The sequence below is a fragment of the Coregonus clupeaformis genome, chromosome 6 (genome assembly GCF_020615455.1).
Source record: "Coregonus clupeaformis isolate EN_2021a chromosome 6, ASM2061545v1, whole genome shotgun sequence".
Taxonomy (NCBI): domain Eukaryota; kingdom Metazoa; phylum Chordata; class Actinopteri; order Salmoniformes; family Salmonidae; genus Coregonus; species Coregonus clupeaformis.
In genome coordinates this window covers 24,669,680-24,741,768 of record NC_059197.1, presented here as the reverse complement: position 1 = coordinate 24,741,768, position 72,089 = coordinate 24,669,680, and the positions used below count along the sequence as shown (strand labels likewise).

Sequence of the window (72,089 nt, the reverse complement as noted above, 5' to 3'; positions counted from 1 at the left end):
ATTCGACAAGGCAGACGTACAGTCGCAGACCATTCCATCGACTTCCGAACCCTGGCAAGACGAAGTTCTTGGAACACACCATCGTTGGTGGACGCGTTCTTCCATAGCTTGGCTGACTATATCAAGGACGAGTTGGTCTCCCATGAACTGCCTTCCACTCTTGATGAAGCCATCGCACTGACTGTCCGGATCGACAGAAGGATACAGACCCGTCGTCGTGAGAGGGGGCGCCAAGGTCCACCAACTACCGGCATTCGGAGAGATCCGACTGGGCTCCTGTCAGCTACTGCCACTCACCCAAGTCAGCTTGATCAGTCGGAGCCTATGGAGATTGGGCGAGCCTCTCTCACTCCTGCAGAGCGCCAGCGCCGCTTCACCTCAAACCTCTGCCTCTATTGTGGAGGTGATGGACATCGTGTGGTAACCTGCCCTTTAAAGCCGAAGCTCACCGGGCATAGGGGGAGTCCGGTTGAGCTCAATGACCATCCAGTCCTCCGACCGCAAACCCTTGCTGCAAGTTCACCTCCGCCTCTCTGACTCTACTCACACCCTGGCTGCTCTGGTGGATTCTGGCGCCGAAGCCAACATAATGGACATCAAGCTGGCACGCCAACTGGGACTGGAGAACCTCCGTTTGACACCTCCTATTCCTGCCCGGGCACTGGACGGACACTTACTCGGATCGGTCACTCATGTCACGGCCCCGGTCTTGATGGGTCTGTCCGGAAACCATCAAGAAACTATCCAGTTTCACCTGCTCCCCTCTCCAGGCCAACCCCTCATCCTGGGTTACCCATGGCTCCGCCCGGCACAACCCTCAGCTCGACTGGGTGACCGGGGTGATCAGGGAGTGGGGAGAGGACTGCCACCGAACCTGCCTGCTTGCTGCCGCACTACCCCCTCGGCCAGTACCTACTAACTCCGCCCCTGACCTCTCCCATGTCCCAGAATGCTACCATGGTCTCAGAGAAGTGTTTAACAAAGCAAGAGCCACATCTCTGCCTCCTCACCGACCGTACGACTGTGCCATCGACCTCCTCCCTGGAACAGCTCCTCCTAGGGGCCGTCTTTATTCGTTGTCTGCTCCTGAAAGAAGGTCCATGGAGGACTACATCAATGACTCTCTGTCCACAGGATTGATCCGTTCATCTTCATCTCCGGCTGGTGCTGGCTTCTTCTTTGTGGGGAAGAGGGACGGATCTCTTCGCCCCTGCATCGACTACAGGGGACTCAACGACATCACAGTGAAAAACCGTTACCCTCTCCCTCTGCTCACCTCTGCTTTTGAGTTGCTCCAGGGAGCCACAGTTTTTACCAAGTTGGATCTCAGAAACGCTTACCACCTAGTGCGGATCCGGGAGGGAGATGAATGGAAGACCGCATTCAATACACCAACAGGCCACTACGAGTATCTGGTTATGCCTTTTGGCCTCACCAATGCTCCTGCTGTGTTCCAGGCTCTAGTGAATGATGTACTGCGGGACATGTTAAACAAGTTTGTCTTCGTTTACCTGGATGACATCTTAATCTACTCCAGAAACCTGTCTGAACACACCCGCCATGTCCAGCAAGTCCTTCATCGTCTTCTGGAGAATTCCCTCTACGCCAAGGCAGAGAAGTGTGAGTTTCACGTCAAGACAGTGGCCTTCCTGGGGTACATAGTGGCAGAGGGAAGTATCCAAATGGATCCTGCCAAAGTATCAGCAGTCACGTCATGGCCAGTTCCGGAGAACAGAAAGAAGCTGCAACAGTTTCTGGGGTTTGCTAACTTCTATAGAAAGTTTATCCGGAACTACAGTACCGTTGCTGCCCCTCTCACTGCTCTAACCAGCACCAAGCAACCCTTCACCTGGACCCCAGCAGCCGACAAGGCCTTCAGTACCCTCAAGGTAAGGTTCACCTCCGCTCCCATCCTCCAGATGCCTGACGTGGACCGGCAATTCATTGTGGAGGTGGACGCCTCGGATGTGGGAGTTGGTGCTGTGATTTCTCAGTGGGCTGCGGAGGATAGGAAGCTCCATCCCTGTGCCTTTTTCTCACGTCGGTTGTCCCCCTCTGAGTGCAATTACGACATAGGGAACCGAGAGCTGCTGGCTGTGAAGCTTGCCTTGGAGGAGTGGCGTCACTGGCTGGAGGGGTCCACCATTCCATTTCTCGTTTGGACCGATCATAAGAACTTGGAGTACATCCGCACGGCCAAACGGTTGAACTCCAGGCAGTCCCGCTGGGCCCTGTTCTTCACCAGGTTTAATTTCACTCTGTCATACCGGCCTGGATCACGCAACACCAAGCCAGACGCCCTCTCCCGTCAATTCCAGAAGGATGACAACCCCTCCAAGGATCCTGTGTCGATTCTGCCAAGTCCCTGCATCGTAGCAGCTCTGACCTGGGCTGTTGAGGAACAGGTGCTGGAAGCTCTCCGTAACCAGCCCGGTCCCAGCACTTGCCCAGCTGACCGCCTTTTGTCCCCGAAAACCTAAGGTCCCAGGTCGTTCAGTGGGGACATGACTCCCGCCTAGCTTGTCACCCTGGCTCCACCCGCACTTACAACCTGCTCGCCCAGAGGTTCTGGTGGCCCGCTCTGAGAAAGGATGTACGGGAATTCGTCCAAGCCTGCCCCATCTGCAACCAACACAAGTCGTCCTGCCAGCCCCCAGCCGGATTGCTGCAGCCCCTGCCTGTGCCCAGACGTCCCTGGTCTCACATCGCCCTTGACTTTGTCACGGGGCTGCCCCCTTCAAGGGGCAAGACCGTCATTCTCACCATAGTTGACCGATTCAGCAAGATGGCACACTTCATTCCCCTCCCCAAGCTCCCAACCGCCAAGGAGACCGCCCAGGTGGTCCTGGAACACGTCTTCCGGATCCACGGACTGCCAAAGGATGTAGTTTCTGACCGTGGTCCACAATTCTCCTCCGCTTTTTGGAAGGAGTTCTGTCACCTGCTGGGAGCCACAGTCAGTCTGACTTCCGGATTCCATCCCCAATCCAATGGGCAGTCAGAGCGGGCAAATCAGGAGCTCGAGAAGGCACTGCGTTGCATGACTTCACGCAACCCCCACTCCTGGTCGCAGCAATTGACATGGGTGGAGTACGCACACAATTCTCTGACCTGCTCTGCCATCGGTATGTCCCCTTTCCAATGTGTTTATGGATACCAGCCTCCTCTATTTGCCAGTCAGGAAGGGGAGGTTACTTGCCCATCTGCACTTGCGTTTGCCCGTCGATGTCGCCGCACCTGGTCACAGGCCCGAGCCACACTTCTCAGATCCGTTGCCAGCTACACTACCGGGGCCAACCGTCGGAGAATCCCTGCTCCCACCTACCAGGTTGGTCAAAGGGTGTGGTTGTCGTCAAGGAACCTGCCACTCAGGGTGGAGTCGCAGAAGTTGGCACCTCGGTTCATTGGCCCATTCCCTATCATAAGAGTGATTAGCCCAACTGCTGTCCGGCTCCAACTGCCTAATTCCATGAGGGTGCACCCCACTTTCCATGTGTCTAAGATTAAGCCCATTCATGAGAGTCCGCTGGTCCCTGCTGCGCCTTGTCCTCCTCCTCCACGGCTCGGTCGATGGTGGTCTGGTTTACACCGTCCGCCGCCTGCTTCGGTCCAGACGGAGGGGTAGGGGTCTCCAGTACCTCATTGACTGGGAGGGCTATGGACCTGAGGAAAGGACCTGGGTGCCAGCTAGTCGGATTGTGGATAGGACTCTCATCACCGCCTTCCACCAACGGCATCCTGATCAACCTGCAATCCGTAGGGGCCGCCCCAGAGGGATCCCTAACCGTCCTGCCCGCTCGGCTTCCTGTCCTGTGCCTGATCCTGTCTCGGGACCTGTCCCATCTCCCGACCACGGCCCTCCGGCTTCCTCCGAGGATGAGGGCGTTCGCTCGGACCGTTCGGAGGAGTTCTAGCCCTCCTCCGGCTCCCCCCTCCCGCCCGGCGTGGTGTTGCTCTTGGGACTTCTGGGGCCGTCCCTTGGGGGGGGTTCTGTCATGAGCCCTCTCACTCCACCGGGTTACCACCTTAATGTGTTTCCACTATCTTCCACTCTGCTCATCTCTCTCTCTCTACTCAGCCTAACGAGCTCCACCTGTCCCTGCTCTGCTCGGCTCTAATTACTCTGCCAGCTGCGCTGCATTACCCACTAACCTCTCCCAGTATTTAAAGTCCCGTCTCTCAGCTCTCCTTTGTCAGATCGTCTGCAAAGCTCACACCCGAACCTGTGTGCTCACGCTTCTGGCTCACCCTTGTTTTGTGACCCCGGACCTGCCTGATTCTTGGATACTCTTCTGCCCCAGGAAAACCAGACCTGCTTTCTGCCATTACGACTCCTGACTACTCTTCGACCCCGGTAACTCTGACCAGCCTTCTGCCTTGCTACAACGTATTTGGATTTCCCTTGAACTGTACTTCTGCCTTGTTTCATCCGCCCCGTTGTGTCTGTGTTTCCTCCCCCCCCAGGACTTCTGGACCACCAACCACCGGCGTCATCGGACGCACCGCTGCCACTGGGGGGGGGCACAGACCCAGCACATTGGACGGGATAACCCCTGGAGCCTTCACTCACTCCCTACTTCCCTTCTCCCTTAAGTTTTAATAAACTTTCTGGTGTGACGCAATTGTGGTCCTCTTGTCGTCTGTCTGAACCGTGACACATACTGTGCCAGAGATGCCAGAGAGACCTTTGTTCTCAGTTACCTCATCCTAATGCTGCTCTTATGAATGGTTTGTGTAAATGCATTTCATTTGATGATGTTTCGAATGTCGAATAATATCTTTTTAAAGTTATTGACTGACTTTATTTTAGATCGTTGGGAAAACCTTTGTTTATGTTCTGCACAATATAAAACATTGGTTCATTAACACGTCATAGCAGTGTCAGATTATCCTCTTACCGATTATGACAATGGCATTACCTTACATTGAATTAGGAATATTTTTATATAATCTCTATGTTGCCTTATTTGCCCATCTGGTTAAATGCTGTTTTGCTATTAAGAAATGTATGGGGTGGAGGAGTGTCATCCGATACAGGACCGATACTATTAACATAGAGGACAGGCATTATTAACATACAGGATAGGTATTATTAACAGACAGGACATGTATTATTAACATACAAAACAGGTATTATTAACATACAGTGGGGGAAAAAAGTATTTAGTCAGCCACCAATTGTGCAAGTTCTCCTACTTAAAAAGATGAGAGAGGCCTGTACTTTTCATCATAGGTACACGTCAACTATGACAGACAAATTGAGAAGAAAAAAATCCAGAAAATCACATTGTAGGATTTTTTATGAATTTAGTTGCAAATTATGGTGGAAAATAAGTATTTGGTCACCTACAAACAAGCAAGATTTCTGGCTCTCACAGACCTGTAACTTCTTCTTTAAGAGGCTCCTCTGTCCTCCACTCGTTACCTGTATTAATGGCACCTGTTTGAACTTGTTATCAGTATAAAAGACACCTGTCCACAACCTCAAACAGTCACACTCCAAACTCCACTATGGCCAAGACCAAAGAGCTGTCAAAGGACACCAGAAACAAAATTGTAGACCTGCACCAGGCTGGGAAGACTGAATCTGAAATAGGTAAGCAGCTTCGTTTGAAGAAATCAACTGTGGGAGCAATTATTAGGATATGGAAGACATACAAGACCACTGATAATCTCCCTCGATCTGGGGCTCCACACAAGATCTCACCCTGTGGGGTCAAAATGATCACAAGAACGGTGAGCAAAAATCCCAAAACCACACGGGGGGACCTAGTGAATGACCTGCAGAGAGCTGGGACCAAAGTAACAAAGCCTACCATCAGTAACACACTACGCCGCCAGGGACTCAAATCCTGCAGTGCCAGACGTGTCCCCCTGCTTAAGCCAGTACATGTCCAGGCCCGTCTGAAGTTTGCTAGAGTGCATTTGGATGATCCAGAAGAGGATTGGGAGAATGTCATATGGTCAGATGAAACCAAAATATAACTTTTTGGTAAAAACTCAACTCATCGTGTTTGGAGGACAAAGAATGCTGAGTTGCATCCAAAGAACACCATACCTACTGTATAGCATGGGGGTGGAAACATCATGCTTTGGGGCTGTTTTTCTGCAAAGGGACCAGGACGACTGATCCGTGTAAAGGAAAGAATGAATGGGGCCATGTATCGTGAGATTTTGAGTGAAAACCTCCTTCCATCAGCAAGGGCATTGAAGATGAAACATGGCTGGGTCTTTCAGCATGACAATGATCCCAAACACACCGCCCGGGCAACGAAGGAGTGGCTTCGTAAGAAGCATTTCAAGGTCCTGGAGTGGCCTAGCCAGTCTCCAGATCTCAACCCCATAGAAAATCTTTGGAGGGAGTTGAAAGTCCGTGTTGCCCAGCGACAGCCCCAAAACATCACTGCTCTAGAGGAGATCTGTATGGAGGAATGGGCCAAAATACCAGCAACAGTGTGTGAAAACCTTGTGAAGACTTAAAGAAAACGTTTGACCTGTGTCATTGCCAACAAAGGGTATATAACAAAAGTATTGAGAAACTTTTGTTATTGACCAAATACTTATTTTCCACCATTATTTGCAAATAAATTCATAAAAAATCCTACAATGTGATTTTCTGGAATTTCTTTTCTCATTTTGTCTGTCATAGTTGACGTGTACCTATGATGAAAATTACAGGCCTCTCTCATCTTTTTAAGTGGGAGAACTTGCACAATTGGTGGCTGACTAAATACCTTTTTCCCCCACTGTACAGGACAGGAATTATTGGACAGGTATTAGAAACATAGAGAAAAGGTATTACTATCATAGAGGACAGGTACATTTTTATTAACATAGACAAAATATATTATTAACATAGTGGAAAGGTATTATTAACATACAGGACAGGTATTATTAACATACAGGACAGGTATTATTCACTGTTTATCTTAGCAACTGCTCTGTTTGTATAACTCGGCACATATGACAATGTAGTGAAGTACATTTTGCAGAATGAACCAGCTAGCTAGTTGGGTGTGGGTGAGTGTGTATACTTTATTAGGTGTCTCTTCCAACTAAATGTTTTACTTATTCCAAGGTATTTGCGTTAAGCAACTCATTTCTGACATTGTGTCAGTCCTGGCAAAAACTTTGTCAATTGCTATTCTGGTTCTTTGACTTGCTCTGGGCCTGTTGATAAAGACAGTCATCATCCATTAATTTGCCTCCAAGGCCGTCAGTGAACAATCATCCATTGTGCCCTTCGCCACTGACCCACCTATAACATTAAAAAGACTATCAAAAATGCAACATGTTTCACTGAGATTAGGAATAGGAATATCTAAAGTCATTCATATCACATTTGTATTAATTATCTTTACTGGCTGCCACTTTTTTTAGGCTAGCATTTTAGAGGATACCCAACATACATGCTGTTCAAAAATATAAACGCAACATGCAACAATTTCTAAGATTTTACTGAGTTACAGTTCATATAAGGAAATCAGTCAACTGACACACATTCATTAGGACCTCATCTATGGATTTCACATGACTGGAAATTCAGATATGCATCTGTTGGTCACAGATACCTTATTTTCTTTTTAAGTAGGGGCGTGGATCAGAACACCAGTCAGTATCTGATGTGACCACCATTTGCCTCATGCAGCACAACACATCTCCTTCACATAGAGTTGATCAGACTGTTGATTGTGGCCTGTGGAATGTTGTCCCACTCTTCTTCAATGGCTGTGCAAAGTTGCTGGATATTGGCGGGAACTGGAACATGCTGTCGCACACATCGATCCAGAGCATTCCAAACATGCTCAATGGGTGACATGTCTGATGAGTATGCAGGCCATGTAAGAACTGGGATATTTTCAGCTTCCAGGAATTGTGTACAGATCCTTACGACATGGGGCTGTGCATTATCATGCTGATTAGGTGATGGCAGCGGATGAATGGCACGACAATGGGCTTCAGGATCTCGTCACGGTATCTCTGTGCATTCAAATTGCCATCGATAAAATGCAATTGTGTTCGTTGTCCATAGCTTATGCCTGCCCATACCATAACCCCACCTCTACCATGGGGCATTCTGTTCACAACGTTGAAATCATCAAACCGCTCTCCCACACGACGCCATACACGTGGTCTGCGGTTGTGAGGCCCGTTGGTCGTACAGCCAAATTCTCTAAAACGACGTTGGAGGCGGCTTGTGGTAGATAAATGAACATTCAATTATCTGGCAACAGCTCTGGAGGACATTCTGTAATGGATTCAACCGAGGCTGCTCTTCTTCCTTGCTCGGGTAGGCTTCGGCGTTCGTCATCGCCGGAGTACTAGCTGCTACCGATCTATGTTTCTGTGTTCTACTTGTTTTGTCTTTATTGTTCACACCTGGTTCCCATTATGTATTGATTTCTTCCCTATTTAACCCTCTGGCTCCCACTGTATTTTGTGCGTGGTTGTTCATGTTTGGTTGTCGTCTGGTGAGCGGGTTTGTTCCTCCCTGCGTGGAGGATATGTTATTTACATTGTCCTGCGCGTGACTTCGTCCTACCGCATCACACTGACCGCCTGACAGAAACACGCATCTTAAATGGAGTCAGCAGGTATTTCATTTCGTACGGATCAATGGAGGAACGTGTCCAACAGCAGGCGACCATGATCCAGACTCTCGGCACCGCAATGGAGCGCGTGTTGAACACCATGGAGCGATGGGAGAGAGGTGGTTATCCTACACCTCCTCCAACTACACAACCACCCACATCGCTGTCCACCCGTTCGTCACCTGGGTCCAGTGGGATTCGGCTCTCGCTCCCGAGGGCATACGATGGTACAGCTGCCGGGTGCCAGGGTTTTCTGCTCCAGGTAGAGCTCTACCTGGCTACCATCCACTCTACCTGGCCACGTGTCCGCCCTCATCTCCTGTCTGTCAGGAAGAGCGCTTGAGTGGGCTTAACGCCGAGTGAGGAGGAATAGACCCAGCGTCGGTACGCTTTGAGGATTTCACCCGCCGCTTTCGGGCGGTATTCGATCATCCACCGGCGGGGAGAGCGGTGGGGGAACGTCTATTCCACCTCAGACAGGGGAAGAGGAGTGCACAGGACTTTGCACTGGACTTCAGGACTCTGGCTTCCAGCGCAGGATGGAATGAGAGGGTCCTGATCGACCACTACCGATGCAGCCTATGGGAGGGGCGTTCATCGGGAACTGGCCTGCAGGGACACCACCCTTAACCTGGACCAACTGGTGGATATGTCGATAAGGCTGGATAACCTGTTGGCAACCCGCGGATGTCCGGATCAGGGGCCGTCCATTCCATCCCCCAGCACCTCCGACCCTACCCCTATGGAGCTCGGAGGTGCTGCGCTTAGGGAGACCGGAAGAAGGGCCATCTCCTGCACCAACTGTGGCCGCAGAGGACACACTGCTGGTCGGTGCTGGGGAGGGTCTTTAGGGAGTCGAGGCAGTAGGCAGAGCACTGGTGGACCGTCTCAGGTGAGTAGGCACCCGACTCACCCAGAGCTCCCTGTCAAGTACAGTTATCCACTACCGCTCATTGCTAGTATGACAGAGTCATTGCACAGGGCGCGCTTCTTCACAAAATTGGATCTCAGGAGCGCATACAACCTGGTGCGTATCCGGGAGGGAGATAAGTGGAAGACGGCATTTAGTACCACATCTGGGCACTATGAGTACCTCGTCATGCCGTACGGGTTGATGAACACTCCATCAGTCTTCCAATCCTTTGTAGATGAGATTTTCAGGGACCTGCACAGACAGGGTGTAGTGGTGTATATAGATGATATTCTCATACTCCGCTACACGAGCCGAGCATGTGTCCCTGGTGCGCAAGGTGCTTGGTCGACTGTTGGAACATGACCTGTACATCAAGGCAGAGAAATGTCTGTTCTTTCAAAAGTCAGTCTCCTTCCTAGGGCACCGCCTGTCCGCGTCAGGGGTGGAGATGGAGATTGACCACATTTCGGCCGTGCGTAATTGGCCGACTCCAACCACGGTTAAGGAGGTGCAGCGATTCTTAGGGTTTGCCAACTACTACCGGAGGTTTATCCGGGGCTTTGGTCAGGTAACGGCTCCCATTACCTCCTTGCTGAAGGGGGGACCCGTGCGCCTGCAGTGGTCAGCCGAGGCAAATAGGGCGTTTGGTCACCTGAAAGACCTGTTTACCTCGGCTCCGGTGCTGGCTCATCCGGATCCCTCCTTAGCATTCACAGTAGAGGTGGAGGCATCCGAGGCTGGGATAGGAGCTGTACTGTGCTTTCTTTTCGAAGAAGCTCAGCCCGGTGGAGCACAACTATGATTTGGGGGACCGGGAGCTGTTAGCTATGGTTAAAGCTCTGAAAGTGTGGAGGCATTGGCTTGAGGGGGCTAAACACCCTTTTCTCATTTTGACTGACCACCGCAATCTGGAGTACATCCGGGCGGCGAGGAGATTGAACCCTCGCCAGGCAAGGTGGGCCATGTTTTTCACTTGTTTTGTGTTCACCCTTTCTTACAGACCAGGTTCCCAGAACGCTAAGGCAGACACCCTGTCCCGACTGTATGACACAGAGGAGAGGTCCATTGAGCCCACTCCCATACTTCCGGCGTCGTGTCTGGTGGCACCGGTGGTGTGGGAGGTTGACACGGACATCGAGCGGGCGTTACGCACAGAGCCCACTCCCCCCCAGTGTCCAGAGGGTCGTATGTACGTGCCGTTAGATGTTCCGATCGATTGATCTATTGGGCTCACACGTCAGCCTCCTCTGGTCATCCTGGCATCGGTCGGACAGTGCACTGTCTTAGTGGGAAATACTGGTGGCCCACTTTAGCCAAGGACGTGAGGGTTTATGTTTCCTCCTGCTCGGTGTGTGCTCAGTGTAAGGCACCTAGACACCTGCCCAGAGGGAGATTACAACCCCTACCCGTTCCACAATGGCCATGGTCCCACCTATCGGTGGATTTGTTACGGACCTTCCCCCGTCACAAGGGAACACCACGATCCTGGTCGTTGTGTATCGGTTTTCTAAGTCCTGCCGTCTCATTCCTATGCCCGGTCTCCCTACGACCCTACAGACTGCGGAGGCCCTATTTACACACGTCTTCCGGCACTATGGGGTACTATTGTATCTGATCGGGGTCCCCAGTTTACCTCAAGGGTCTGGAGGGTGTTCATGGAACGTCTGGGGATCTCGGTCAGCCTGACCTCAGGTCAATTTCAGTGTGTGTTAGGTTATCAGCCGGTCCTGGCACCTTGGCATCAGAGCCAGATCGAGGCACCTGCGGTGGAGGAGTGGTTTCGGCGCTCGGAAGAGACCTGGAAAGCTGCCCATGTACGCCTGCAACGGGCCATCAGGTGACAGAAGGCGAGCGCCGACCGCCACCGCAGTGAGGCTCCGGTGTATGCACCGGGGGACCGGGTCTGGCTCTCAACCCGAAAACTGCCCCTTCGCCTGCCCTGCCAGAAGCTGGGTCGGCGGTTTGTGGGGCCATTTATAGTCCTGAGGAGATTGAACGAGGTTTGTTATAGGTTACAGCTTCCTCCTGAGTATCGTATTAACCCCTCGTTCCATGTGTCTCTCCTCAGGCCGGTAGTAGCTGGTCCACTCCAGGAGTCTGAGGTACGGGAGGTTCCTTCGCCCCCACTGGACATTGAGGGGGCACCGGCGTACTCGGTCCGTTCAATCCTGGATTCGAGGCGTCGGGTGGGGGGCCTGCAGTATCTCATGGAGTGGGAGGGGTACGGTCCGGAGGAACGGTGCTGGGTCCCTAGGAGGGACATCCTCGATCCCTCCATGTTGAGGGATTTCCACCGTCGTCATCCGACTTGCCCTGCGCCGCGTCCTCCTGGCCGGTGTACTGTCACGGATTCAGCCGAGGCTGCTCCTCCTCCTTGCTCGGGCAGGCTTCGGCGTTCGTCGTCACCGGAGTACTAGCTGCTACCAATCTATGTTTCTGTGTTCTACTTGTTTTGTCTTTATTGTTAACACCTGGTTCCCATTATGCATTGATTTCTTCCCTATTTAACCCTCTGGCTCCCACTGTATTTTGTGCGTGTTTGTTCATGTTTGGTTGTCGTCTGGTGAGCGGGTTTGTTCCTCCCTGCGTGGAGGTTATGTTATTTACGTTACCTACGAGTAAAGTACGTTTTCGATTAGCTCTGTGTCCTGCGCCTGACTTCGTCCTACCGCATCACACTGACCGCCTGACACATTCCTGCAGTCAGCATGCCAATTGCTCACTCCCTCAAAACTTGAGACATATGTGGCATTGTGTTGTGTGACAAAACAGCACATTTTAGAGTGGCCTTTTATTGTCCCCAGCACAAGGGGAAAACGTGTAATGATCATGCTGTTTAATCAGCTTCTTGATATGCCTCACCTGTCAGGTGGATGGATTATCTTGGCAAAGGAGAAATGCTCACTAACAGGGCTGTAAACAAGTTTGTGCACAAAATCTGAGAGAAATAAGCTTTTTGTGCGTATAGAACATTTCTAGGATATTTTATTTCAGCTCATGAAACATGGGACCAACACTTTACATGTTTTGTTTATATTTTAGTGCAGTGTATTTTGCATTCTTTATTGTCAATCAAGGGGTTGCCATACAATGAGAGGAAAGGGAGCCTGCTGACAAGAGGTCAGTATACATGATTAGAGGACAATGTCCTCACGCCCACTCCATGTCATCCACAACCCTCCAAATTACACAGGACGTCTTAGAGGGCCTGCTATACCTACACTACAGTGTCTTCGGCTCTTGTCTTCACTACTGCCATACCAATCCCCTGACAGCAGCAGGCCTAAGTAAACCGAACTTAAGTCATGGAAGTGGAGCCCTCGATGGTTGTTATTAGAGCAGCACACAAACACTAACTCTCCCGCCTCCCATGTCACAGCACTCAGATTTATGGCAGCTCTTCCTCTCGTCACTTCAACCTCAGTCCAGACTGCTGATGGGAAGGAGCACCTCACACTTTGACAGCACGAAAGCACTTGTGTCGACACGACCTGAGTGATTTAGCCCCATGAAATGCAGAGATATGGGGTTTAAATAAACTATAGTTGACCCATCTGAGAGAGGCAGTCAGGGAAAGCAGAAGAGGTGGCCTTGAGGCCAAAGTGTATTCTTGACTGCACGGTTGTCAGGCTCACTAGTGTAATTTGCTGTGAAAGTGATGACCACTTTACTTCTGTAGACTGTCCTATAATCTTTTGAATGGTCTTCAAGTTTATTTAATCAAATTCATGAAAACGCGATCATTTAAGAGATACAGTATATAAAATTATATTTGTGTTTGTGGATGAATTTACTTCTACCAGGTGCCTTTTATTAAGATTTGGGATTGGGTTTTAATTTCCGTACATTTTTGCACTTGAAAAAAAGCTTCAACCCTAGAAGGCTGAGAGGGCAGTCACTTCCTAGTTATTTTCACAGCGTATTACTAAGCTGCACATAACTCATTAAGTACTAAAATGTACAGTATCTTTCAAAGCACTATATTTAAGAATATTTATCTCTACTTTCCAAATCTCTGATGCAACATTTTGTATTTGTTGTATTTACATTAAACGCAGGGGCCGGCTATAAGTGTAGGATGAAAATTAGTGTAACAACATAATAATAAACATAGTCAAACGTAAAATCATTTCCAAAATTCTGAATGAAAATCAGTAGCAGTTGTGTTGCCTTTTAGCATCACTGAAACTGGACCAGGTGACGGTGAAGAGGGGTCAAAGTCAGATTTAGAGAGACTATGCCTGGATGTCTGACCTCGCACTTGTGTGCTCCGCTGGTTCAACCGGTGAATAAGAAGTGAAATTGAACAAACACACTTCCACACCTCTCTGTTGTCTTACCCATGTCCACTGTGAAATCATGAGGTCCCGGAGCAGAGAGTCCACATATCCTGTGTGATATGACACACTGAAGGGCCTGGGGGTCACTCTCCCATTCTATTTTTTCACGCTCAGATGTCCCAGAATGTCGTTGCACATGAGAGGGTGGAGGATTAGATAAAGTGTTCTCTCAGATGACTTGTCCATCTGTCACTAGGATCGAGTTATAAAGAGTTGTGATATTGGGACTATTCGTTTCAATCAAATAACCCCCCAACCAGAGGGCCTGTTCCTTTGGTGGAAGAAAGATAGTACAGTGACTGAACAGCGCCGGAAGAAGATGGCTGCCGTTTTACAGCCCTCTAACCAATTGTACTATTATGTGTGTTTTTCCGCGTTATTTGTAATTTATTTTGTACATAATGTTTCTGCCATCGTCTCTTATAACCAAAGAGAGCTTCTGGATATCAGGACAGCGATTACTCACCTCGCGTTGGACGAACACTTTTTCTTCAACGAGGCGTTCGCAAAGGATATTCTACAGACTCCCGACAAGGCCCAGATCCCCGTCATTCGCGTGAGGAAGAGACGGAGATATCGTGGACGCAGATCCGGGTGCCTTGTAAGGATCCGACGGCGAACGAGTAAACTGCCTCTCCCATCAATCCTATTAGCCAACGTTCAAGCTTTGGAGAATAAAATGGACGATTTAAGATTACGGTTATCCTACCAACGGGACATTAAAAACTGTAATATATTATGTTTCACGGAGTCGTGGCTGAACGACGACAATGATAACATTCAGCTAGCAGGCTATACGCTACATCGGCAGGACAGAACGGCAGACTCGGGTAAGACGAGGGGTGGCGGTCTCTGTATATTTGTAAACAACAGCTGGTGCACAAAATCAAATACTAAGGAAGTCTCAAGGTTTTGCTCGCCTGAGGTAGAGTATCTTATGATAAGCTGTAGACCACACTATTTACCAAGAGAGTTTTCATCTATATTTTTCATAGCTGTCTATTTACCACCACAAACCAATGCTGGCATTAAGATTGCACTGAATGAGTTGTACAAGGCCATTAATCAACAGGAAAACGCTCATCCAGATGCAGCGCTCCTAGTAGCAGGGGACTTTAATGCAGGGAAACTTAAATCCGTTCTACCTAATTTCTACCAGCATGTTAAATGTGCAACCAGAGGGGAAAAAACTCTAGACCACCTTTACTCCACACACAGAGACGCATACAAAGCTCTCCCTCGCCCTCCATTTGGCAAATCTGACCATAACTCTATCCTCCTGATTCCTGCTTATGAGCAAAAACTGAAGCAGGAAGCACCAGTGATTCGGCTAATAAAAAAGTGGTCAGATGACGCAGATGCTAAGCTACAGGACTGTTTTGCTAGCACAGACTGGAACATGTTCCGGGATTCTTCAGACAGCATTGAGGAGTACACCACATCAGTCACTGGCTTCATCAATAAGTGCATCGATGATGTCGTCCCCACAGTGACCGTACGTACATACCCCAACCAGAAGCCATGGATTACAGGAAACATCCGCACTGAGCTAAAGGGTAGAGCTGCCGCTTTCAAGGAACGGGACTCTAACCCGGACGCTTATAAGAAATCCCGCTATGACCTCCGACGAACCATCAAACAGGCAAAGAGTCAATACAGGTCTAAGATTGAATCATACTACACTGGCTCTGACGCTCGTCGGATGTGGCAGGGCTTGAAAACTATTACAGACTACAAAGGGAAGCACAGCCGCGAGCTGCCCAGTGACACAAGCCTACCAGACGAGCTAAACCACTTCTATGCTCGCTCGAGGCAAGCAACACTGAAGCATGCATGAGAGCACCAGCTGTTCCGGACGACTATGTGATCACGCTCTCCGTAGCCGATGTGAGTAAGACTTTTAAGCAGGTCAACATTCACAAGGCCGCAGGGCCAGACGGATTACCAGGACGTGTACTCCGAGCATGTGCTGACCAACTGGCAAGTGTCTTCACTGACATTTTCAACATGTCCCTGACTGAGTCTGTAATACCAACATGTTTCAAGCAGACCACCATAGTCCCCGTGCCCAAGAACTCTAAGATAACCTGCCTAAATGACTACCGACCCGTGGCACTGACGTCTGTAGCCATGAAGTGCTTTGAAAGACTGGTCATGGCTCACATCAACAGCATAATCCCAGAAACCCTAGACCCACTCCAATTTGCATACCGCCCCAACAGATCCACAGATGATGCAATCTCTATCGCACTCCACACTGCCCTTTCCCACCTGGACAAGAGGAACACCTACGTGAGAATGCTATTCATTGACTACAGCTCAGCATTCAACACCATAGTGCCCTCAAAGCTCATCACTAAGCTAAGGATCCTGGGACTAAACACCTCCCTCTGCAACTGGATCCTGGACTTCCTGACGGGCCGCCCCCAGGTGGTAAGGGTAGGTAACAACACATCTGCCACACTGATCCTCAACACGGGGGCCCCTCAGGGTGCGTGCTCAGTCCCCTCCTGTACTCTCTGTTCACCCATGACTGCATGGCCAGGCACGACTCCAACACCATCATTAAGTTTGCCGACGACACAACAGTGGTAGGCCTGATCACCGACAACGATGAGACAGCCTATAGGGAGGAGGTCAGAGATCTGGCCGTGTGGTGCCAGGACAACAACCTCTCCCTCAACGTGACCAAGACAAAGGAGATGATTGTGGACTACAGGAAAAAAAAGAGGACTGAGCACGCCCCCATTCTCATCGACGGGGCTGTAGTGGAACAGGTTGAGAGCTTCAAGTTCCTTGGTGTCCACATCACCAACGAACTATCATGGTCCAAACACACCAAGACAGTCGTGAAGAGGGCACGACAAAGCCTATTCCCCCAGGAGACTAAAAAGATTTGGCATGGGTCCTCAGATCCTCAAAAAATTCTACAGCTGCACCATCGAGAGCATCCTGACTGGTTGCATCACCGCCTGGTATGGCAACTGCTTGGCCTCTGACCGCAAGGCACTACAGAGGGTAGTGCGTACGGCCCAGTACATCACAGGGGCAAAGCTCCCTGCCATCCAGGACCTCTATACCAGGCGGTGTCAGAGGAAGGCCCTCAAAATTGTCAAAGACTCCAGTCACCCTAGTCATAGACTGTTCTCTCTGCTACCGCACGGCAAGCGGTACCGGAGTGCCAAGTCTAGGTCCAAAAGACTTCTCAACAGCTTCTACCCCCAAGCCATAAGACTCCTGAACAGCTAATCATGGCTACCCGGACTATTTGCACTGCCCCCCACCCCATACTTTTTACGCTGCTGCTACTCTGTTAAGTATTTATGCATAGTCACTTTAACTCTACCCACATGTACATATTACCTCAACTACCTCAACTAGTCGGGTGCCCCCCGCACATTGACTATGCAACGGTACCCCCCTGTATATATAGCCTCCCTACTGTCACTTTATTCTATTGTATATATAGCCTCCCTACTGTCACTTTATTTTTACTTCTGCTCTTTTTTTCTCAACACTTTTTTGTTGTTGTTTTATTCTTACTTTTTTTGTTTAAAATAAATGCACTGTTGGTTAAGGGCTGTAAGTAAGCATTTCACTGTAATGTCTGCACCTGTTGTATTCGGCGCATGTGACCAATAAAATTTGATTTGATTTGATTTGACATGTTTTCTTTCTTTCTATTTGACGACCATGAGACCACATCAAGCACAGTGTTTCTGTCTCTCTCTCTCTCTCTCTCGCTTTCTCTCTCTCGCTTTCTCTCTCTCTCTCTCTCTCTCTCTCTCTCTCTCTCTCTCTCTCTCTCTCTCTCTCTCTCTCTCTCTCTCTCTAGATCTCTCTCTCTCTCTCTCTCTCTCTCTCTCTCTCTCTCTCTCTCTCTCTCTCTCTCTCTCTCTCTCTCTCTCTCCCTCCATCATTCTTAAAGCCATCGGGTGGACATTTTGTTAATCTTTCTTTTGTTCCCTGTGGTCTAATCAGGAAGCACCTCGTCCCTGCATATTAGGGAAATCAAATCATTACCACCCACACCACAGGAAAGAAAAACATCATCATTCTCTGATGCATTTTCAGACTGCGACTAGAGTGCATGTCATCATGCTTTTTCACATTAGCATGGGTTACTAGTGGGTTACTAGTGCTTTGATCTTTTTGGGTTGAGACAGCGCAACTTAACAGCTTGATTTATGTGTTAAATGTTTTGTTTCCTGTTTTTTATAAAATGCTAAAATGATTTCATTTCCTCACCATAAAAAAAAAAAAAAAGGTTATTTTCATCAGTGTGTCCTTTCAATGATCACTGATGAGAGCCTTTTTTGTCAGTTAAAGAAATGACACGCACAAATCATCCACACTCACACAACAACACAATAATTTATATCAGTCATATCTGCCATGCCCTTTTGTTTCATCATCTTTAAGTGCTTATGAAATCATCCACATTCACTGATGGCTTAAAGCCTTTTCATTCTGCTTCACCAGCCAGCAATGCTGCCTGTTTCTCAATCTCTGAGTCCTCCAGGCAACCTGCGCTCTGCTCACCTTGTCAAGGGCATGGACACATGAGAACCAGCTGCCCCCTCCTCCCTCTCCTCCTCCTCCTCCTCCTCCTCTTCCTGTGAGTCCTGAATACAGGGCGTCGTGCCAGACCCAAGCAGATAACATCTTGAAGGAAACATTACAGTATCGCATAATTAATGCAAATTACCCAAATGTTTATAGCAACCAGCACCACAACATGGGCAGGGCTGGGGCGCAGAGTGGTGTGCTGGCAGGCTCTCTCTTCATGGGACTGTGGTTTCTGATGGTTTTGACAGCTACTCAAGAGGCATCTGAATCACCTGAGTGAGCCCTGTGCTGTGAGATAATGGAGGTGTAGTTTGGAGAGTGCAGCAGGAGAGCATAGAGAGAACAACATACATACATACGCATACTGTATGATCAGATAACTACAGGCCTTCAGTCATATACTCATCAGCCACAATCACTGACACCTCCACACCATCATTTGTTATCCTATTCCTACTTGCTGCCATTGTCTCACTGCTTTGGACCCTCTTCTCAAGCTGACAAGACCATAGCTTACATTTTCCATCATCTAACTCGAAGCAGCTGCAGTTTAATAAAGCTTGCAATAACTTTCCAATCGAAACTAATGCTTGTAAAACAATATTGTATTTTAATGTTTTTTTGGGGGAGGTTTCTCACCTCGGCTCTTGTAGTGCTGGAACATGGCAGTTTGAATTACTCCTACCTCTGGACTCGTTAAACATGGATAACTTGTGTTTTACTGATGGTGCCACAGCATCCACCGCCTGTGCCAAGGGTCCCTTAAATATATATGAGGCAGGTAATTGTGGTGATCAGGAGTACAGTCAAATACAGTCTAACGTAAAATTGACTTACCTACTTCTGTGGTTAGTAATCCAAACGTGTCATTTATGGCGGCGGTCGTATAGAAATGTGCTTGAGATCTGCAGCGACATGCGCATTATAGGAGGGATGAATCATTCCTGTACTTTGGCTCACCTACAGGTGCTGTGTGTGCTTTGGATGTTTGCGGTTAACCCTCTGTTTGTTTCGGTGCTAAGTGACGCATGCAGCAGGCATGGGTGGCTCTGGGTTTGTTTGTGAGCTAATGTGTTGGCCGCATCTCCTCCACAGTACCAGTGTTCTATACTTCATGGTGATCACCAGCACAATCCCTCCACGCAACAGAAAGAGCCTTCCTGTTCGAGGACCTGTTAATCACATAGCCAGGCCCCGCCCTTTGGCTGATGGCTGACCCCTGGCTCCTCTCTGAAATCAGCCAGACAGCATAGAGGAGCAGGAGCCCTTCACAACCACGTTGACATGTGTATCTGTCAGAGCAGTCGACAGAGGAGACAGTAAATGTGCTGTGAAAATAAATAGAAACTCCTCACAGCCCGCCAATCACAAATATCCCTTATTTATTCCCCCTGTGGAAATATCATGAGACATCACTCACCTGAGCTCATTAATGCCCAACACAACACAGAATGGCTGACAATAAACCCATCCATACACACCTTTCCCTGTGGAAAAAGGCCGTAAGTATACACCCCTAGCTGGGGGAAATCGACTCTGTCAACACAGGAAAGTGTCCTAGCTCAAGAGTGAGGATTCATGTCTGAAAACAAGAATAACCGTATTCAAAGAAAACTTGACTGAGAGGAAACAGGCTTTTGGGGAAGTTTTCTTTGCTAGCTCTAAGAGAAGAGAACAATCAAGAGCCAGATGAAAACGTGACCGTGGAGGGAGGGAGTTGTCTGACTGGCACGGCTCCTGACTGACTGTGGAGGGAGGGAGTCATCTGACTGGCACGGCTCCTGACTGACTGTGGAGGGAGGGAGTCGTCTGACTGGCATGGCTCCTGACTGACTGTGGAGGGAGGGAGTCGTCTGACTGGCATGGCTCCTGACTGACTGTGGAGGGAGGGAGTCGTCTGACTGGCATGGCTCCTGGCTGACTGTGGAGGGAGGGAGTCGTCTGACTGGCACGGCTCCTGGCTGACTGTGGAGGGAGGGAGTTGTCTGACTGGCACGGCTCCGGCACACAAAACTATCGGCACATTTAATTTCTATTGGGCACAGGAACTATGAAAAGGGCTTTCAACAATACGCAATTGCGCAGCAATCCTGAAACTCAGTTGATCCCGCATTACACAGTCGGCGGTGTTGCACTTTTTCCTTGGCTTTGACTACGGCTTCACTTACAAACCTGCAACTCAGTGTCAAATATAGGTTACAAGCCTATTGAGCTTGGTTTTCATGTTGCCATTAGGAGCTGCTCTTTATCATTAGGGAAAACCCTCTGTGAAAGCCTGGCAAAGGGAAGGAGGTGACTGAGAAATGAGAAAAGGGGGCGAGGGGAGTAGGGTTGTGAGTTAACAAAGCCCCTGTTGCTGGAGCCTAATGTTGCCATGAAAGCTGTCCCACCCTTGCTCCATTGCTGAGAGGGTTTGAGGGTCTGTGTATCTTATGGAAGGAAAAACACTATAATCCCAGGGGACTAAACCAGCCAATGGAGGGAGATCCCAGAGGCTAGACCAGGCCGTGATAAAGAATTATCACATAGGCCCTGGTGGCTTTTGTTTGAACGGGCCGCAGCCTGCTCAGCTGTGCCTTAGGATGAGTTACGATCAAACTGTGCGACTACTATGACAGTACCCACCACCATTTTAGCCTCCGTGCCCTTTCAGTGTTGTTTAAATTTGACTGCCAGCCATGATAGTTTGTTTGGTTGTTGCAGGTCGCCATCTGCCTGGGAGACGAGTCATTAACACAGGGGCTGGCCAGAGGGAGGGCTGGGATGAGTGGCATGGTTTGGCCGCTAGCTGTCCACTGTAGCTCAGTGGAGGCTCCTCAGTGGAGGAAGGGGAGAACCATCCTCCTTAGTGAATTTCATTAAAATAAACATTGTAAAACTTTTTAAAAAGTTATCCTTTTTAGATATAACTATACTAAATATGTTCCCGTCACCAAATAATTGATTAAAACACACTGTGTTGCAATGAAGGTCTACAGTAGCCAAAACAGCACTCTGTTGGATGGTGCACCATGGTGTAGCCGGAGGACAGCTAGCTTCCGTCCTCCTCTTGGTACATTGACTTCAATACAAAACCTAGGACTCTTGGTTCTCACCCCCTTCCATAGACTTACACAGTAATTATGACAACTTCCGGAGGACGTCTTCCAACCTATCAGATCTCTTGTAGCATGAACTGACATGTTGTCCACCCAATCAAAGGATCAGAGAATAAATCTTGTACTGAAAGCATAAGCTACAGCTAGCTAGCACTGCAGTGCATCAAATGTGATGAGTAGTTGACTCAAAGACAGAGAAAGACAATAGTTGAACAGTTTTCAATAAATTAATTTCTTCAAAAATGAAGGAGAAGCAAAAGAGAGAGATTTACTCATTTTTTTTCACTTTCAGTTTCACTTACTTAGCTAGCAAATGCAGCTGGCTAGTTCAGCCTACTCAAACACCCGGCTCAAACAGAGGGATGCTATGTTAGCTAGCTGGCTATGACTATCCAACACAACACTGGAATTCTTCCAAGTAAAGGTAAGCTTTTGGTTTTCTTAATTTATTAACTACTAAACTGCTTACTGACTGTACACTGTAACGTTACTGCATGATTGTAGCAGGTTTACTAATGCATTAGTTCTATTAGCTTTGTTGACTAGGACGTTACTTTAACCTCTACAGGATCAGTGTCCCGTATACGGGACGGTTGAGCTAAAGTCCATTCATGTGGTTAACATGACTTTCCAGGACATAGACATGTCTTATATGGGCAGAAAGCTTAAATTCTTGTTAATCTAACTGCACTGTCCAATTTACAGTATCTATTACAGTGAAACTTATAACGGCAACTGGTTTGATACATTCACCTCTGAAGGTAAATAATGTACTTACATTCAGTAATCTTGCTCTGATTTGTCATCCTAAAGGTCCCAGAGATAAAATGTAGCAGAGTTTTGTGTGATAAAATCAATTTTAATATTCAAATGTAGGAACTGTGTTCTACAGTGTGAACCCCTGCTGTCTCTGGCTCCACACCCATCCGGCCATCTAGATGTGTGAAAGTTAGTGTATAAACTAATGATCCATCATGTGGATCTAAATTGCGCCTAAACTGCCTTTCTCTTTCATTTAAAAGAAATAGAAAACGCATGTTTTTTTGTTTTTATTATCTTTTACCAGATCTAATGTGTTATATTCTCCTACATTAATTTCACATTTCCACAAACTTCAAAGTGTTTCCTTTCAAATGGTATCAAGAATATGCAGCTACAGGCAGTCAGATTTGGGTATGTAATTTTAGGCGAAAATTGAAAAAAAAGGGTCAGATCCTTAAGAGGTTAACTAATATCGGGAGAACGATGTAGGCTGTGTGTAGCGGTTATGAAATGGTTTGGCTTGGAAAGGTTTTTCCGCCTGGTCACATACAGCTGATGTGTTGTGCATTGAAGTCCACAAATGAAGGGAAAAGGTGAGAGGAGGAGAGTGCATAGAGGCGAGAATGAATACAATGTGGCTGCTATGAAGGTCAACTGTGTTCAGGGTTGCCAGGTCAAGCTAACATTTTAGCCCAATGACCACTCAAAACCCACACAAAAGGCCTAAAAATTAGCCCAATGTTTTTTCGTAGCAAGAAAGGAGCTGCCATATCTATACAATAAACCCTTTTTCCACAACGTTATCGAGCCAATTTAGAAGGAATATCGTAGTAACTTGTAACAACGTTAGAAGCAAAATGTGGGTTTCCTCAAAATAATAATTATTGCAATTTATGACATGATGTAATAAAGGAATTTGAATATGTGACAAGAGAAAATATGATTTACCCTTATTAAACTCGCCAGATCATTTTCCATCAATGGATGTCGATTTATCCCACTTGACTGCTATAATTAAGCAATAAGGCACAAGGGGGTATGGTATGTAGCCAATATACCACGGTTGAGGGCTGTTCTTAAGCACGACGCAAGCCGTGGTATGCCTTATTGCTATTATAAACTGGTTACCAACGTAATTAGAACAGTAAAAAGTAATGTTTTGTCATACCTGTGGAATATGGTCTGATATACCACGGCTTTCAGCCAATCAGCATTCAGGGCTCGAACCAGGTTTATAATTGTAAATAATTCCCCTTTGTGGATGTGCATAACTATAGATAAATCCGACAGGAGAGTTTAAGTGATGAATGTTGGACAGAGGATCTCAAAATATCTGAGCAAGAAACACTTGGATGAACATAAAAAAACTAATGTTAGGCTATTTTCTAGCAATTATGCTGTTATTATGTGCCAGATGTGTCACGGATTCTGCCGAGGCTGCTCCTCCTCCTAGTTCGGGCAGGCTTTGGCGTTCGTCGTCCCCGGAGTACTAGCTGCCACCGTTGAATGTTTCTATGTGTGATTGCTTTTGTCTGTCACACCTGTGTCCGTTTGTGTCTGATTACGTGTTCTATAAATTGCCTGTGTTGTATTGGTTAGGTTGTGTGTTGTTTTTCGCCTGTCCGTAGTGCTGCGTGTTTTTCTCTGTTTTGTTGTTTTACGCATTGTTGCGTAATTGCTCGCCTCTGTCGTTTTGAGGCCGTTCTTTGTATCTTTGCCTTGTGGTTCACAAGTAAACTTTGTTGGACTAAGCTTCGGTGTCCTGCGCCTGACTCCCACACCACATACACCTCAGCCTTGACAGAACAACACACCAGTATGGAGTCAGCAGGAGCAGTGGCAGCACCCAAGTCGCTGGAGGATCGGATCAGCGACCAAGACACCATGATCCGGCAACTTGGGGCCGCCATGAACGAGGTGTCCAACACTCTGCGCCAGTTGGTTACGGGAGAGGTGCCCACGCCTTCTCACACCATCCCGTCACCAACGGCCAGTCCTCCTCTCTCAGCACCGGGACCCAGTGGCATTCGGCTCTCGCTCCCGAGGGCATATGATGGTTCTGCAGCCGGGTGTCAGGGGTTCCTCCTGCAGGTGGAACTCTACCTGGCCACCATACACCCAGCGCCCTCGGGATACGAGAGCGTCTCCGCCCTCATCTCCTGTCTATCCGGCAAGGCGTTGGAGTGGGCCAACGCCGAATGGAGGGGAATAGACGCCGCTACCATCACCTACGCAGAGTTCTCCCGCCGCTTCAGGGCTGTCTTCGATCATCCACCTGAGGGGAAGGCGGCGGGGGAGCGTCTGTTCCACCTCCGACAGGGGGAAGAGGAGCGCACAGGAGTTCGCCCTGGAGTTCCGGACTCTAGCGGCGGATGCGGGGTGGAATGAGAGGGCCCTCATCGACCATTACCGGTGTAGCCTACGAGAGGACGTTCGTCGTGAGCTGGCCTGCAGGGACACCAACCTATCCTTCGACCAGTTGGTGGACATCTCCATCCGTCTCGACACCCTGCTGGCTACCCGCCGGACGTCCCGAGTGGGGGTCGCCCATTCCACCCTCCAGCACCTCCGAGCCGATTCCCATGGAGCTCGGAGGTGCTGGGCGCTAGAGAGAGGAGGAGAGAGAGCCCGAGGGGGGGCCATCCCCTGCACCAACTGTGGCCGTGGAGGACACACCGCGGCCAGGTGCTGGGGAGGGTCTCCTGGGAGAGGGGACAACAGGTCACGCACTGGGGAGTCATTCCAGGTGAGTAGGCGCCCCACTTACCCAGAGCTCTCTGTTGGTCACATGTGTATACCTGTGAGATTTCCACAGGTGGCACCTCATTCCCAGCATAAGGCGCTAGTAGATTCAGGCGCAGCTGGGAATTTTGTTGATCGTGCATTTTGTTATAGGGTAGGAATTCCCCTTCGGCCGGTAGAAGCCCCCTTTACTGTTCATGCCCTAGACAGCCGGCCGTTGGGGTCGGGGTTGATCAGAGAAGTCACAGCACCACTTAAGATGACGACGCAGGGGGGTCATGAGGAGATCATTCAGTTTTATCTGATTGACTCTCCTGCGTATCCCGTGGTGCTGGGGCTTCCCTGGTTAAGCGCCCATGACCTACCATTGCGTGGCAACAGAGGGCTCTTCTGGAGTGGTCTGCCCAGTGTGTAGGGAGATGTCTAGGTGTTTCCTTAGGGGCGACCTCGGTGGAGAGTCCGAACCAACTGCCCGCAATGCGCATTCCCCCTGAATATGAGGATTTAGCACTTGTGTTCAGCAAAACGAGGGCAACACGGCTACCACCTCATAGACAGGGGCATTGTGCGATAGATCTCCAGACAGGAGCGGCACTTCCGCGGAGCCGTATGTATCCCCTGTCTCAAGAGGAGACAGCGGCTATGAAGACTTACATAGCCGAGTCCTTGGCACAGGGATACATACGGTCCTCCACTTCCCCGGTTTCCTCAAGTTTCTTTTTTGTGAAGAAGAAGGACGGGGGTTTGCGCCCGTGTATTGATTACCGTAGTCTCAATCAGATCACGGTTAAGTACAGTTACCCTCTTCCACTGATTGCGACTATGACAGAATCATTACGCGGAGCGCGGTTCTTCACAAAGTTGGATCTCAGGAGCGCGTACAATCTGGTGCGCATTAGGGATGGGGATGAATGGAAAACAGCATTTAGCACCACCTTGGGTCATTACGAGTATGCCATACGGGTTGATGAATGCTCCTTCAGTCTTCCAATCCTTTGTTGACGAGATTTTCCGGGACATGCATGGGCAGGGTGTGGTAGTATACATCGACGACATCCTAGTGTACTCTTCTACACGAGCCGAGCATGTAGCCCTGGTGCGCCGAGTGTTGAGGAGACTGTTGGAGCATGACTTGTATGCCAAGGCAGAGAAATGCTTGTTCTTCCAGGAGTCCGTCTCCTTTTTGGGTTATCGGTTGTCCGCGTCTGGTGTGAAGATAGAGGTTGACCGTGTGTCGGCCGTGCGTAATTGGCAAACTCCAACCACTGTAAAAGAGGTGCAGCAGTTTTTGGGTTTTGCTAATTACTACCGGAGGTTTATCCGGGGCTTTGGACAGGTTGCAGCTCCCATTACGTCCCTGTTAAAGGGGGTCCGGTTCGCTTGCAGTGGTCAGCTGAGGCGGACAGGGCATTTGTCAAACTGAAAAACCTGTTCACCTCGGCTCCGGTGCTGGCGCATCCGGATCCCTCTTTACCATTCCAAGTAGAGGTAGACGCGTCCGAGGCCGGTATTGGGGCAGTCCTGTCGCAACGGTCCGGCACGCCACCTAAGCTCCGCCCCTGTGCGTTCTATTCTAAGAAGCTCAGCTCGGCGGAGCGTAATTATGACGTAGGGGACAGGGAGCTGTTAGCTGTAGTCCAGGCCCTAAAGGTGTGGAGGCATTGGCTTGAGGGGGCTCAACACCCTTTCCTCATTCTGACTGACCACCGTAACCTGGAGTACATCCGGGCAGCTAGGAGATTGAACCCTCGTCAGGCTAGGTGGAACATGTTCCTGACCCGGTTTGTTTTTAAGATCACATACATCCCAGGGTCCCAGAACGGTAAGGCAGACGCCCTGTCCCGGTGGTATGACACAGAGGAGAGGTGCATTGAACCTACTCCCATACTGCCGGAGTCTTGTCTGGTGGCTCCGGTGGTGTGGGAGGTCGATGCGGAGATCGAAAGGGCGTTACGTGCCGACCCTACTCCACCCGAGTGTCCTGTGGGGCGGACGTACGTTCCGCTCGAGGTTCGTGATCGCCTTATCTATTGGGCTCATACATCACCCTCCTCTGGACATCCAGGTATTGGCCGGACAGTGCACTGCCTTAGCGTGAAATACTGGTGGCCAACGTTAGCTAAGGATGTGAGGGTTTATGTCTCCTCCTGCTCGGTGTGCGCCCAGTGTAAGGCACCTAGACATTTGCCCAGGGGAAAGTTACATCCCCTGCCCGTTCCACAACGACCATGGTCCCACCTCTCGGTGGATTTTGTGACCGACCTACCCCCCTCCCAGGGGAATACCACCATTTTGGTCGTTGTGGATCGGTTTTCCAAGGCCTGTCGTCTCCTCCCAATGCCGGGTCTCCCTACTGCCCTACAGACCGCTGAGGCCCTATTTACCCACGTGTTCCGGCACTATGGGGTCCCCGAGGATATTGTGTCTGACCGAGGTCCCCAGTTCACCTCCAGAGTCTGGGGGCGTTCATGGAACGCTTGGGGGTCTCGGTGAGCCTTACCTCGGGTACCACCCAGAGAGCAATGGGCAGGTTGAACGAGTCAACCAGGATGTGGGTAGGTTTCTGAGGTCCTATTGCCAGGGCCGGCCGGAGGAGTGGTCTAGGTATATCCCCTGGGCAGAGATGGCCCAGAACTCTCTCCGCCACTCCTCCACCAATTTAACACCTTTCCAGTGTGTTTTAGGGTATCAGCCGGTCCTGGCACCTTGGCACGAGAGCCAGATCGAGGCCCCTGCGGTGGATGAGTGGATTCGGCGCTCGGAGGAGACGTGGGACGCTGCCCATGTCCATCTGCAGCCGGCCATCCGTCGACAAAAGGCGAGCGCCGATCGCCACCGCAGTGAGGGACCGGTGTACGCACCGGGAGATCGAGTCTGGCTCTCGACTCGAAACCTGCCCCTCCGCCTGCCCTGCCGGAAGCTGGGTCGGCGGTTTGTGGGGCCCTTTAAAGTCCTGGGGATGATTGAACGAGGTGTGTTACAGGTTACAACTGCCTATTGAGTACAAGAATATTAACCGCTCGTTCCATGTGTCTCTTCTCAGGCCGGTGGTAGCTGGCCCACTCCAAGAACATGAGATAGGAGAGACCCCTCCGCCCCCTTTGGACATCGAGGGGGCCCCGGTGTACAGGGTCCGGACCATCTTGGACTCGAGGCGCCGGATGAGTGGTCTCCAGTATCTCGTGGAGTGGGAGGGGTACGGTCCGGAGGAACGGTGCTGGGTGCCTAGGAGGGACATCCTAGATCCATCCCTCCTGACCGAGTTCCACCGTGGGCATCCCACGCGCCCGGGTCCGCGTCCTCCTGGCCATCCCCGAGGCCGGGGTCAGCGCACGGCTGGAGCCGCGCGTCAAGGGGGGGGGTACTGTCACGGATTCTGCCGAGGCTGCTCCTCCTCCTAGTTCGGGCAGGCTTCGGCGTTCGTCGTCCCCGGAGTACTAGCTGCCACCGTTGAATGTTTCTATGTGTGATTGCTTTTGTCTGTCTGTCACACCAGTGTCCGTTTGTGTCTGATTACGTGTTCTATAAGTTGCCTGTGTTGTATTGGTTAGGTTGTGTGTTGTTTTTCGCCTGTCCGTAGTGCTGCGTGTTTTTCTCTGTTTTGTTGTTTTACGCATTGTTGCGTAATTGCTCGCCTCTGTCGTTTTGAGGCCGTTCTTTGTATCTTTGCCTTGTGGTTCACAAGTAAACTTTGTTGGACTAAGCTTCGGTGTCCTGCGCCTGACTCCCACACCACATACACCTCAGCCTTGACAAGATGTTAAGACTACAAACCGTTATTAATGGCCCATTTGCGAGATTGACTTGTCATCTATATTTCAATATGCATAGGATACAGACTAAAATCTGGGTTTATGATTCTAATTACATTTTACCATAGTTTGCTTGGATAAAGGCAGGTAGCCTACAGCCCCTGATAAGCTTATATCTCATTTCAGATAGTCTACAGTAGCCTAGACAAGATGTAGGCAAGATGTAAACTGAACGATTTAGCAGTTTGCTTAGTTCAAATTAACAGACTAATTTATTCAACATGAATAGCGAGGCGATTTTGCAATAAGTAGTGCTTGTTTCCCCAATAGCCAGCTGGAATAGGCTACTGAGAATGGGGTCATAATTTCAATCACTGAATTAATATGAATCATATATATGTACAGTGGGGGAAAAAAGTATTTAGTCAGCCACCAATTGTGCAAGTTCTCCCACTTAAAAAGATGAGAGAGGTACACGTCAACTATGACAGACAAATTGAGGAAAAAAAATCCAGAAAATCACATTGTAGGATTTTTAATGAATTTATTTGCAAATTATGGTGGAAAATAAGTATTTGGTCACCTACAAACAAGCAAGATTTCTGGCTCTCACAGACCTGTAACTTCTTCTTTAAGAGGCTCCTCTGTCCTCCACTCGTTACCTGTATTAATGGCACCTGTTTGAACTTGTTATCAGTATAAAAGACACCTGTCCACAACCTCAAACAGTCACACTCCAAACTCCACTATGGCCAAGACCAAAGAGCTGTCAAAGGACACCAGAAACAAAATTGTAGACCTGCACCAGGCTGGGAAGACTGAATCTGCAATAGGTAAGCAGCTTGGTTTGAAGAAATCAACTGTGGGAGCAATTATTAGGAAATGGAAGACATAGAAGACCACTGATAATCTCCCTCGATCTGGGGCTCCACGCAAGATCTCACCCCGTGGGGTCAAAATGATCACAAGAACGGTGAGCAAAAATCCCAGAACCACACGGGGGGACCTAGTGAATGACCTGCAGAGAGCTGGGACCAAAGTAACAAAGCCTACCATCAGTAACACACTACGCCGCCAGGGACTCAAATCCTGCAGTGCCAGACGTGTCCCCCTGCTTAAGCCAGTACATGTCCAGGCCCGTCTGAAGTTTGCTAGAGTGCATTTGGATGATCCAGAAGAGGATTGGGAGAATGTCATATGGTCAGATGAAACCAAAATATAACTTTTTTGGTAAAAACTCAACTCGAGTCGTGTTTGGAGGACAAAGAATGCTGAGTTGCATCCAAAGAACACCATACCTACTGTGAAGCATGGGGGTGGAAACATCATGCTTTGGGGCTGTTTTTCTGCAAAGGGACCAGGACGACTGATCCGTGTAAAGGAAAGAATGAATGGGGCCATGTATCGTGACATTTTGAGCGAAAACCTCCTTCCATCAGCAAGGGCATTGAAGATGAAACGTGGCTGGGTCTTTCAGCATGACAATGATCCCAAACACACCGCCCGGGCAACGAAGGAGTGGCTTCGTAAGAAGCATTTCAAGGTCCTGGAGTGGCCTAGCCAGTCTCCAGATCTCAACCCCATAGAAAATCTTTGGAGGGAGTTGAAAGTCCGTGTTGCCCAGCGACAGCCCCAAAACATCACTGCTCTAGAGGAGATCTGCATGGAGGAATGGGCCAAAATTCCAGCAACATTGTGTGAAAACCTTGTGAAGACTTACAGAAAACGTTTGACCTGTGTCATTGCCAACAAAGGGTATATAACAAAGTATTGAGAAACTTTTGTTATTGACCAAATACTTATTTTCCACCATAATTTGCAAATAAATTCATTAAAAATCCTACAATGTGATTTTCTGGATTTTTTTTCTCATTTTGTCTGTCATAGTTGACGTGTACCTATGATGAAAATTACAGGCCTCTCTCATCTTTTTAAGTGGGAGAACTTGCACAATTGGTGGCTGACTAAATCCTTTTTTTCCCCACTGTATTTGAACTGAATATGCTTGTCAACAACAGCCAGTGTTTATTTTTTTGAATTTGTTTTACCTGTAGCCTAATCTGACTACTGTTACCGCCAATCTAATTCATAATAACACAAGGCTACAACAATAAACAGAAGTTATAGGCTATTTATTACATTGGTTTGCCAGCTCCAGGTAGGCTACACAAACCCGCAACCCGCAACCAATACATTTTCACCCGCGACATCGTTTTCCAAGTAGCCCAATTTCACAGGAAAACCGCGAACATGGCAACACTGACTGTGTTTACACGTGATGAGGGGTGAATTCGTTCCGCCGATTCTGTTGAAAAACGTTAAACGGAAGCAAACGAAACGGGGATAAAAATACCTGAATTTGTCCAATATAAACTCTTGTTGGACTAATGATTACACCCTAGATAAGCTAGATGCAGGCAAGAGTGTGCAAGTCGGTATTGAATGTCACTCACTGTCCATTTCTCTCGACCTGTGTGCACTTACGTTGGAAACTTTCATTCATAGGCTAGGTTGTAGCAACCTCAAGATGGGTATAGGAAAAATTTGAGTATAATGTAGTAGCCTAAACCTATCGATGTTACATTGGACTGGCTGAATGGAATATGAATGACAGTCATCCAATATGGTGAAATAAGGCCATGCTCATGAAAAATAAAATTATGACACTGACCGCCACTGCTGTAGCTGCTGGCTAAAACTCAGTCGACAGACAGGTCTGTTACTATCTCCTCCTCAACAGTGGATGGATACCCCGAGCCGGTGATCATCAACTTCACTAACAAGCCCTTTAAAAAAAGGATATGTATATACACATCCATACATCCATACATCCATACATCCATACATACATACATACATACATATACACATACATACATACATACATACATACATACATACATACATACATACATACATACATACATACATACATACATACATACATACATACATACATACATACATACATACATACATACATACATACATACATACATACATACATATATATATATACATATCCTTTTTTTAAAGGGCTTGTTAGTGAAATTGATGATCACCGGCTCGGGGTATCCATCCACTGTTGAGGAGGAGATAGTAACAGACCTGTCTGTCGGCTGAGTTTTAGCCAGCAGCTACAGCAGTGGCGGTCTGTGCCATTATGATGAGGGAGGATGTCCTGTTGTAGGAGGAAATTGGCTCCAATCAAGCGCCGTCCACAGGGTATGGCATGACGTTGCAAAATGGAGTGATAGCCTTCCTTCTTCAAGATCCCTTTTACCCTGTACAAATCTCCCACTCTACCACCACCAAAGCACCCCCAGACCATCACATTGCCTCCACCATGCTTGACAGATGGCATCAAGCACTCCTCCAGCATCTTTCATTTGGTCTGCATCTCACAAATGTTCTTCTTTGTGATCCGAACACCTCAAACTTCGATTTGTCTGTCCATAACACTTTTTTCCAATCTTCCTCTGTCCAGTGTCTGTGTTCTTTTGCCCACCTTAATATTTTATTTTTATTGGCCAGTCTGAGATATGGCTTTTTCTTTGCAACTCTGCCTAGAAGGTCAGCATCCCGGAGTCGCCTCTTTACTGTCGACATTGAGACTGATGTTTTGCGGGTACTATTTAATGAAGCTGCCAGTTGAGGACCTGTGAGGCGTCTGTTTCTCAAACTAGACACTCTAATGTATTTGTCCTCTTGCTCAGTTGTGCACCGAAGCCTCCCACTCCTCTTTCTATTCTGGTTAGAGCCAGTTTGCGCTGTTCTGTGAAGGGAGTGGTACACAGCGTTGTACGAGATCTTCAGTTTCTTGGCAATTTCTCGCATGGAATAGCCTTAATTTCTTAGAACAAGAATAGACTGACGAGTTTCAGAAGAAAGTTATATGTTTCTGGCCATTTTGAGCCTGTAATCGAACCCACAATTGCTGATGCTCCAGATACTCAACTAGTCTCAAGAAGGCCAGTTTTATTGCTTCTTTAATCAGCACAACAGTTTTCATCTGTGCTAACATAATTGCAAAAAGGGTTTTCTAATGATCAATTAGCCTTTTAAAATGATAAACTTGGATTAGCAAACACAACGTGCCATTGGAACACAGGACTGATGGTTGCTGATAATGGGCCTCTGTACGCCTATGTAGATATTCCATTAAAAATCAGCCTTTTCCAGCTACAATAGCCATTTACAACATTAACAGTGTCTACACTGTATTTCTGATCAATTTGAACAGTAGTGTATATATATTTGCGGAAAAATATATATGTGGGATTGGAAGTGATGCAGACAATTACATAGATGGAAGTTACAATCTATCTGCAATATTCAAGCTGATCTACAACAGACAGAGAGACAGACAGAGAACCATGTTGACCAGCTAGAGCAAGATGACAGGGAGGCGGACAGCACTGTAATCAGCAGAGTAAATACATTAGCTGGAGAAGAGATCTTAAAGTGGAGGAATATTAAATTGGGCCATACCAAGGTGTTGGTGTTAAGAGGCTGACCTCTCTAGATGAAAGAAGCGGATTGCTTAACGCCAGGAAGGGATACAAAGACAATCAAATCCACATATGAATGCCTCCTGGAGTTTTTGAAGTTTGCTGTTAGTTAATGAGGAAGACAGGAATAGGTTGTACTCATTTAAAAATGTATCCTAATGATAATAAGCCTTTTTGAACTGGTTGTAAAATGCTTAATAATTTTTAGTATCAGTATCTGTCAAATACAACTGTTACTGATGGTGAAAATGATATTTAAATGCCAAGCTTTATGTACATTTTGCAATCACGCTTGCATTGAAGTGGGGTGGACAAGTGCATATGTCATCCATATGAATGTTCATGTACATGTTCACGGTAATGTTCTCCTCTGCTGCTGTTGAAAACAATAGGCTGATTGTTCCTGTTGTCGGGAGGATCTCCCTCTATTGACTTTAGTACGCCTGCTGTGGCTCCTAGCCTTGGTATTTAGAAATTGCTCCCCTGTCATAACAGAGAAGGGACTAAAACTCTGAGAGCACCCCTCAAATCAGCAGGGCTAATTGTCTGCAGAGCATGAGTTAAGCTGACAGGTGAAGGTGCGTGATGGATGTCTTACCGGTGAGATTTGGGGATTGACACCAGCTCCACTCTTTCTGACCTGAGTCTGAACCTGTGACAAAATTACAGGCTCTCCAATAAGACCTCTGGTATTTTACCCAGGGATGTTTCTGTAACCCTTCCTTACCTCACCACACAACAATTACCCAGCAGCAGTGCTCTGCTCCCTGCCTGTGGAGACCTGCTGCTCCGCTTGGCTCAGCTCACAGCTCATACAAAAGGCCTGCCTGCCTAGCTGGCTGTCAACCACAAGCTTTGTTTTCACAAGGCTTTAATAGGGACATGTTGCCCTCGGTTTCTGCAATTAAAACAGATCCACTGTACCTGCTCCAATGGTTTTCTAGTTCTAATTTAACCAGGTGTCTTTGTTAAGTGAATCACTTCTCATTCACATGAACCTGGCTCTGGCTGGCAAGTGGCGTAGTACATTTCAGATAATCAAACATAGACATGGGTCAAAACAAATGACTGGGAACAGTCCAATGCAACAGCCAATAATGAAACTCAGCAATTCCTTGGTGGATCCTCCTCGTGATCCTTGGCATCTTACCTCTATGTTTTCGAGCAGTCGATTGGCATGGAAATATGATTGACAGTCATCATAGTCAATTATGAGGTATTATTTTTATTCCATGGCTTAAAATGATGGGGTCTTGACAAAAACAATGACAGTGAAAACATGGCATAGTTTGGCTCCAGTTGCACATATTCAGCCTCTTAATCATGTTACACTCAGTGTTCTAGCCAAAGTAAATATAGACTGAGCTGTCTGATGCTCTGACAATGCTTGTTAAGGTTGGCAGTTGTCATCATGCTGATGCCCCTTCCACCCCATGTCCCTGAAAATAAGACTCATATTTGCGTAGCTTTAATACAATGGAAAGATCTTGCCTCGCCTGTTCTTGCCTTGCCTGAAGAAAAAGCTACTTTTTCCCCCTCCCCTCCGTCCTCCACCTTGACTTTCCTCAGACCTGCATGCCCACACACAGAGCTGCCTCTCACCCCCCACTGCACCACCACTTCCTGCCTATAGGGCTGTACTGACCGCCCAAGGAAGGAATCAGGGGCTGCTGTACGCCTCTAAATACACACTCATGTTTACACAAGGCGTTAGAGCACATTGCATCTCATTCAGTGCTAACATGCACTGTTTGCTTTACTAATCATCCATGTCTGGTATCATGCACTAAAAATATACTTTACAGCATAATTAGCTTGCCTGGCCTGGGTCACAGAGGAGTGTCTCAGTGTATTAAAGGCCAATGTGTTTGCAGAAAAGATCAAGATGATTAATGTCACGACATAGAGTGCATAAAAGGCTTTGTTCTCTAAGCCTGATTTATGGTCAACTCTTCAATAAAGTGTTACGTGCACAGTACAACTTTGTGAATTATTCAATTTTACTGCAATATTGCAGTATTTAAATTGTTTTTCATGAATACATTTACATTTCAAACTCATGATATGATGTTCTGTATGTTTAACAATTTACTTGATTTGCACAAATTAGTGATTTACGCAACTGTTTCATTAACTACAGTCATGTCAATGGATAGATGAAATATGCATTTTTCTATGTGACAGGCGGTACAGTTGTCTTTCATATGCATTTGCCTAGCGGCCTTGCCTTCTGGCATATGCAGGGGATCTGTCATATCTATGAAAAGCCTTTTGTGTCAACTCAGCTCGAACCTCTTGCTGCATGTCGGCAGAGGGTTTCATGTCAATGTAGTTGCATTGCATATCAGATCAAACCGAAGATTCATTTTAGCATAGTGAGAGCATAAATATATTTTTATGGATGAAGATTAAATAAACCTAGGAGTACACTTAATTCTGGTTCAAATAGTGTTAAAATACAAATGTAGTTTCCTGAAAATCAGCGAACCTTGGAGTCCATGCTTGTGGTCTGCTTATTCAATGTTTTTAAAATAGTAATTAATATGATACAAATAATGTGGGACTTTCATCATTCATATGGAAATGATTGCCATTTTATTAAGTGTATTTAAATACACAAAACACATGGTAAAAATAACAACATACAGAACAATCTGCATTGTGTTGTCCATGCCAAAAAACCTATTCAACAAGCATTATTTACATCAGAAAAATAATGTTCTAGTTTATATCAAACTAAAAATAGATTTTTTTTGTTTTAAAAAAGGAACTCTTTACAAATTAACATCGTTGGAAGGAAACAACAGTGGAAAATAAAAGTGTTGACAAGCAGCTGAAGACAGTTTTATGTGGGGAGTCCGTAAGGTAGAGTTGGAGGAGTGCTCCGTTGATGCAAAGGCCTGCGGGCTGAGAACCTCTCTAAAAGATTTTAAATGTTTGGCAGTTTCCTAGTTTCTTTGGCACAGGCTGTGGTTTATTAAATTCTACAGTCTCTGACAGTTTAAGAGGCTTCCCTCATTGCAGTAAAATCACTCCACCCCAGTCAAAAGAGAAAGGTAAAGGATGAGATACACCCTATTATTTTCCAAATGAAAATAGAATACTTTACATATACTGTATATATATCATTATCTAACATATATTTTTCTTTCCAGAATATTACTACAGTATGTTACAGTGAATGTGTTCATAGATACAAATTGAAATATATTGTTTTGGAAACATATCAAATGCAAAAGGAACACAACATAAGTTAATTGACCAATTAAACAAGACAATGCTGTGGCTCTGGGACAGAAATACAATTCCATTCAAAGCTGGATAGAATAGGTACAATGGCAGTGTCAACTGTAATTCAGAGCATATAGTAATTATTCAATATTATTATTTTGAATAAGCAAAAGTCAAACATTGTAAAATAACACTTAATTTGGTATTAATAAACCTTGGTGTTTCTAGACTGGTAAAGCTTGTGATATCCTCTGAGAGAAAAAGGCACCATGACCAGTGTGGTCATTTTATGTTATGTTATAGCTGCAATACTCAGGCAAACTGGACAGCGTGCGACTAAAGGAGTCCTCTCGCAGTAGAACAAGCAGGTCTGAGGCTGGGGAGGTGACACTGTTGTTCTAGAAAGAAAACAACACAGGGACAAAATGCACTGTACAATTCTGGATTTTTCATTTCTGTGTACATGCCTGACTCTACATGTAAACTCTTTTTATTCCAGTATATGGCAAAACCCAAATGATCTACCGTACCTATGAATGTCACCCAGTCCAGTCCAACCTCAAACACGACTGACTAATCAACACCAGACAGGCTTTTTCAGTGATCCTGAGGCACTACAGTAAGTGTTTCTGTTTTCCAGTCAGCACCAGTCTTAAGTTGTTTCATTCAGACATTAATAACTGTCTTATTTAGCTGGCGGCATGTGTCTTTGACTGCATCGGGAGTGGCTGCTCTCGCTGCTCTCGACCCTCGCTCACCGCCATGGGATTGTGGGTCTCTGTTGCCCCAGTGACCTTGCTGAGGTCCTGGGGTTCCGACTGGGGAGCTTCTCCGTGGGCCAAGGCCTCTCCGGCTGCCATCCTCATCCTCTCCTCCTCAGCCAGCCTGGCCAGCCTTTCCTCTGCCTCAATCTCCTCGGTGGTGGGGATGGAGTTCTTCTTGGGCCTGCCCTTGGGCTTGGTGGGGGCCTCCTGTCCTCCCTTCAGCACCTGGAGCAACATCCCACACAAACACAGACACACGGCTCAGTGGGGTTGTGATAAATGCTGGCAGCGGTCAAAGGCAACCATGGCTATTATAGTAATTAAGGGAAGATGTATGGCTCTGAGCACTCCATGTACAGTCATTAATCTGGGGAGTTAACGGTTTGAGACTTTTTTTTCTCTGAGCTGCTGACCTGACTAGACTAGACTTTGGTATCCCAGCCCCTCATCCCTAATCATCCCTCAAACTCAGACATTTCCACCCCTATCACTCCTTCTCTCTACACTGACCCAGGGTCATTGTTGTTATGGGTGTGTGGCACACTCACCATTTTCTTCCACTTCATCCTTCTGTTCTGGTACCAGGTCTTCACCTGAAGCTGTGTGAGGCCTAGAGACTGGGCCAGGTCTAGTCTGCAGGGAAACAAAGACATACAGCACACACGGCAACTCAGTGTACATGTTTTTGAAACATTAGTTCATTATTTATAAGATAAAAAGCAGCAGTAGATAGACAATTGATTTACAAAGAGAGGGAGTAATCAAACTAAAATGAATGAATCATCTGTTGACTATCCTACCCTGAAATGCATGCCATCATCAGCCAAATACACTGTATCATCTAGATGGCGTTCCCCTTGGAAACTAGCTGGCATCCTAACCCTAACTTTATAACCCCATTCTGGCATGGTGGATCAAAGTACTGTAGTCTCTTTGATACACCCTCTTATGGTCCAGAGAGAGACTTCACACCTGCAGCATACAGGAGAGCCCTTATTGAACATCTGTAAGGGAGTTAAGTGATCCAATCAAAGCATCCGTATCTGGATGTTCAGGGTGGTATGGAATCCTGGACACTTCCACCACATGTGCTCTGATCCATGACTAATAAGGATATTGGTTGGCGTGTAATGTGATATCCCAGGAAGTGAAAGACGGATCAGCCTACAGAGGGAGGGGGCTTTATCAGGTTTTTGAAATGAGATTTCCGCCACATCTCAATTCTATGTCCTTCACACTCAAATGAGTGGAACTGGCTTTCATTTGATGTAAAGAGAGAGAGAGAGACTACTACAGAGCCATCAGCTTGCCCTCTAATCTTTTCAACTCGTCCTATCTTCTCTCCTGTCCTCTCCTTCCCTCTCCTCTCACCATCTCTATCTGACCTGATTTGAAAGTATGGATATACTCAGAATACATATCCCAAATGAAATAAATGATTAGATTTTAGTCATTTAGCAGACGCTCTTATCCAGAGCGACTTACAGTTAGTGCATACATTATTTATTTTTCATACTGGCCCCCCGTGGGAATCGAACCAACAACCCTGGCATTGCAAACGCCATGCTCTACCAACTGAGCTACATCCCTGCAAGCAATTCCCTCCCCTACACTGGGCCAATTTTGCGCCGCCCCATGGGTCTCCCGGCTACGACAGAGCCTGGATTCGAAACAGGATCTCTAGTGGCACAGCTAGCACTGCGATGCAGTGCCTTAGACCACTGCTTCACTCATGAGGTTAGTGATCTCACTCCAATACATTTTAATAGAAAGTTAGCAAAAATAGATAAGATCTTGCTACCATGGAAAGGTAAATACCTGTCAATTTGTGGGAAAATCACCCTGATTAACTTTAGTATTATCCCAGTTTACCTATTTGCTTATGGTCTTGCCTACGTCTAGCGAACAGTTTTTTAAATTATATGAGAAAAAATTATTCAATTTTATTTGGAACGACAAGCCAGACAAAATTAAAAGGGCCTATTTATATAATGAATATGAATTCGGAGGACAGAAATTATTAAATATTAAAGCATTACACCTATCACTAAAAGCTTCAGTCATACAAAAATTATACTTATATCCAAACTGTTTTTTTTGTTGTTATTTAGCAGACGCTCTTATCCAGAGCAATTAGGATTAAGTGCCTTGCTCAAGGGCACATCGACAGATTTTTCATCTAGTCGGCTCGGGGATAAGAACCAGCAACCTTTCGGTTACTGGCACAATGCTCTTAACCACCAAGCTACCTGCCACCCCAGTTCTCTAGCAAATTAGTAAGATTGTCTCACCAAATGTTCAAGAATGGCCTTTTTCCCTTTATTCAGATTACAACCTCTCACTTTCAGTTATTTGAAAAGGAAATCATCTCCCAAATATCACTATTTCTAAAACAAGCCATAGAAAGTTGGTTGCAATTTCAATTTAATCCTCCAGAAACAACAGAACAAATAATGCAACAAATATTGTGGTTAAACTCAAATATACTAATTGATTAAAAAAACTTATTTTTTTGACAAAATGTTTAAAAAAGGTATAATCTTCGTAAATGATATCATCGGTTGGACTGGTGGAGCTATGTTGCACATGCAGCTAACAAAAACATATGGAAATGTCTGCTCTACCCAAAATTACAACCAAATAATTGCAGCATTACCGCAAAAATAGAAGAGGAAAGTAGAGGGGTGAAAAAGTAAGGAACTTGTCTGTCAGCCTTGCATTAAAGAACATAATTGGTTAAAGAAAACTGTGATAAATAAACAAGTATACCAGTTTCATTTAAGGACCAAATGATTGACAGCCGTCCCATATAGATTGAAAAATAGTTGGGAAGAGATTTTTTATGTACCGATCCCATGGCATAGTGTTTATGAACTGATACGCAAAACAACGCCGGTTTCAAAGCTTAGAATTTTTCAATTTAAATTATTATATACAATTCTTGCTACCAATAGAATGTTATTTATATGGGGGATACAATCTTCCCAGCTCTGCAGATTTTGCTGTGAAGAGACAGAATCATTAGATAATTTTTTTGGTACTGTCCATTTATAGCTTGTTTTTGGACACAGGTCCAGGAATGGCTAAAGGATTGCAATATTTACCTGGAGCTAACCCTGCAGATAGCATTATTGGGTAATTTTTATCATAGGTACACTTCAACTGTGAGAGACAGAATCTAAAACAAAAATCCAGAAAATCACATTGTATGATTTTTAAGTAATTAATTTGCATTTTATTGCATGGCATAAGTATTTGATACATCAGAAAAGCAGAACTTAATATTTGGTACAGAAACCTTTGTTTGCAATTACAGAGATCATACGTTTCCTGTAGGTCTTGACCAGGTTTCCACACACTGCAGCAGGGATTTTGGCCCACTCCTCCATACAGACCTTCTCCAGATCCTTCAGGTTTCGGGGCTGTCGCTGGGCAATACGGACTTTCAGCTCCCTCCAAAGATTTTCTATTGGGTTCAGGTCTGGAGACTGGCTAGGCCACTCCAGGACCTTGAGATGCTTCTTATGGAGCCACTCCTTAGTTGCCCTGGCTGTGTTTTTCGGGTCGTTGTCATGCTGGAAGACCCAGCCACGACCCATCTTCAATGCTCTTACTGAGGGAAGGAGGTTGTTGGCCAAGATCTCACGATACATGGCCCCATCCATCCTCCCCTCAATACGGTGCAGTTGTCCTGTCCCCTTTGCAGAAAAGCATCCCCAAAGAATGATGTTTCCATCTCCATGTTTCACGGTTGGGATGGTGTTCTTGGGATTGTACTCATCCTTCTTCTTCCTCCAAACACGGCGAGTGGAGTTTAGACCAAAAAGCTCTATTTTTGTCTCATCAGACCACATGACCTTCTCCCATTCCTCCTCTGGATCATCCAGATGGTCATTGGCAAACTTCAGACGGGCCTGGACATGCGCTGGCTTGAGCAGGGGGACATTTACATTTTTTCATTTTAGTCATTTAGCAGACGCTCTTAACCAGAGCGACTTACAGGAGCAATTAGGGTTAAGTGCCTTGCTCAAGGGCACATCGACAGATATTTCACCTAGTCGGCTCGGGGATTAGAACCAGCGACCTTTCGGTTAATGGCACAACGCTCTTAACCACTAAGCTAATTACACGGCAGGACCTTGCGTGCGCTGCAGGATTTTAATCCATGACGGAGTAGTGTGTTACTAATGGTTTTCTTTGAGACTGTAGTCCCAGCTCTCTTCAGGTCATTGACCAGGTCCTGCCGTGTAGTTCTGGGCTGATCCCTCATCTTCCTCATGATCATTGATGCCCCACGAGGTGAGATCTTGCATGGAGCCCCAGACCGAGGGTGATTGACCGTCATCTTGAACTTCATCCATTTTCTAATAATTGCGCCAACAGTTGTTGCCTTCTCACCAAGCTGCTTGCCTATTGTCCTGTAGCCCATCCCAACCTTGTGCAGGTCTACAATTTTATCCCTGATGTCCTTACACAGCTCTCTGGTCTTGGCCATTGTGGAGAGGTTGGAGTCTGTTTGATTGAGTGTGTGGACAGGTGTCTTTTATACAGGTAACAAGTTCAAACAGGTGCAGTTAATACAGGTAATGAGTGGAGAACAGGAGGGCTTCTTAAAGAAAAACTAACAGGTCTCTGAGAGTCGGAATTCTTACTGGTTGGTAGGTGATCAAATACTTATGTCATGCAATAAAATGCAAATTAATTACTTAAAAATCATACAATGTGATTTTCTGGATGTTTGTTTTAGATTCCGTCTCTCACAGTTGAAGTGTACCTATGATAAAAATTACAGACCTCTACATGCTTTGTAAGTAGGAAAACCTGCAAAATCGGCAGTGTATCAAATACTTGTTCTCCCCACTGTAGAAGCAAACCGGATGGACATCATGAAAATGATCGGAGAGGTTGAGGGTAGAGGAAGTTCAGAAGTAAAAACAAACAAAATATAATTATTGTAAAATTGACTGTGTCCATAAAATGTATATAGTATAAGCTGGAAGTAGAGGCCTAAGCATTGTTGTTCACTAGTTTACTCCAATTACATTTTAGTCATTTAGCAGACGCTCTTATCCAGAGCGACTTACAGTTAGTGAGTGCATTCATTATTTTTTTCATACTGGCCCCCCGTGGGAATTGAACCCACAACCCTGGCGTTGCAAACGCCATGCTCTACCAACTGAGCTACATCCCTGCCGGCCATTCCCTCCCCTAACCTGGACGACGCTGGGCCAATTGTACGCCGTCGCATGGGTCTCCCGGTCGCGGCCGGCTACGACAGATTGTCTCTAGTGGCACAGCTAGCACTGCGATGCAGTGCCTTAGACCACTGCGCCACTCGGGAGACATTGGAAGGGGTGGTGGGGTTGGAAAGTAGTAAAGGGAAATATACATATATTCTTTTATTTTTATTTTTTTAATTTATTTTTGTATGTATTACATAGAGGGAACTCCAGTCCATACAACTGTAGACAGTATAGACAGCCGCACGGTCTCAGTGATTGAGTGCAGAAGAAAAGTGTGTGTGCATACTTTGAAAAACCCACTCTACACCAGAAATACAGGCAATCAAGCTGTCCATCATGCTTGACTGTCAAACTGCCCAGTGGAGGGACTGGAGGCAAGGAAAGTAATTGCAGGAGACGAAAGCACCCCAGTTATTTATGGTCATTAGTCTTCTATGGAAGGAAACCACACACTTACAGCGACAGGCTGCCATACAGTACTGTATGAATGACTCTGCTGGAGGCACTTAGAAGTCCTCGGTTTGCTGTTCAAGTCTCTAACCTGTATCAGGGGGGATTTTAGTTGCAGCTTAATGCATAATGATAATGATGATGATGCTGATTATACTAATCTCAATTAAATAAAATCACTATTGCCTAATGATTTAAATTATTACAGTCTGTTTTGTGGTATTGGGGGACTTTTTATATGCTGTTTTCCTCAGAGCACTGTTTCAGTCAAAGACCACAGTGTCTCCAAGCCAACAAATAGCAAAATAAAAAAAGCAGAGACAAGGAGTTATTTTTGGATCATAACAAAGTGAACTGGGGAGCACGCCACACTTGTGATGTGGGCTTTGAAAGGGTATTTTCTCTGTTTATGTTTTCCATCCAGCTGTGGGTTTAATTAGTTAATCACAGCCAGTGGGAATGTGATTAATGGCATGATACAGATTTGGCAGTGAGGGCAGGGTGGGTCGTTTGGATCGTGGCTGGGCTGTTGTAGTCTACCTCAGCCTTCCTGGGAGTTCACAGGGGAGGCGTGGTGTAGCTCATTGGCTAGAACAGAGAAGTGTGATTTGCATTGAAGAAGAGATGCATTGTGGGGGTTTTCCCCAGGGATGGGATGTGTATATACAGGTTAGCTGACAGCGTCACGACAATAATGCGCGCACTTCAATGGGGCAGAACGTTGTGTGTTGTTGTGATGCTGGATGGCCAGATAGCTAGCAAAAATAACAAGAAGCTGCCATGTGGGGAATCGTAGGTGGCTCGTTTCAGCTAGTTTCAACTTGTTCTTGATACCATGTCTTGTTTTGAGGTGTTTTTACTGATGTCAAGTCTATGCTAATATGGCTAAAATTCGCTAGCTAGCTAATCAACAACTGTAACAATGTATTTGAGAGACAACAAGTGCTCATTGTACAAATGTATTTATCTTTTCAATAAACATTGGAGATGAAATATAGTTGACATGTTCTCAACAATCTAAGCTAACCCTGTCTGCTTTGCCTCATTGTTGCGCGTGTGGCAGATTTGTGGCTAAATCACCAACCCATCTATAGACAGTGCTAATAACAAACATCCTCTCCCAATTATTTTTGAGATTCTTCAGGGCCAAGGAGAAGGAACACACAGGTTTTTAAATGGTAAAGTTCTGGTAAATACAGTGGTGACTTTTTAGTAAAAATCTACAACAATATTTAAAATAACTGACAATTTTCAAAGCATTTTGTGGCTGTTGAGTTTTAGTAAAATAATAATTTATCTTCTCGCTCTGAACAAGCTGTGTTGCTGAGGTTTACAGCTGTCTGGTGTTCTTGTTGCTCGACCAAAGGAAAATCTGAGGTTTATGGCTCAATATTAACTTGGGTTATAATGGAAATACGTCCGGTAGGCCAAGTGGAGTTTAAAATAAAATGGAAAATGTGTTATGCCCGTATTTCAGGTCTCGAAAATGACCCAGGGACTAGAACCTACGACATGGATATTAACATTAATATTACCTCATCTAAATACAGTGTATAGAGCTAAAGGCATTTTATATACACCTGCGCATATATTAGATGATTGGCAGTAAATCAATGCAATAAATTTCTGTTTGCTTGTGTTGGCAGATCCCAGAACCTTGTTTCTTGAATAGAGCAGTGTTTCTTTGTTGAGGCTTTTTGCTATTCAAGAGCTTAGGGTTAAACGTTACTCTTGTCTCAACTAGAATGCTGAGGTAATGCCTGGATTAGAGAACTTAACATTACATGACACATTACCGAGGACATAAATCAAAATGTTATGTTGATGCTGAAACTCTAGTCAGCTATTGCATTTGTTTGATGTTTTTTTAAGTTTGGTTGCTTTCACAGAATTTCACATTTTCACCAATTTGAGTGTCACCGGATGAAATACGATATGACATTTGAGAGATAATATAATACTGATCTATCAGGAGGTAGCTTCTTTCAAGTAACCAATCAGACTATGGGGTGCTTTCATTTTGGCCTATCAGAGGCGAGATGCAATACTTTACGGACCTATCAGGGGTGGAGAGGTACTTCTGTTTCTGGAACTTCTTCTCCAGGCCCATGAGTTGCAGCTCAGTGAAGATGGTGCGGCTGCGTCTGGGCTTCTTCAGTCGGGGGCTGCTGTGCTCCGTGTCTGACTCGCTGCTGATGCTGACGGGTGTCTCGCTGGGGGAGGGCTCAGAGACCCGGGAGCGGTGCTGGGGGGAGAGCAGGGGCAAGAGGGGAACCCGGCCGGGGGAGGAGGGTTGGGAGAGGTGAGGGGGCATGTTGGGGGGCTGCCGCGTGATGACTGAGAGGAGGGGGTAGGCCCGCAGTGAGGAGGATCCTAAAAGAGCAAAAAGAGATAGGTCAGAGGTAAAATGCAGAGCAATAAATACTAATCTTATTTTTAGTAGTGGTTTTATTTGCTACTGTATGCATCACCATGGATGGTAGTTTTTATAGGCCTGTAATAATCACTTAGACTTTTTTTAATAGCGACTTTTTTTACCATTAAAAGTGGTTCTGATCCTAATGACTCTGCTACTCTGAACTCACCAATTGAATCATTATTGTTCCTGAGCCAGATAAATTATGTCTCTCTGCCACTCCGAACACACACACACACACACACACACACACAAACACACACACACACAGGGCTGTAAATCCAAAGTGACTATGCCCCTCGCCGTTTAACTCTCTCCCTCATGATTCCTCTTTCTCTCGTCTTGCTCCCCCCCCTCTCTTTATCTACGCAGACAGAATCAGCGAGACGCCAGAATCAATAAAAAGTAACCCACTGGAGCCAAGACCAAGGACGGCGCTCCAGCATAAACATAATATCTGGTGGAAAAAACCTTATGGCTTCAAATAAACAGCAGATCCCCATGGAATAATTTACAAGTGAACTAAGACTGACATAGAAACTAATGCTCTGTCTGCTATGTGGCAGGAGAGAGGGATGTGCTGAGGAAGAAGATAGAGAGAGAGATCAAATCCAACGACGGAGGAGAGAGGACATTATGCTGTCACATTACACACACAGCATACCCTTTCCCCTTATGTGTTCCTCACTGCCTGTGGTGGATCTGCCTCTCTTATCTCTCCATCAACTCATAAACAATATATATTATTCAAACCCTACACGTACAACTGAGAGGATACACCAGGCAGACCGTGGTCCTAAATTTGTATCCCCTTTCTCTGACATTTTCAGTAATGTTCTGCAGTTATGGGAGCTGGTGTGACAGGGGTTGGTTGGTCTGGGAGGTAATTGAGCATGTGTTCAGGCACATGGGGGGGAAAGAGGAGGGAGGTTACGCGTTGCAGCCTGCCCCTGCCATACATCCCCCTCTCTCTCAGACAGAGCCTGAGGCTCGTCCCTGTATACATGACATCATACATGACATCATCGCAGGGCACTGAGCTCATCACTAATCATCCACCTCGGAGAATCGCTGCTGCTGCTGCTGTCTGGACATGATGCCTCCTTCCCTCCACAATGCTCTCTCTCTTTTCTCTTTCTCTCTCTTCCTGTTTCTCTCCTATATTAGCTCTGTCTTTGATGTTGAGATTGTGACAAACTGAGGGGACCTGTGCAGATGTCCTAAATAACTAGTTTTTTATTAAATGGCATATTAATCTCTTTGTTACATTTTAATAGATATATTTATATTTCAGAAATATATTGGTATTATTATGGAATAATACAAAATACACAGAAATATCATAACATAATGAGTCCAAGTGAGTAATTGCTTCCTTTCACTTTAAATGAGAAGATTGATTGAAAAGCAAGGAAGAAAACATATTGGTTTCTTTCACATTCTTCAGGAAATCTCCTGTCAATGCAGAGCTTGAGGTTGTCTTGAGAGTTGTGACAGCTGTGTCTTTTGGATGCTTGTCAGAAGGGAAAAATCAGACCTCATGATGACTTTCCACTGACAACTGAGCCAGCTTCCTGAGCCCAGATCTGACACATTGTTGACAAGCGCAAATGTCCGGTCAATAGTCTACAAATAAACCATTTGTGTGGCAGGGAGAGTGCACTCTGTCCATGCTAAAGCACACTGATACTCTTGACAAGCACAATTGGAATGCTCGGACTGGCACATGTGCTTGTGGTAGTCATTACAGAAGAAATACTTCCTAATAATAGATCAAGAATAGGCTGGTAGCATTTGATACACACATGCCTGTTTATCATACGGTATCGATAATGTAATGGCCCTCCTGTAGCTCAGTTGGTAGAGCATGGTGCTCGCAACGGCAGGGTTGTGGGTTCGATAACCACGGGGGGCCAGTATGAAAAATGTATGCACTCACTAACTGTAAGTCGCTCTGAATAAGAGCGTCTGCTAAATGACTAAAATGTAAATGTTATTGAAGTTTTTAAAAATATAGATTTTTACTGTTTCAATTAAATTGTATATATCATTTGAAGGCTTTGATAATGGCAGTTACTTAGTAGAATGAGTCACCATTTTACTGCTTGCAGTGAAATCTCCAGCAACAAGCTCATTGGTTGTTTGATATTTACTCCTTATTTTCTGCACCTTTTCTCTTGTTTAATTGGATTCCAAGATGACGATTCAAGACGTGGCACTCAGAGGCCACATGAACGTACAGTAACATGTATTGCTTTGGGTACATCATGTGGTGACAGGTTGAGAAGTGTTACATTAGAAATGTATATTTCTTCACTCAACAGCCGTCTTGCCAAGCCAGCCCAAGTCAAGCACTGCAGGGATGGGATGGGCAACAGGGTATGCTGCTTTTTAATGTGTGTGTGTGTGTGTGTGTGTGTGTGTGTGTGTGTGTGTGTGTGTGTGTGTGTGTGTGTGTGTGTGTGTGTGTGTGTGTGTGTGTGTGTGTGTGTGTGTGTGTGTGTGTGTGTGTGTGTGTGCGTGTGTGCATCAATGCTTACTGTGTTAACAGAGGCATGATCCTACTCCTCAAGCTAGCCTCGTGGTTAATAGCAGGCCTTATTGTCTGTGGTGGAGTAGCTGTTAAGATGGGATGAAAACTCTTTGCTCTTCCTGCTTTCTTCCCTAAACCCTCAGAGGACTATGCTGCAGTACCTGGTCCCCTCAAGGTCCACACCCTCCGATTTGGCAGTTTTTCATCGCGCTGTCATGTGAGATTACGCCGGAGTTGATCTTTATCTCTCTCACCTCCTTCCAGAAATCCCACTAAAAGCCTTGCCCTGGGTTCTGCTGAGAGATGAGACTCCAAATGAAATATTGTAACCTGACATTACACTGTTCACTGCTCCCCAGCAAGATAACGATCTGCTGGAGGTCAGGTCTGTTTAGCAGGTCTATCGCTCCTGTAGTTTTACAAGGCACAAAACGAGAGCAGAGAATACGCTCTGAGTTCATCAACTGGTTTTACTGTGTACACTGTCGTAAGGGCATTTGGCTTGGCACAGGTAAATGGACCGTTATGAAACGTAAAGCAGGGAGCATAGAGGCGTGATCCGTGACAGACAAAATCATCACAGAGCAGAGGGGGTTGCCGGATCAAAGAGAGGAGTAATCGCTTTGTTGACATGTTGAGTGGCATCCTACTAGTTGATGCCATATTACATCAAGAACAAACAAACAGCTTGTCATTTGGGTAAAAGCCCTCCAGGCCTCACAGCCTGGTTTGTTGCCTGCCCGGCACCACTGTCCTATAGCAGCCTCTACTGGTAACTGCTGGAGCAGAAACTCCACACTGGAAAAATATAGACTCCACTTTCACTGATGGGGACCACATCGGGCCAATGGCCTTTCACTAGCTCTGGGCCTATAAGCCTGCCAGCTTCTATATTGAGCGTTACAAGCCATTGAAGTGCGGGACTATACTGTGTCTCACACCCCCTCAGCTACGAATAAGTAATGGGCACTGGGTAGTGAGATGTGGGCTGGTTACTCTATCCATCCATCACGGGGTTGCCAAACCCTTTACAGTGCCCTCTAGCACACCCCCAAACCCCACATCGCATGCTATTTATACCTTTGTCGCTGTCATCATCAAATTGCAGCGGCTATTATTTCATAGTTTAGGCAATTATCATAATGATGACTTGAGAGAGCAGTAGTCAATGTTGTGTTGACTCATAACAATAGGATAATGCATTAAGAATGGTTTTAGAAATGCTGCTGCATTTGAAGGACAGAAATGTGATAGTCTTTCATGCCAAATGCTTTTTAGGGAAATTAATTTGTCTCTTTCCTGTATAATCATAATACAGAGGTGGAAGCTTTTATGACTGACTGCAGAACAACAGTAATTGTGTGGAAATCACAGTTAGTAAGCCATGATAAGTGGGAAGAAAAAGGAGTTGATGTTGATGATTTAAAGAAATCAAGTGCCGCTAGATGATTTGTGAACAAAGCATTATCTGTGTCTTCACACTTTGTGGCAATGTTTTGTTTTGTTGCTTTTTCAAATCTGTTTGTATTGATTAAGGAAGAACATGCAATCATTATTTTATGCAATAATTATTTGTTTTGATTGGCCCTTCGGGATACTGAATGAAGAATGAAGTTAGTCTTCCTCACTGAAACAGTTGGATCAAGTGCACGTAACCCATGAATTGATGAGTTGTGCTGCAATTTATGAGATGACAATTGCAATGAATCTCTCTTCACAAAGCAACATACGTCTATGAATAAAGGTCATTGGGGCTGACTTACACACTTCATCACCATACTGTAACCGTTCATGGTGTTTGCACAATCAACTGTAGTGTCAGGCAGACACATGTCCATCAATGATGACATACTAACCTTGCCCTTAACCACTATGTACCTGACCTCACCAATATCAAACCGTGGAACTCTGGCCACATCCTGCACCCACATACACCCAGAAAGAGAGTTGGGTAGAGGGCATTGCCCATGCTTCAGTAAATGCAAAGTAGCAGCAGTAAAAGTAATTAGGCAAGGCTCTGGGTTTAGCACAACGCCAACATTAATCCTTCTGAATGAGGACAAGTGGCCTAGTGGTTACGGCTCTAGAAACCAAAACCCTGCTGTTTCAACTAAGTGCAGGGTTGGTTGTTGTGTGTTCTGAGTTCATGTCTTTTGTCAGAAGAGAATATGTCAAGTTGACAGTGTCAACATAATTAACGGGGAATCACGTTTCACCATACAAACCGCATTGATCACAAAACTGGGGCTTGGTTCATCCTGTATCTTTAACATGACCATAAAAGACTGAGACTGAAAATTATCTGAATGTCAGAGTAATATATTAGACTAATAATCTAGACTGATTGGAGGGATTTGCTGATTGCTTGTGAGACAGTATATTGTGGAATTGTTAAATAACTTTTATAGGCCCCAGTGCATGATGTTTTATTTGTGAATGAAATAACATGGAAATGACAGTTAAACTGTGAAATAATGTTTTGGGTTGGAAAAGGGTTAAATCATTTCTGCTGTTGTAAAATGAAATTAAAACGATCAAGTCTAACAAATAGGTTACTACAACACTTTGGGGGTCTACATTACATCTACTGTACCTGTTGCATTTATTTGGTGTTCTTGATTTCATTATTTCACGGGTTAAAGTTACATGACAAATCCCTGTAAATAGCAGGCTATCACAATAGTAATATAGACCTTTGATAAATATAGATAGCAGGCCTAACACGAATATAAAGGCGCACCATGAGAAAAAGTGCAAGTGAGGACAGTCACCTGAATTAATTTTACATATGGTCCATTTCTATAGTGCGCGTCTCGCATTGGTAAACTTCAACATTAATTGACAATCATGACTTCTAATGTGATTCTGGACCTGTCCCTGTTCCTTATTTTTTTATATTAGAGTAGATTTATCGAACATAAAGTCATGCAAATGCAGCTCAATTTCTCTCAAGCTGTTAATTGACATGTAATAGATTCTGCACAGGTGTGTTGCGCCATGTTATGGTCTCTACTGACAATTGAATGTAAGATACTTTGTCAATACTCCTAATATAACCATTAGCCTTATGTATTTCGTGATATGAGTAGACCCATGACGGATGACCGCCTGAACGTTACAGAAGAATAAGAAGAATATGCCTAATATCTCACTTTGTACATGAAAAAACAAAATCCAATGTAGTTTTAATACAATGATGATTAGCATTCACTGCATGCATAGCAATATTATATATAAACCATTAACACCATTATGCAATCATCAGCATCCCTTGATTTGACTGAGAGTTCAAGCATATTCACTTACCCGAACATGAGTGCAGAGGTTTAGGCCTAACGATGAGTGAAGGGCATACTGAGTAAAGAGAAAGTTTCTCGAAGTAATCACAAGTTTCCTTGGAAAGAATTTCGTCAATCATAAAAGTCTTGTAGCGACGCCTGGCTGCTTTCTGCTGCCCAGGGGAGGAGAGTCTCAACTCGGCTTGACAGTGCATTATGTTCCGATGTGCTTGGCTTTCGCACAGTGCCCAAATATTAGTTCAAAATGTCAAAATGAAACCAGTTCAAACTTGAGAGTTGGGTGTCTTCAAGAGAATCCGTTTTATTGATGCATTTTAGTGTTCCGTTTTCAGAATAGGCTTGCTTTGTTCTATCCTTGGGCCGTACTAACTGCAGTAGCCTTCAACTTCAGCCGCGCAGTGCGCTTCAGAGTGGTTATTATGAACTGAGTGTAATGTGCCCGGACGCGCGGCTATATATTAACGATCTCCCCATACACATCTTTACTGCATGACACTTCAGATGTCAATCAACGTCTCTCTCTCTCGCTCTCTCTCTCTCTCCCACTCTCGCACTGTCCCTCTCTCTCTCTCGCACTATCTCTCCATGACTGACAGACACACTCTCTCTCTCGCTCAACCCCTCTCGCTCTCTCAGAACAGCCCAAACCGGTCTCGCTCCTTTGTTCTTCCCTTTGCACTCTAACTGCACAAGGAGTTGAAAAACTTTACAGTAGTAACATTAGCCATATGATACAATATTTCAGATGACCATTGGGAGGTTTTATTACTATTAGCATTAGCATTAGCATTATTACTATCTGCTTTAGTGTTAGGCCTATCCTCTTAGCAGCTAATTATTGTGTTCATATTATTTCTCGAAAATCAATAGGACTACTGATTTTGAGACGCAACTCAAACTCAGAAATGACCTGGATGTGCATAGTGGATTATAGCCTACTAAATATAATGAATTTAAATGTTCGGTAATTCAAAAGCATGATATTTTGTCACAGGCGTATTGTGTTAGGCCTAACTGGTGGGATTACGATGAATGTAGGCTATTTAATGCATTTGGGCTCACACATAAATCAAAAATATGTTATTATTATTATTATTGTAATAGCTATTCTTTAAAAGCAATTAAGGGATTAGAAAAACTACTATTAACGACTATACTAACTGGTGGGATTAAAATGAATGAATGTATAGGTAGGCTATGTATGAATTAATGTATTTAATGCATTTGGCCTTACACATGAATCAAAAACATATTATTATAATAGCTATTATTTAAAAGCAATTAAGGGATAAGAAAAACGACTTTAAACGACTATAAACGAACAGTAACACTACACATGTTTTGCAGTGCAACGCTGCTTTCAGACTACAGCGAGTATAATTTATTGCAGCAGGTTGGTATTCTTCATTCTTGTGGAGTTGAAAGACGACCTTTTTAGGGTTTGTAATTTTCTTATGTACTTGTTTTACGATCGTCTTTTTCTATTAATAAATTACTTTTGCAGCCTAACACAATAACACACTAACGGTATTTTTTTTAATGGTATTTGCAGATTATTATTATTATTATTATTATTATTATTATTATTATTATTAATATTTTAATATTGTTGTTATTGTGCAATTATTTGTTTGATATTTGTACATTATGACGTTTTAACGATTTGTAGTCCTATTCGTCAACGAATTTGACGTTAAAACCAAAACGTTATGGCATGGATATATTTTCAAGGTAAGTAAACGACGGACATTACAAACACAAAGACGCGGTTTAAGCAACTTTATGTTCCTTTTTACTTGCCAAGAAAAATTACGTCATTCAAAGATGTATTATTAACCCTCAATTTAACTTCTGGCTTTATTACTATCAAGTGTTGTCGAATACCTACTGGCTATAGGATAACTGCCTAAAAACGAGTACCTATCTATTTTACAATGAAGCGCGGAGAGGCCTAGGCAATTACTGTTTCGTTTGTGGGTAACTGCCCAGACACAGGCCTACTTTCTTTCACATTTTAACTTTGGGATTTAGACAATTTAATTTAAATAAAATCATATATATTATTTAATTGATTTCACCAGGAAATAAACGGTTGTAGGCTATATTTTCATCAACTGCAGGGCCATCGAAAGTAATTATAGAAAATAGGACTAAGTATACAAGAACACTGATAAATCAGTAGGCTTAGAGAAACACATTTTATGCAACAGTTTAGGCTTTTGTCAGAAATAGTTCTATAGGTGACTGAGAACAATACTCCAACCGATGCTAAAATGTCCAATAATACAACCTATTATCTTACTCATGAAGTGAGTTAATTCATATCAACGCCCAAAAATCCCATTATAACCATTTAATTACTAGTTACAGATACAAGGGAAATGAGTAATCACTCACACACCAATTGACAAGTGTGATTCCTTAGCTGGCAGGCTGCATATTTTCCGTATGTTTTCCAATATGCCTTCAGGGGCTTCGTTTTGGTTGGACGAGGAAACTTCAACGGCGCTCCACGTTTGCTCTCAGTGGAACCTTTAAAAGGTATTCTAAAAAAGTGCAGATAGATTCCTGCTGAAGTATCATAAACTGAGATTGTAATACAACATATTTAATTCAAAGTTACAGATAGGCTATAATGAAAATGTAGGCTAATAGATCACCCGATTGCTTTCCTGAAACGGCTCAGATAACCATTTGCTGAACTCAATGTGCAGTTCAAAGGACATGATGTACATTTCAGATGGCTCATTTTATTCTGTGTGTTTAAGCAGAAGAGAGACCACAGCAGCGGTAACATCAGAGACGATAGTGTCAAGTTTACACTTTGAAATGATGGCCTGAACAGAAATGATTATCATTTTCCCAAGCCGTGGAGGCAAATATAACTCACTGCCAGTGGCGTGTATTTATGGGTGCTAAGGGAAGCCAGGCTTCCCCAAAAAATTGACCAAGAAAAAAAAATAAAAAAAATGTATCTTTCGTCTTTCATAATGTTCCTTCAATTCGCAAAAGGCTGAATATATCTCACAGGAGAAAGCATCTGAGATAGGGAAACAGCGCCCCGCTGTCTCTCTACGTGTAGGCCATCTATCTGATTCTGTCTGGTCCAAACGAGTATGACATTGTTGCCGCCGGTAGAATTGAAGGCAAGGGAAGCCAGCTAGCATCTGGCCTCCCTTGACAAAAACAAGTATAAATAATTAGCCAATCAGTGTTGAGCTAATCTGAGCGAGCTGGGGCACCAAAAATTAGTGTCAAGGGAAACCAGCTTGGATTTGGCATCACGCCTATCAAATCCCATTGAGAGCATAAGTCACTGACAGAAAAACTTTAAATGCTGCATCTGGTTGTATTGTTGTGCTCCTGTGGCTAGCTAGCCAGCTAGCTAAAATTGGCTCTTTCCTAAATTAGCCATGGATGGAGATAGGGATTTGAACTTGTGGTTTTACTTAATTCTCCATACTGGCCAATGATTATAAAGGCGATTCTGATCCAACCATTAATTTATACATTGTTGTGCCCCTGGCCTGAGAGGATGGAAGTGCAATATGTAGCTAGATGTAGAAGGCTAATGTTAACAAGCTAACATTGCCCATGATTGGAAGTTATGTTAGTGAGCAAGCACTTTAGCCAGGTAGCCTAGGACAACAAAAAATAAAAGTGTGTGCTGTATTACAGAGTGAGGATGACATTGGCATTATTCTCTACAAGTAGGGTGAGTCAATATGTTTTCTACTTGCACTAACCCGCACACACACACACAGGCACACAGAAATCAGAACCATGGACAGCCACATCATATTTAGCTAACGTTGATTGGACTAAATTGTTTTTGGTATAATTTAGTTGTCACTGTATTAGACTAATGTTACGAACCGGCTCGTAGCCCATAACAAAGAGGGAGACAAAGCGGAGATACAGAAATAACAAAAATATATTTATTAAATAAAGTAACCTATATACAATTAACAATGGTGTGTGTAGTCAGTAGTGTAAGTGAGTGGATGCATGCATGCATATATGGTGATAATGAGGGGTGTTGAGAGGTGCCAAAATAAACTAACACATACAGTGGGGAAAAATGTATTTAGTCAGCCACCAATTGTGCAAGTTCTCCCACTTAAAAAGATGAGAGAGGCCTGTAATTTTCATCATAGGTACACGTCAACTATGACAGACAAAATGAGGAAAAAAAATCCAGAAAATCACATTGTAGGATTTTTAATGAATTTATTTGCAAATTATGGTGGAAAATAAGTATTTGGTCAATAACAAAAGTTTCTCAATACTTTGTTATATACCATTTGTTGGCAATGACACAGGTCAAACGATTTCTGTAAGTCTTCACAAGGTTTTCACACACTGTTGCTGGTATTTTGGCCCATTCCTCCATGCAGATCTCCTCTAGAGCAGTGATGTTTTGGGGCTGTCGCTGGGCAACACGGACTTTCAACTCCCTCCAAAGATTTTCTATGGGGTTGAGATCTGGAGACTGGCTAGGCCACTCCAGGACCTTGAAATGCTTCTTACGAAGCCACTCCTTCGTTGCCTGGGCGGTGTGTTTGGGATCATTGTCATGCTGAAAGACCCAGCCACGTTTCATCTTCAATGCCCTTGCTGATGGAAGGAGGTTTTCACTCGAAATCTCACGATACATGGCCCCATTCATTCTTTCCTTTACACGGATCAGTCGTCCTGGTCCCTTTGCAGAAAAACAACCCCAAAGCATGATGTTTCCACCCCCATGCTTCACAGTAGGTATGGTGTTCTTTGGATGCAACTCAGCATTCTTTGTCCTCCAAACACGACGGGTTGAGTTTTTACCAAAAAGTTCTATTTTGGTTTCATCTGACCATATGACATTCTCCCAATCCTCTTCTGGATCATCCAAATGCACTCTAGCAAACTTCAGACGGGCCTGGACATGTACTGGCTTAAGCAGGGGGACACGTCTGGCACTGCAGGATTTGAGTCCCTGGCGGCGTAGTGTGTTACTGATGGTAGGCTTTGTTACTTTGGTCCCAGCTCTCTGCAGGTCATTCACTAGGTCCCCCCGTGTGGTTCTGGGATTTTTGCTCACCGTTCTTGTGATCATTTTGACCCCACGGGGTGAGATCTTGCGTGGAGCCCCAGATCGAGGGAGATTATCAGTGGTCTTGTATGTCTTCCATTTCCTAATAATTGCTCCCATAGTTGATTTCTTCAAACCAAGCTGCTTACCTATTGCAGATTCAGTCTTCCCAGCCTGGTGCAGGTCTACAATTTTGTTTCTGGTGTCCTTTGACAGCTCTTTGGTCTTGGCCATAGTGGAGTTTGGAGTGTGACTGTTTGAGGTTGTGGACAGGTGTCTTTTATACTGATAACAAGTTCAAACAGGTGCCATTAATACAGGTAACGAGTGGAGGACAGAGGAGCCTCTTAAAGAAGAAGTTACAGGTCTGTGAGAGCCAGAAATCTTGCTTGTTTGTAGGTGACCAAATACTTATTTTCCACCATAATTTGCAAATAAATTCATTAAAAATCCTACAATGTGATTGTCTGGAAAAAATGTTCTCAATTTGTCTGTCATAGTTGATGTGTACCTATGATGAAAATTACAGGCCTCTCTCATCTTTTTAAGTGGGAGAACTTGCACAATTGGTGGCTGACTAAATACTTTTTTTCTCCACTGTATTCCTCCTCGTCTGTAAACCTGCAGACACAGACACAAAAGTGAGCAGTTCAGTCATCTGCACACAATACAGCCATCCTTCAACATTTTCTTATAGCCTACATATTCTTACCTCTTTGTTGATTGACATCAATTGAATTGTGTCCATTTTCTGTTTTAAAAAGATTTGCACAAATATGAAAAGATAAATGGTATCATCATAAAACAATATAAATTTAGATCATATAAGGGTCAAACCTTACCTTAAATTGAGGAGATCTTTACATTGTTCAGTTAAGTGCCTGCACCTGCTGTCCTTTCAAATTAAAATCCAAAGGTTTCAGTTGGGCAGTTAGGTTCCTGCAAGAACCCCCACCAACTAAAGAGGTTCCTCAATGGACCCCACCTCTTATAGGGTTCTTGGAATAACCTTTTTGGGGACATTTTCAGTTTCAAGAACCCTAAGGTTCTTTGAAGAACTTTGAGGATCTTAGAAGAACCCTTGTTGAACCCCTAATTTTTAGAGTGTGTGTCTGCGTGGAGAGTCTCTCCTCGAAATATGGGGGAAAGGTGTATTTAACCCCGGGACACACCCGAGCCCAGGTGTGTCCCATTTCGCTGACAACCCTCCCAGCTCCGCCCACTGACATCCTATTAAGGAAAACAAGCAGAGAGAAAGAATACAGAAGACAGAGAGGGAGGGTCGTCACACTAAGCAGAGGTGATTTGGTGATGTTGAAATGTTGAAATTGAAATGGTGCTGGAATAGTGGAGGCAGCTCCTGTTTTCTTTGCGACTTGCGGTGACTCTCTGTGGTTTTAAATCAATAGTTGTTTAGTGGTCCGCTTGCTTGACCATGCTGTAGATCATGATGTGGATCATGTAACTGTCTGTTATTATACATGCAATATGCTTTGTGGACTTCACTGGACAGATGTTGCTCTCCGGTTTTGTGATAAAGCAAAGGTGTGGTTGAATTTATTCTGCCACTGTGTCTTCTTATTGTCTCTGCCTTTAGGCCTATATAGCGCATTCGGAATGTATTCAGACCCCTTGACTTTTTTCACATTTTGTAACATTACAGCCTTATGCTAAAATTGATTAAATTGTTTGTTTTCCTAATCAATCTACACACAATACCCCATAATGACAAAGCAAAAACAGGTTTTCAGAATTGTTTGCAAATTTATAAAAAAAACTAATAACTGAAATATCATATTCAGACCCTTTACTCAGTACTTTGTTGAAGCACCTGTGGCAGCAATTACAGCCTTGCGTCTTCTTGGGTATGACGCTACAAGCTTGGCACACCTGTATTTGGGGAGTTTCTCCCATTCTTCTCTGTAGATCCTCTCAAGCTCTGTCAGGTTGGATGGGGAACGTCGCTGCACAGCTATTTTCAGGTCTCTCCAAAGATGTTTGATCGGGTTCAAGTCCGGGTTCTGGCTGGGCCACTCAAGGACATTCAGAGTCGTGTCCCAAAGCCACTCCTGCGTTGTCTTGGCTGTGTGCTTAGGGTTGTTGTCCTGTTGGAAGGTGAACCTTCGCCTCAGTCTGAGGTCCTGAGTGCTCTGGAGCAGGTTTTCATCAAGGATCTCTCTGTACTTTGCTCCGTTCATCTTTCCCTCGATCCTGACTAGTCTCCCAGTCCCTGCCGCTGAAAAACATCCCCACAGCATGATGCTGACACCCCCATGCTTCACCATAGGGATGGTGCCAGGTTTCCTCCAGACGTGACGCTTGGCATTCAGGCCAGAGAGGTTAATGTTGGTTTCATCAGACTAGAGAATCTTGTTTCTCATGGTCTGAGAGTCCTTTAGGTGCCTTTTGGCAAACTCCAAGCGGGCTGTCGTGTGCCTTTTACTGAGGAGTGGCTTTCGTCTGGCCACTCTACCATAAAGGCCTAATTGGTGGAGAGCTACAGAGATGGTTGTCCTTCTGGAAGGTTCTCCCATCTCTACAGAGGAACTCTGGAGCTCTGTCAGAGTGACCATCGGGTTCTTGGTCACAATCGGGTTGGCTTCCCCAGTGATTTTACCCACGCACCGCTACTGCTCACTGCAGACCCTATGTAGATTACAGCCGCCATTTTCAAAGTGTGAAGGATTACGTGGAAGAAAACATGGAGCTCTGCATGGAAAAGATTGGGCTCTTTTGGGTTTGATGGCTTGATGAAAGGGAAAAGATGAGAACAACTGTGAGAGGCTGCTGCTGTCTTTAGAGTTGGGAGGCTGGAGGGACGGAGGCGTGTCATTGGGAGGCAAAGGGGGTGTGGATACTTTGGCACCAATGAACCCTGCAACCTGAGTGCAAGGATTCGGGTTGATGGAAGCAGGCTCCTGGGCTGCAGGGAGGGAATGGGAAGGGGGGGTTGGTAGATCATTTTATGGACGTGCTTCTATAGAAAGGCTCGTCATGCACCCCAAAATCTGAGGGGGCACAAAGTACATGGGGGTGGCTGGGCTGGCTGGTTTGGCACCATCTGTAAATTTGAGAATTTAGCATTTTTCAAACACTTGAAACAGCTTTTTCCTGCAATCTAGAGCCATAATCATTACGCTTAAGTTTATGTAAAAAATATGTTACTTTTTTCTGCATATCTAAGCATACCTCTTGAGCAGTCTGTAAACTCTTGACTGGTGGTTAAAAATAAAAAATAAATAAAAAATATGCTTCTCTGCATCTCTGCTAAAATCTGGGTAAAAGATTGAAAGGAATGCGAGTCTTATTCAGTACATTTAGTAATTGCTTGTTTTTCTAATGTCTACCAACCTTGCCAGTAAGCATGCCAGCTAAGATAGACAATAGCTACTCTGACTCGTTTGATAGCCTGAAATGGATTATTGGTAGCTAGTTATGAGGTTGGGCAACTGGGAACCTATCTGGGCTAAAGCCAACTTTATAAAATTGCTAGGTGGCTAGTAGTATTACAGAGAAACAATAAACAGGACAAATCTGAGGTGGTACGTACCCCTATGCATGATGCCTCTGCCTTTGAATCCACACAGGAGCGGCCACTGACTGGGTCTCTAATCCGTCTGCTCTAGGGCTAGAGACTCCTAGCAGTTTAATTAAAAACAGTTAGGCCCCAGCCAGCAGGGGTAATTACGGCCTTCCCAGTACTGCCTGTGACAGGGAACTGAGGATACTCTTCATTAGAGCCACTTCCAAGCATCAGGGCGGAATCTGACACTTGCCAGATTACAAGCAAGACAAAGGGTTTACTGTAGTGGGAGCAAATGCACCTCTACTTTTGAACCCAGAGCTTTATTGGGGATGTACATGTTGATACACAACGGGAGCCGTTGTTAGCGGCCTAAGCACTTTCGGAAGGGTAGATTATGACCTCAACGTGGACATTAAGGGATTTTGGCAGGCACTTTGCTGTAAGCAACACTTGGTACAGGCAACACAGGGGCATCACGTACAGCAGGGCCACTAACTGTAACATGAGATCTCAAGCCTGGGCTGAAACAATGACCAAAGTAAAACTATTCCAATGGCTGTAAAATAGTTTTAAATCATATCCAATTGTTACCAGGCATTAAAGATATATCCTACCATGATCCCAAGTTTGTATAAATCAGAAATAACACCTCATTTGGTTGCTCAAGTGATGAGAAGGTGACACTTCTAGGCTACATGTCAACAATGATATGATTGTTCCACCATCTTGAAAATAGTTAGATCGCACGGAATGTAAAGAGAATATACACTGCCGTTCAAAAGTTTGGGGTCACTTAGACATTTCCTTGTTTTCCATTAAAACATACATGAAATGAATTTGAATAGGAAATATAGCAAAATGCATAGGAAATGTAGTCATTGACAAGGTTAGAAATAATGATTTTTAATTGAAATAATAGTGTCCTTCAAACTTTGCTTTCGTCAAAGAATCCTCCATTTGCAGCAATTACAGCCTTGCAGACCTTTGGCATTCTAGTTGTCAATGTGTTGAGGTAATCTGAAGAGATTTCACCCCATGCTTCCTGAAGCACCTCCCACAAGTTGGATTGGCTTGACGGGCACTTCTTACGTACCATACGGTCACGCTGCTCCCACAACAGCTCAATAGGGTTGAGATCCGGTGACTGTGCTGGCCACTCCATTATAGACAGAATACCAGCTGACAGCTTCTTCCCTAAATAGTTATTGCATAGTTTGGAGCTGTGCTTTGGGTCAATGTCCTGTTGTAGGAGGAAATTGCCTCCAATCAAGCGCCGTCCACAGAGTATGGCATGGCGTGGCAAAATGGAGTGATAGCCTTCCTTCTTCAAGATCCCTTTTACCCTGTACACATCTCCCACTTTACCACCACCAAAGCACCCCCAGACCAGCACATTGCCTCCACCATGCTTGACAGATGGCATCAAGCACTCCTCCAGCATCTTTCATTTGGTCTGCGTCTCACAAATGTTCTTCTTTGTGATCCGAACACCTCAAACGTCAATTTGTCTGTCCATAACACTTTTTTTCCAATCTTCCTCTGTCCAGTGTCTGTGTTCTTTTGCCCACCTTAATATTTTCTTTTTATTGGCCAGTCTGAGATATGGCATTTTCTTTGCAACTCTGCCTAGAAGGTCAGCATCACGGAGTCGCCTCTTCACTGTTGACGTTGAGACTGGTGTTTTGCGGGTACTAATTAATGAAGCTGTCAGTTGAGGACCAGTGAGGCGTCTGTTTCTCAAACTAGACACTCTAATGTATTTGTCCTCAGTTTTGCACCAGGGCCTCCCACTCCTCTTTCTATTCTGGTTAGAGCCAGTTTGCACTGTTCTGTGAAGGGAGTAGTACACAGCGTTGTACGAGATCTTGTTTCTTGGCAATTTCTCGCATGGAATAGCCTGCATTACTCAGAACAAGAATAGACTGACACGTTTCAGAAGAGAGTTCTTTGTTTCTGGCCATTTTGATTCTGTAATCGAACCCACAATACTCAACTAGTCTCAAGAAGGCCTTCTTTAATCAGCACAACAGTTTTCAGCTGTGCTAACATAATGACAAAAGGGTTTTCTAATTATCAATTAGCCTTTTAAAATGATAAACTTGGATTAGCAAACACAACGTGCCATTGGAACACAGGACTGATGGTTGCTGATAATGGGCCTCTGTACGCCTATGTAGATATTCCATTAAAAATCTGCCGTTTCCAGCTACAATAGCCATTTACAACATTAACAATATCTACACTGTATTTCCGATCAAGTTGATGTTATTTTAATGGACAAAAAAAATTGCTTTTCTTTCGACAACAAGGACATTTCTAAGTGACCCCAAACTTTTGAACGGTAGTGTACATATATGATTCACCTTTTCTGTGTAACTTGCCTATGTAGAACGGTTAGGTGACAGAACATAAGCCTTCACTTTAATGAGCATGCTAAATAGACAAGAGTAGGCTACAGAAGATCAGGTGGCTTAGTCATCTTCATCATCCTAATTGATTCAATAAAGGGGTGTGTGTGGCACCACCTGCAGATTACTTTCTAACCCACTGCACAAGCATATTGGTTACGCATGGTCCATTTTCAGAGACAGCAGACGAGCCAGGCATGTGTGCATGCATAACTGCATAGTTCACGTCTGTGATCTCAGTCACACTTCTGTAAAAAGTACCATTTGTATCAACATTTCATTGATATTTTTATAGTAATGCTTTTCCTGTAAACATTAGACCACAAAACGTGTGTTGACTAAACTGATTTTTATGCTTATATTTCATAAAAATGATCTAGTTTCACATGTACATGGAATCGGATGGGCATCTTACAATTGTAAAGTATTCTCAAATTAAGAGAGACTAATGCAAAGTCACGCTTGCAATTTAAGTTGTACCAAACACAATATAAGAAAAACAGTCAATTTCAGCCTATAGAGTAAGTGTTGCTGGTGGAATTAGACTACATAGGTGAAATATGCCAAGAGAGTTCCAAATTATTATTTTTAAATACCTGAGCAATTTACCACTAAAAACTGTTGAGCACCATAACTTGTAGACAGGAAATTTGCATGGTAATATCAATTCGTGACAAACACAGCTAATCTTTTCAAACATAAAACTAAATGGAAAACCTCTCCTTCAGTGATGATAGATTTAACAATTCCCCAGGGGATGGTATAAACATCTATTAACTCCAATAAAACATTTTTAAAGTCATCACAGTAAAACAATTGTGGAAAACCTCATGGGTAAAAAAAGTCATCAATTTTTTGTTTTTACTTGGACACAGTCCAGTGTATTTAAAAATGGTCAATATCATCCTAAACATGACTAATTGATTGTTTTAAAAAACAATGCATCTCCTGAGCTTGTAATTGTGTTTTTTTCTCTCATAAAATTAATTATTAATTCTGTTTTGATCAGGATTTACAATGAGTATGTGACAAATCCTGTAAAATAATTATAAAATATATGTCCTTTAAAAAGTGAAAAATATTCACAAAACAGTCCTTAAAAATTCCCATAGTGCATCAGTATCGCCTCCACCGGCCATCTCTGGAGCCGTCCCTCCACCGGTCATCTCTGCTACGGCCGCCTCCGCTGCTCCCGCTCCTGTCGTCATGGTGATAGTGTTCACCTCGCTGGTCATCTCGCTGGCTGCGACGTTGGCGGTTGGAGCCGGTGTCATCAGAGCCTCCTGGGTAGCGCTGGTCCCTGCCATAGTGGCTGCTGTTGTCCTGCTGGTACCCCTGCCTGTTGCCTCGCTGTGAGGAGCTGTCCTGTTGCCAGGACCCACCACCACTCTGTGGATGCTGTGGTGGTGGCTGCCCCAGAAGTCCGATACCGCCGGCTGGGAAGCCTCCATTCACCCCCTGGAGCTGCCACATGTTGTTCATCTGTTTAAAGGGACCAAAAAGCATCACTTTTACTGATCCATGTAGACTGGTTAAATGATCATGATACAGGCCACATAGCTATGTAGTAAAGTGTGTCATATGCACAGGATACACATGGTACACGGTACATTGAAATGGTTACTTGCAGGTTCACGTCGCAACATTGTGACATAAGTGTCAGTCTACTGGAGATGAGGATAGTGTTGAATTTAATGGCTTGACAAGAGTAATGGACAAGAGTAGCTCAGTTGGTAGAGCATGGCGCCTGCAACGCCAGGGTTGTGGGTTTGATTCCCACAGGGGGCCAGTATGAAAAATGTATGCACTCACTAACTGTAGTCGCTCTGGATAAGAGCGTCTGCTAAATGACTAAAATGTAAATGTAAAATGAAGGTAAACTCACCATGGCCTGTCTCTGCAGATTATCAGGAGAGGAGAAGGACCTCTGGATGGACCCCTGGTCTGGGCTCTTGTCATACCTGCACAAGAAACATGGCATTCCATATCAAACAAATAGAGGCTATTGATGCACAAAAACATCCCCTGCATATGCATACTAACATTGTTTTGGAGGATTTTGCATTATGTTACAACATACCTGCCCCCAGCCCCATGTGGATTGGGAGTATTCACAGGGCTTTGATTCTGGGAGTTCCCTGGGCTGTTAATGTGACTGCTTCCTGTAAATATGTATCAAAGAATGAGTTCAGTTGCAGGCAGACCCAAGTGAACCATTAGCAAGTCAATTCATATAACTAGAAAGGGGTTTACATTAGTTTACCTGCTCTGAACTGTACTTTGAGAGTTCTTCCGAATAGAGTTGCCCCATTGAGCAGGTTCATGCCATAGGGTACGGACACCTCATGCTTGAAACAGACAAATCCAAACGCTTTCTGTTTTCCATCATTGTCTTTTGGGATTTTCACTTTGAACAGAGGTCCTGCCTGCATCAAAGAGAAAACACAAAACAGACGATGGAGAACACAACTGTAAAATGAAAGTTATCCAGTTTGCTCGCGGACTTGGAGGTGTGCTAGCTCTGGTCCACGCGCATGCATCGGATCTACACTGCATGTGCATCCGACGCATGCGCGAGGACCTGCTCTGAAGTGGTTTATTTCGTGTTTTGGAAAAACGAAACCAAAGATGTTCTAACGTTCTCATTGTTCTATCTGTGACGAAATCATGCGGGCGGGTCTATTAAAGGCGACACAGATCAGAGGCAACTTGTAGTCGTCATACAATGGACCAGAGCTAGATATGTGTTCGCTAATATAACATTAGCTAGGTAACGTAGTTGCTGCAAACGAGTAGGTAGTTATCTAAGGCTGAATGAACTATATTGATCTGTATAGCTAGATAATTACACGGGTCAGAAGTTTCCACACCATAATTGTCAAATACTGAGAAAGTATCGCAATTTATTTAGCTAGCTAACGTTAGCTATCGTAGCGTAGCTAGCTAGTTCAAAGCTACTGCACCTGTAAAAATAGCTCGAATAAAAGTTCTTCCGTCACTTTTGGATCCAAATTTCCAACAAAGAGAGTCCTGTCTGCTTCATCCGCTACTCCCATCTCGTTTTAATTATACCTAATGCACTTTATCGGGATGTAAATTTGTAAACAAATGACAATGCTGCGATTTTTATACAGGAGTTACGTGGTACGGCCGTAAAGCAAAACTGCCATAATTCGTCAACTCGAGTTGCAATAACCATCAGGTTTTGCGACATATTACCTTGAGCTCCAGTAAAAAAGAAAAATGAGCATGCCATCAAATAACCAGTGGTGGAAAAAGTACCCAATTGTCATACTTGAGTAAAAGTAAAGATACCTTAATAGAACATGACTCAAGTGAAAGTCACCCAGTAAAATCCTACTTGAGTAAAAGTATTTGGTTTTTAAATATACTTAAGTATCAAAATAAAATGTGTAAATCATTTCAAATTCCTTATATTAAGCAAACCAGAAGGCACCATTTTCTTGTTTTTTATTTATTTACCGATAGCCAGGGGCACACTCCAACACTCAGACATCATTTACAGCCAGATCAGAGACAGTAGGGATGACCAGGGATGTTGTCTTGATACGTGTGTTAATTAGACAATTTTCCTGTCCTGCTAAGCATTCAAAATGTAATAAGTACTTTTCGGTGTCAGGGAAAATGTGTGGAGTAAAAAGTACATAATTTTCTTTAGGAATGTAGTGAAGTAAAAGTTGTCAAAAATATAAATAGTAAAATAAAGATACCCCAAAAAACTACTTAAGTAGTACTTAAGTATTTTTGTTAATTACTTTACATAACTGCAAATAACATGTAATTAGTTGAGTACACATGCGCTTCACCCCCATTAACTTCCTGTCAAGTTTGTATTTACTGAATGTTACTACACGCTGAACATCATGCAAGGATTCCTGAGCCTCCCCGGAGCTGCGGTTTCGTCTCTCTCTCGCACTTGCTGTCTCGTCCTCTGAATGCTCGGCTATGAAAAGCCAACTGACATTTACTCCTGAGGTGCTGACCTGTTGCACCCTCTATAACCACTGTAATTATTATTTGACCCGGTTGGTCATCTATGAATGTTTGAACATCTTGAAGAATGATCTAGCCTTAATGGCCATGTACTCTTATAATCTCCACCAGCACAGCCAGAAGAGGACTGGCCACCCTGCAGAGCCTGGTTCCTCTCTAGGTTTCTTCCTAGGTTCCTGTCTTTCTAGGGAGTTTTTCCCTGCCAACGTGCTTCTACATCTGCATTCCTTGCTCTTTGGGGTTTTAGGCTGGGTTTCTGTATAAGCACTTTTGTGACGAGTACTGAGGATACGAAGAGGTAGGACGCAGACATCAACTATGTAAAGGTTTACTTAACACTGAGCAAGGGAACAACAAAGAGTGAGTACACAACATGACACTAACAATCACACACCACAGAACAGGGGCTATATAAGGGTGGTGAAGAGATGAGGTGCAGGTGCGCTGGAGGTGATTAGGGTGCGTTGGGTTTCCATTCTGGTGTTGCCGAGGTGGTGCGCGCAGACCGGTGGCTCAGTAGACCGGCGAATCAGAGCGAAATTGGGCCCACCTGGCTTGGCGAGATTTCATCCGTTTTGCTGCCTGTATGTGCTCCAAATTCCGGTGGTCAGTGAGAATCCGGAATGGATGGACTGCGCTCTCCAGCCAGTGTCTCCATTCCTCCAGAGCAAGGACCACGGCCAACAGCTCCCTGTCTCCAACTCCATAGCTCCTCTCTGCGGAGGTAAGCTTTTTCGTGAAAAAGGCACAGCGATACATTCTCTGGGTTAACTTGCTGCTGGGAGAGGACCCCACCAGCGCCCTCCTCAGATGCGTCCACCACCAGGATGAAAGGATGAGCTGGATCTGGGTGTTTTAGGAGGGGAACTGTGATGAACCTCTCCTTCAGCCTCTTGAAGGTAGTGTCAGCCTCAGGGTTCCAGGCCAGCTTCTGAGGCCAACCCTTAAGGAGAGAGGTGAGCGGGGCGGCTATGAAGCTGAAGGACCTGATAAAATGCCGGTAGAAATTTGCCAAGGCCAGGAAGCTCTGTAGGCCCTTGATGGTGATGGGGACTAGCCATGACCTGACGGTGTCCGTCTTCGCTCTTTACATGAACACCCCCTGAGGACTGATCCTGTATCCCAGGAAGGAGATGGCCTGTTGGTGGAATTCGCATTTCTCCCCCTTCACCAACACCAACTGTGTTCCCGGAGGCGGAGTAGGACCGCTCGGATGTCCCTGACGTGCTCCTCGAACGTAGCCGAGTAGATCAGGATATCGTCAAGGTACACCACCACCTGTCTACTCAGCATGTCTCGGAACACGTCATTGACGAAGGACTGTAACACGGAAGGTGCGTTGGCGAGGCCGTAGGGTATGACGCAGTATTCATAGTGGCCTGAGGTAGTGCTGAATGCAGTCTTCCACTCGTCTCCTTCCCGGATTCGGGTCAGGTTGTAGGCACTCCTCATGTCCAACTTGGTAAAGTACCAGGCCCCTCGCAGCTGCTCGATGGCCATTGGAACCAGAGGGAGGGGGTACCGGTACTTGGTGGTGACTGCGTTCAGCCCCTGGTAGTCAATGCACGGCCTCAGTCCTCCGTCTTTTTTGGCCACGAAGAAGAAGCTGGTGGAGGCAGGAGAGGTAGAGTGTCTGATGAACCCCTGTTTCAGGGTCTCCGCCACATACTTCTCCATGGCCTCAGTCTCCGCTATGGAAAGGGAGTAAATGAGACTCTTCGGGGAGTGCTGTCCCTCCAGAAGGTCAATGGTGCAGTCCCAGGGCCTGTGAGGAGAGGGACAATTAGCCTTGGAGTCAGAGAAGACATCGGAGAGATCTGCATACTCACATGGAATGTTGGGCAGGAGGGCGGACTCCGGACTCTCCACTGACATGGAACTACAAACCACCGGCAGGCAGGTTGTCCGGCATGAGGGGGACCAGGCTGTGATCCTCTTGGTGATCCAATTGATGGTGGGGTTGTGTAGTCTGAGCCAGGGCAATCCCAAGACGATCCGGTGAAAGGGTGACGTGACGATGTGGAAGGACAGCTCCTCGAGGTGCTCCGGTAGTGTGGGAATGGTGATGGTGAGAGTGACGTGCGTAATGGTGCCTGATCCAAGTGGTTTATTGTCCAGCGAGGTGACGTGTAATGGAGAAGGCAGTGGCACGGTGGACAACCCCCATTCAAAGACCAGCTCCCGATCGATAAGGTTCCCCGCTGATCCGGAATCTATCATTGCCGTGGAAAGTGAATAGAAGGAAGAACCATTCACCGTTAGGGGAACTAAAAACAATGGTTTGGTGACAGGTGATGATGGAACACTCACGGAGCGTCGACGGGAGCCATACCGCCTAGATAGGGAGCTGCCAGGAGATCTGTGGTCCGTGGTGGTGTAGGGGGTGCTGCCCACCTCCATGGGTGAGGACTCGGAGGCATGGCAGATTCCATAGCTCTGATGGGGTGAGGATCGAACACCACCCTGAACCGATCGAGGAAGGTAGAGTAGGGCTGCACCGCGGCCTCACCTCTATCCCAGACTGCCGTGGCCCAATCCAGCGCCTTTCCCTTCAGTAGCGAAATCACCAGCGCTATCCTGGCTTGGTCCGATGGAGATGCCCCATGCTGATGCGCCAGATACAGTGAAATCTGTAGCAGGAAGCCTCTACATTTTGTCGTTTTCCCGTCATAGCGCTCCGGCAGGGCGAGGTGTCCCTCAGACGTTGATGATAGCACGGGAGAAGGTGGACTGGGTGCACTCGCCGCTCCCTGAGGTGGAACCGGAACGATGGTCAGTTTATGCAGCGTTTGGAGCACTTCCTGCATGGAGGCATTCAGCTGGGCAATCTGCTGTTGGTGCTGGTCGAGGCGCTGAGAAACTCCAGGAGGATTACCTGCTGCATCCATCTTCAAGAGGTGTGTGATTCTGGGACGAGTACTGAGGATACGAAGAGGTAGGATGCAGAAATCAACAATGTAAAGGTTTACTTAACACTGAGCAAGAGACCAACAACGCATGAGTACACAACATGACACTAACAATCACACACAACACAACACTGAACAGTCCAGGGCTATATATAGGGGTGGTGATGAGATGATGAGGTGCAGGTGCGCTGGAGGTGATTAGGGTGTGTTGGGTTTGCATTCCGGTGTTGCCGAGGTGGTACGCTCAGACCGGTGGCTCAGTAGACCGGGAATCAGAGTGCCGGAGGGGAGCAATGGGAGGAGACGTGACAACTTTGTGACATCTGCTGATGTAAAAAGGGCTTTATAAATACATTTGATTGATTGATTGATTCTGTGGCAAAGTAGAACTACTGTTCCCAGCTGTCCGATGTGCCGGTGGGCAAGGTGTGAAACCAGTGCCCTGGTGAGTCATACGAAATATACTTTAAGACAGTTTAACAGTTTCCAGACTTAAGACACCTACTAATGGTCTCGTTGGGACAGAAACAAAAATAGGGAAGTTGGTCGGGGAGGATGGGTTGGCGTAATCCGCGACCGTCTAGCAATCTAAAGGTTTCGTGTTCTAGTCGCGTCTGGGAATCAAATCAAATACATTTTTATTCGTCACATGCTTCGTAAACAAAAGGTGTCGACTAACAGTGAAATGCTTACTTATGGGTCCTTTTCCAATAATGCAGAGTTAAGATAAAGATAAAAAATTGAATAAAAATTTGAAATAGTGACATAAGAAATAAATACACAGTGAATACAACTGTAGCATTTTAGCTAACCCTTCCCCTAACCCTTATTCTAAACGTAACCCAATTCACTTAACCAGCTACGTAAATTAATCTAACCTAATTCGTTTTAGATCCCCTAACCTTTCACATAAATTATCCAAACCTTTGTTGTTAGTTCACCTAACCCCCAGCCTAAATTCTCCCCCCAATTCTCCTTTGACGCAACAAGCAACTTGGTCTCAGAGAAAGACATATAATAATATACATCCTCCAAGATGAATGCATGTTAACTTCATCCAATTCGTATGCTATTGTACGACTGGTTAAGTCTTATGATAAGATACATCCACTAATTCGAATGACATTGTACGACATATCATACTAAATGGAGTGTCACAGATTTGATTTACATACAGATTAATTCGAATTACCATGAGACCACGTTGCATAAATTATTCTGTGGATCGCTGACATTTCCTGCAGCAAGTGCCTATCCTTACTAACAGCCAGTTGTGGAAAAAGTACCTAATTGACATACTTTATTAAAAGTATAGATACCTTAATAGAAAGTTACTCAAGTAAAAGTGAGTCACCCAGTAAAGTACTACTTGAGTAAAAGTCTAAAAGTATTTGGTTTTAAATATACTTAAGTATCAATAGCAAATGTAATTGCTAAAATATACTTAAGTATCAAAAGTAGAAGTAAAAGTAGAAATCATTACAAAAGATGCATTTGTGTTTAGTGAGTCCGCCAGATCATAGGCAGTAAGGATGACCACGTGTTCTCTTGATAAGTGCGTGAATTTTACAATTTTCCTGTCCTGCTAAGCATTCAAAATGTAACAAGTACTTTGGGATGTCAGGGAAAATGTATGCAGTAAAAAGTACAATATTTTCTATAGGAATGTAGTGAAGTAAAAGTAAAAGTTGTCAAAAACAGATACCCCCCAAAAATACTTAAGTAAAAATACTTTAAAGTACTACTTAAGTACTTTACACCACTGCTAACAGCTCTATAGAGATGATTCAGACAAGCTGTAATAGTGTGCCCTCCTCCCACTGTGTCCATAGGTCTCCTCATCCCCCTGGAAGTCGATGTGCATGCTAATAAGAATGTCCTGGACAAGTACAGCCCCATTTCAGTGCATGCGATCGGATCACTGACTCAAGTACCCTGCGAGGTATGCCCCTGGCCTTGTGGTGATGGCAGCATCATTATAGTGTCGAGGTCAAATGAGCAGAGGTGGGACAAAGTCATTGTTATGCAAGTCACAAGTAAGTCTCAAGTCTTTGCCCTCGAGTCCCGAGTCAAGTCGAGTCAAAGATGAGGCAAGTCCAAGTCGAGTCAAAAGTCAAAGCCATCAAGTCTCAAGTCGAGTCCAAAGTCCTACATTTTAGTTTCGAGTCATTTCAAGTCCTCTTAGCAAGCCTTTGCAAGTCATTACAAGTCCTCGTAGCAAGTCTTCTCGAGTCATAAGGCGCAAGTCCAAGTCAAGTCACGAGTCATTGATGTTAAAGTCCAAGTCGAGTTGCAAGTCTTTGTACATTTTGTCGAGTCGAGTCTGAAGTCATCAAATTCATGACTCGAGTCTGACTCGAGTCCAAGTCACATGACTCGAGTCCACACCTCTGCAAATGAGCCTTGTGAAAAGCTTCACTTCCTCCCTAATCAGATGGCACTTGAACTGTGTGTGGCTGCTATATTAATTAGATTGATTAAAAGTCTAATGATTTCCCCCATGCCTGGAGAAATCCCATGGAGATTGTTATTGTGGCAGGGTATAAGGACCACACTGGAAAGATAAGAGGAGAATGTCAATGGGACTCTTTTGAAGGCTGTTCTTATTTACAGGATATCCACTATTAGGTCTATTTAACTAGGCAGAGAGTGTTCATGAAATGTGCTGTACAGTAAATGTTCTGTGTTCTAGAGGAATTAGTGATTAAAATAAACACATTGTTTATTTATGTCATTTTCACAGGATTTATAGCTGTCATTCATAATATGGCAATAAAATCTATAGTTTAATACTAAAATCATCCAGTTTTGTAGAGCCCGGTTTGTTATGGGAATCACATGTCGTGTACAGTATAGGGTAGTTGACACTTGTGAAGCAATGCACTCTGATGTCTAAGGCACATGAATCTATTTGTTGACCCAGAATAGCTATTAGCCCATATATCTC

The 72,089-nt window shown here is 45.1% G+C and overlaps 2 protein-coding genes across 2 annotated transcripts; both read right to left on the bottom strand.

The window, feature by feature from the left end:
- Nucleotides 1-35,876: 35,876 nt before the first annotated feature.
- LOC121568409 (homeobox protein BarH-like 2) lies at nucleotides 35,877-51,721 on the bottom strand. Its single transcript, XM_041878950.2, has 4 exons — nucleotides 51,222-51,721; nucleotides 45,024-45,339; nucleotides 37,822-37,906; nucleotides 35,877-37,498 (listed from the first exon to the last, which is right to left on the bottom strand). The coding sequence occupies exons 1-4, from the start codon at nucleotides 51,406-51,408 to the stop codon at nucleotides 37,199-37,201; spliced, it is 888 nt and encodes a 295-aa protein (XP_041734884.2). The 5' UTR covers nucleotides 51,409-51,721; the 3' UTR covers nucleotides 35,877-37,198.
- Nucleotides 51,722-62,553: 10,832 nt separating this feature from the next.
- LOC121568408 (RNA-binding protein 7-like) lies at nucleotides 62,554-65,382 on the bottom strand. Its single transcript, XM_041878949.1, has 5 exons — nucleotides 65,183-65,382; nucleotides 64,483-64,645; nucleotides 64,300-64,381; nucleotides 64,105-64,180; nucleotides 62,554-63,701 (listed from the first exon to the last, which is right to left on the bottom strand). The coding sequence occupies exons 1-5, from the start codon at nucleotides 65,273-65,275 to the stop codon at nucleotides 63,336-63,338; spliced, it is 780 nt and encodes a 259-aa protein (XP_041734883.1). The 5' UTR covers nucleotides 65,276-65,382; the 3' UTR covers nucleotides 62,554-63,335.
- Between the last annotated feature and the right edge of the window lie 6,707 nt (nucleotides 65,383-72,089).

Excerpts from the sequence above, each read along its gene's own strand:
- LOC121568409 (XM_041878950.2), bottom strand. The coding sequence starts at position 51,408 with ATGCACTGTCAAGCCGAGTTGAGACTCTCCTCCCCTGGGCAGCAGAAA. Across the intron at positions 45,340-51,221 it reads ACCTCTGCACTCATGTTCGG|GATCCTCCTCACTGCGGGCC; the intron begins GTAAGTGAATAT and ends TTGCTCTTTTAG. Across the intron at positions 37,907-45,023 it reads TACCTCTCCACCCCTGATAG|ACTAGACCTGGCCCAGTCTC; the intron begins GTCCGTAAAGTA and ends GTTTCCCTGCAG.
- LOC121568408 (XM_041878949.1), bottom strand. The coding sequence starts at position 65,275 with ATGGGAGTAGCGGATGAAGCAGACAGGACTCTCTTTGTTGGAAATTTG. Across the intron at positions 64,181-64,299 it reads CCACATGGGGCTGGGGGCAG|GTATGACAAGAGCCCAGACC; the intron begins GTATGTTGTAAC and ends TTTCTTGTGCAG. Across the intron at positions 63,702-64,104 it reads ATCTGCAGAGACAGGCCATG|ATGAACAACATGTGGCAGCT; the intron begins GTGAGTTTACCT and ends CCCTTTAAACAG.